Consider the following 71,260-nt stretch of genomic DNA (forward strand, 5'->3'; position numbering starts at 1 on the left):
CTTAAACTTGCTAAATACCATACTCAAGTATCAAGCACAGGTGGAATGTGTTGTAATTACATCTCAGATGTGCCAACCCACAAAGCAAGTGGAAGGGAAATGGAGAGAGCAGGAAAGTGGAGCTTAAGGCAGGCTGCAGGCAAGCAACGTGTACAGACACAGTCAGAAAGCCAAGGGGGACGTGTCCAAGGCTTGTCCAAATAGCCAAACTCTTATCATAAAGCCATGTTCAGTTCAGAAACATAAAATACCCCCTTTTATAATGTAGCACCAGGTGCAAGACATATTCCTGATTTAATACAGCCCAACATGATGCACTCATCCATTAAGCTGGGATCTCTCATGTGGTTTTCATGTATTCCCAGTCCTATGGACAGGAGTCATCTTTGGTGAACCTGAGCATAGTGATTTGGGTTCAGCAAGAGACAAGGGCACCTGGGAAAACTGCACTTTGTGAGAACAAACTGGAAATTTCCTCTAAGGGTATTTTCCACCCCAAAATGATTTGCTAATTGATTGACACTTATAGAAAAACCTGCCTCGAGTGACTGGTCAAAGCAAAAGTATTCATTTAATAGGGTGGGCTTCTAGTAGCAGGGGAATAGAAGTTGTTTGAGGATACTTTGGGTGATGTCTTGAAAAATGTAAATGACTAATAATAGCAGTGCATTTTTTTTCCCCAGAAATATAAAATTCACAAAAATGATGCTTTTGAGGGACCAAAACTATTTATAAACTGCAGAAGAATTCAGTGAAGAGTTTTGACTAAAAAGGAGTGGAGGAGAGAATTTTAATGTGCTTGAAATAGAAGTCAAATTTTAAAGAAAAAGGCAAACAAAGTATTTCAGATGTTTTTTGAAAGAAGTGAGTGGATCAAACATGAAAGAAGCTTTTGGTTTCAGATTAAATAAAGATTTTTAGTTTAGCTAAAATGATTTATTTTGCTTCCTTCTAAAGCTTCTGTTTGAGTTTGACCTATATCAATTTCTTTCACCTACGGTTTGGCTTCAAAATGAAAAAAAAAAAATCATTCATCCTGTCTTGGCCCCTTATACAAGTTTCACTCTACTGGACCCACTGCTGAATTTGCCAACGTTTGAAAGAGACCTCTTTTTTAGTGTACAGAATTATTTAAGGCTAGACTGGGAAGCAGGGAATATGTTGTCCCAGGCAGCACTGGAGCTAAACAAAGAGCCTCCAGCTTGCGGGCACAAACACATCAAAGGGTTTCCTAAGCCTACACTGGGTCTGTCTATAGGTCTTAAAAAATGCAAATGCAGTAGCAAACACCTGGCAGTCTCCCCCGGTGTCCATATGACACACTCAGCATCGCTGCCGGTGGGAACGGGCAGATCTGAGCTTGCCTTCGTCAAGGAGAACTGCTGGGGGCTCCTTGGTCCTTTGGCCATATCTCCATGGTCACGGTCAACGTCAGCGGGACAGGCTGAGGGACTCTGCGGTGAAACCTCCTCCTACCACAGCCTTCTGCATGGGCAGAGGACATCTGTCAGCAGAGCCATTCGCGCAGGGTATTTCATCCTTGCTAGAGACAGAGAAATAATAACACAGAGAAATTTAACTGAAAGAATAATGAACAGATTTTAGGAGCTTTTACTTCCATCCTGGGGTAAATAGTGAGCTTATTGTTCATTTTACTTTGTTCATCTTACTCTCATCAGAAGCTGCCCTGGCACGTTACGAAGACTAAGTGTTAAACCTATGAGGTCGTTTAACTTGCAGCCCGTCGAGCACATCTTTGCATCTCTGGTTAGCAACTTGTAAACCTCCCTGTCACATGCTGTTTGCAGCTTTGCATCTCCCCCCTGATGGCTTCCTGCCATGCGCCTGGCAACTGCCTGGGTTAGAGGGAGCCTCTTGCCCCTGTGAATTTCAAGTTCATTCTTTTTCTGCTCTCCTCGCTCTCTCCCTGCAAATTTATGACTTGCTAACACATGCATTGCTCTTGATTCCCTCCTCTTCAGTGATCTTTAAGATCTCTCATCTCATAAGAATGAGAATGAGACAGGTGGGTGATCTGCTTCTAAAAAAAAGAGTTCCCATAAGCATGGCTTGTGTCTTAAGGCTGCCTCTAATTCCATTCAATTCCCCTTGCCTTAATTTGTCATTTTACATTGCAAAAAAATAAGTGCCCTAATCAAGCATTTTCCTCAAAGGTGCCCACACTCCTGTGAGAGCTGTGGGTTGTTGTACCCACATGCAGGCAGCATTCTTTCCTCCTTCTTCATATAAACTGAATACTTCCTCTGATAATCTTGCAACTGTTCTCTGAATATCACCCTCAATTAATAAAATATTTCTGTGGCTCAGCCAATGCTTCAAAAGCCTTTTTTCCAAGCTATTTATGCCCTGAGAGGCTAATAAAACTTATTGCAACCTTGCAGATTTTGTCTCAATCCCTCTTCCTGCTACAGGAAAGGAAAAAAAAAAATTCCTATGGGCTTCTGATTTTCTCTTTAAGATAGAAGCAGCAGCCCAGGGCTGGAAGGGGCCCTGAGCATCCCTGGGTCCTGCCCTCTGCTTTCCTGGAGCACACAATGTCATTTGTAATTGCACCAGTTTCCATGTAAGCAGCGGGGTGGGAGGAATAAGAGCACACGCTCATTAACTGTGCAAATGCAAACTTACTACACTTGCACAAAAGTCTTCTCTCATGCAAAGCCAGTGGGGTCAATGGATTTAGAGCAAAACCAGCCATTCTGCTTTGTCTGCCCACTTTTATAATGATGGATAACAGCTATTGAGAGAAAGGGGCTTTCAAATGCCCGCACATACACTAACCTGTGAAATGAGCTGCAAGAGTGCCAAGAATCGTTCTGTGCAGCTGGGTATTCTGCCTAACTGCAGTGCTCAGCATTGCCAAAACCTTCTCCAGCATGAACTGTTACAGCTCCATTAGCTCAGTGCCCATCAACGGGAGCTGAAGGTCCCAACTCTTGGTTAAAACATGTCATCACATCATAGAGGAATTCTAGATTTTGGGAGGTAAGAGCATCTCTGCATATCTAGCTTGCTAACCTGTGGCTGCTCTCTCCAGGAACTGTGTGAGCTTTTTTCCACAGTTTGGGAGTTTGCTTCTAAAATCTTCTGTTACTCGTGTGACCTTTCTGGGAGTTACAGAGGACTGTTTTCCTTAAGAAACCCTTAATTTATTCGCAGATAAACTGCAAGCCTTAAGGTTAATGTTGCTTTATCACTGCTGAAGTGAAACCAAAGATTTAAAAGGCCATTCTGCAGAATGATCTTGCTTTTCTTTTTTTCCTTTTTTTTTTTTTTCTTCTTTTGGGGAAAAAAATAACTGTTACTGATTATAATAATAATCCTCTGGAATGTACAAATGGAAATTTCTTCATTCACCAAAACATAATATTCTCGCTTCTCCATGATCACTGCAGTTTGTTAAGGTACAGTTATTCAGAAAAGCTTTTTTTTTTTTTTTGAGAAAAAAGAATACTGAGAAGACTATTAAAACATCAAAACATAGATATAAACAGGTGTCAAGATAGGCAGAGACTTTGCAGTTAAATAGGACAAAAGCATGATATATTAAACCTTTTTTTTTTCTGCTTTCCGAAGCTTTTTTTTATTATTCGGCTCTGTATACTCAGAAAAGAACAGTAAAAACAGTAAGAGTAACTTACTGTTACTTCTATGCCTTTCTCCTGCAACGGTCCACTAAAGTGCTGTCAGCAAGTCATCAGACAGAGAGACAAGGTATCAAAAAACAGCTGCAGGGACCTCTCTGTGAGGAAATGCTCAGCAGCAGGGAGCTGTCTACCTGGCCAAGGAAGTACTCAGATTATCAAGCTTTATTAATCTGCCGACAGCCTGTCACTTCTCACTGGCCCCAGTGAGCAGGTGAGATGAGCTGCTGCTAATTAGTGCCCAGGCTCCACACTTGCTTTGGAGGCTGTTTGAGAGAGGAGCCAGGCTTGCCCAGCTCAGACTCCAACTCGGGTTGCGTGTGTGCATCTGTGAGTGTCTCTGCAAACTGCAAGCTCAAACAACTTGTACAAACTCTGTGCATTGAATGCATTGGGCTGAAGTATGTTCAGGTATCCTGAACACAAAATTTGTCCAACGTGTGTGTACATTTGGTTCAAACACCTGGCAAAAGTAGAAGCCTTTGGCAGGATAAGAAGATACTACTCCCCAGTGCTGACTTGAAATAGCTTAAGTGTGTATGAATCATGGGCTCATAGGACTGGAAAAGATCTCTGGCCTGAGGCGGGATCAAACCATTTGTGACAGAGATTTGAATGGACTTAGGTGCAAGTCATGTAAGGTCAAGTCCCTCCTTGAGAAATGCTCACATGAGCAGCCCTGTAACCACAGGAACATGATGAGAAGAGGCACCAACAGTACTCAGCACATAAAAATGTACAAAAGGAATAAACGCAGATGAATTCATAATGAAGCTGCACTTCCGATCCCTCATCATTTCCTTTTTTCTTTTTTTTTTTTTGTAGATCTGTGTGTGTCTATGTACAGAGGTGCATATGATATGCTTCAACTGGGAACTAAAGTGATTTGAGATCTGGTTTGTATATGGCCAATAGGGTCCATAATACATCATATGTATTAGTCAAAATCACCTGAGGCAGGACCAGATACAACTCCGCATGCATTTTAGTAGAAGAGCAATGCATACTTGTCTGAAGGCCATGCATGTTTCCAAAGCCAGGTCCAGGTTCCTCTCTGGAAAGTGCTTTCAGCTGACAAGATTCAGCCACTGCACCCGAGTGGGCCTAACCTTGGCTTCCTTGCCAGATGCAGATGGGAGGTCCATGTGCTGCTCTGTTAGAAATATCTTTAATTCTTGGTTTCTTCTGTGTCCTGTGCCTCAGGTTATCAGGCGTGCTCTTCTCAATGCCATTCAAAGCGTAGGTGTAAAACACAGAAGGCACGTTCATTTATAACTACACAGACTATAATTATACATAGTCTGGGGCTTGTTTCCTGAACTAGGAAGGAGGAAAAATGGGTTAGGTGGGTGTGAGTAAAATAACAAGCAAGAACATGTCTTTTAGATGTTATGAAACTGCCTTGGTCTCCCAGTATCAGAAATGCTGGCTAAGAACAAATTAGAAAACCACAGGCAGGATGAGAGCTGGGACCAATGCAAGAGAACTGGAATCTGACAAAGGAATAATAACAAGTTCCTGATATAATTTGGGAATTTACCATTGGAAGCAAGCATGGAGGAGAAATATGAGCCTAATTGTGAATCACAGGATGACTAATGGGCCACCATTATAATTTAACTGTGAAAAGGTAAATATAATCTTGGGATTGCTGGGTGAGATATTTTAGGGAAAAACTGGGTGTGTAATGTCATTGTGTAAGGCATCTGTGAGATCTTCTCCCATTTAATCCTGTAAATAAATTTGTAATCCATATGCAGTTTAAATTTAATTTAAATTGAAGCAGATGCAGAGAAGAGGTCCAAGGGGAATGGAAGGTCATTTGGGAAAAAAGACTGAAAAGCTTGTCTTGCATAACTAGGGGAAAAGGAGGCAAGAACAATTTTTGCAAAAATACCTGGGTAAAAAGCAGGGAGCAGAACTGAACTGAGAACCTGGCAAGAAGGTTTCTGATCATCAGGGAGCTGGAAAATCTCCCAAGAGGAATAATGGGGGCAGAAAACATGAATTTCTTTTAGGATGGAGCTTAGTCCCTTCACGGGAAGGATTACATGGCATCGTGGTGGATGTGGCAGAGAGCAGCACTGTGGATCCAGGTTCTTTGTGTGTTTCTGGTTCTAAAGGCAACTAAAGGGAATAGGAGAATAGCTGAAAAAACAAGGTCTTTGGCCACTTCTACCTGAAGATCCGTGGAAATTTTTTCCCAGCAGTTGCAATATCAGCAGCTCCAGTGCCTTGGCTGTGCTCCGACACATTGCTTTGCTATTAAAGTCTTCCCCTGTGGTTGCACTTAGTAATGCTATACTTTGCTCCCTGCCTAAAATTGTGGCATAATGATGGTTTTTTTGTGCTTAAAAATCTTTTTATGTTTACTGAATTGCTCTTCAAGCCATAGTATAATTCACTCTGGGGTGCAACCATGTTGCATTTTAACCCTGCATAGAAATAGCAAGCACTAGCATAGAAAGCGGATGGGAGAAAAAATAGCAATACAAAAATAATCCTTATGTTAGCACTAAGCCCAAGAGAGCAATATTACCCTCATTGTACAGTTGGGAGTTGCTATTTTTTTAAAATCTTTAAGCAAAAAAAAAAAAAAAGGAGAATAAAGTCAGAAACACACACACACACAAAAAGTCAGAAGTATTTCCCATGAAAACAAACAAGCAGGTGTGGTTTGGGATGTTGATACCAGCTTTAGTTTAAAAACAAGCTCTGGAAACTTGGCCTTGAACCTTAATTCGTAAGCCTTTCAAGGAAGTCTAATGCTGAATTCTGGCTTTCCACCAAAATCAGAGAAAATTAATGATGTTATTGTAAAGCCCCTCATTTGCACTGATGGAGGTAGGTTTCAAAATTTTGGAATGGGGCGAATTTCTCAGGCTGTGCGTGTGTATGGGTGTCTGTTAACCTGCATTACTAGTATTGCAACAGTACTGCTAGGATTGCAACAGATCTTCCCAAACAAGAGTAGCAACATGTCCTATCCCAGATGTGTATCTATGGATGGAAGACATTATATAGGGCAAGGTATTATTATTATTATTACTATTATTTAACTCTTAAAGCACATCAGTCACCAGCAGCTGAGCTACTCTCACAGCTGCAATAAGCATCATGACTAAAATATGCCTTGCTTTTGTTATTTCATTCTCTGAGGAAAGCGGACTGTCTAGTTTTGAAGGTTTTTAGCACATATATTTCTCTATAGATATGGTAGAAAATACAGATCAGAAAATGAGCCTTGCTAGTCTGGTTTTGTCTATATTCAACAATAAAGCTGAGGGTACAGATACATAAAGTAACTCCAGACAAGCAGTGCAGTTACCATGGGACAAAACTTAGATTAATCTGCCCTAAAAATGCAGTAAATTAGCTTGTACGGAGCTCTGGCTTAACATGTTACTTGAAATACTTCGATGGATTTAGGTTAGAGCCAGCTCGAGTAGAGCTGACTCTAGACACAAATCAAGCAGGCAGTTTTTCAAGGGTGCTAACCAAAGGGACAAGAAAACTGCTGGGACGAGAAGGTTTCCACTTACTCTTCCTATGCCCTGGAAAGGCAAGAGTAGAAAGATTCAAAGCAAAGAGCTCGTCCTGCAGGACCATGCAGATGGAAAACACGAACACTTAGGCACAGCCAGGCCTCGCTTCCTCAGAGGAGGACAGTTCTGTCACGCCCACACTAGCAAGTGGGGCGGGCTGATGAGGACAAGCCTCTCCTTTCACACCAGCACGGCATGGACAGGGCTCACCTATACGGCCTTGAGGAGAAGGGATGTGTTAGCACCACCTGTGAGAGGCTGCGGCAGGTTCCTTGACCAGGCCCTGTTCTTCCGGACGGGTTGTGGCAGATGCTTCCACTGTGCCAAGATTCGGATGCCCAGGGGCAGTCACTGCACTGGAGCTTCAGGACATGGAGTGAAATTTGGTCTTCTAGATTTTCTGGTCCCATGGCTGGAGATAAGGACTGGGATCTTGAACTTGGTCCAGCATGGAAGGAATATTTTAGGTGATATTGCTAAGATGTGCTGCAGCACTTTGAACCAATAGAACCTTCCTTAGCACTAAGGGCTTTGTGTTCAGATATATCGCTTTGCTGTCAGCTTGCCAAGAGGTGACAAAAGCATGAATAAGGCCAGATCATTTGTTGCCAGGTTGGAACAGAGTCTCCTGGCCAGCCTGGGAGGACAGAAAGTTGCCACTGCTCCTCAGGGTAAGAGCAGTCCCATACTCGTGACTGCACTGATTGCTGCTGGCTGCCTTCTCCAGGAGAAGGTGCTGGCGCAATTTTCTGCAAATTCTTCTTCCACTCATCAGCGTCACTGCTGTTTTCCTTGGAGTCAGCTCCCGGCATCTGTTCCTCATCCATGACATATTTCAGCCTCATCAGAGCTACGGCTGTGGTGGAGATAAGGCAGAGGGTGCACGTCATGGTGGTTCCTCTGACATGGGGCCGTGTGCCAGGTCTGTGAAGCACCTCCTGCAGATGTTGAAAAAGACCTGCGGGTGTTGAGGGAAGGGCATGTCAGGACATGTCCCACCATGGCAGACTCATCATATTTAACGTGCTGGATTGAGTAGCCACCACTTCTCTGGGGTGACAGACTGTGCGGGGCGCTGTGCAGTGCCACCCCAGGGCTGCACCTTTAGCACAGCACAGGGAAGGGAGGCAGGAGCAGCACAGAGCCACCTTCTCCCTGAGCCCTTTGCTTTCCACCAGGGAAGTGACAAGTGGCCAGCAGAGAGGGCGAGCAGTAGCACTAGGACTCTGTGCGCTAGTGGGGTGCTTTATTGACTGGCTCCTAAAGCTCCAAATGTCACTTAGGCGCTTGGGAGATGGAGCTCTGGGTTTAGACACCTTCCTGTTTCCCGCTACACTGCAAGAGGCTTAAAGTTGGGAGCGCAAGTTGAGCCAGGAGAGGGAGCCATGGCCCTTGCGTGGCCCGTGCCCGTGTGCCCCGTGCGCGGGAGCCTCCGCGTGGCCACATCTGGGGGAGCCGAGAGCCGCCCCCGCCGCCCGCCCGTCCGCACATCTGGCCGGGGGCGGCGCAGCTGGCGGCCTTGCCCCTGCCCTGCACATCTGGGAAGGAGCCGTGGGGGGAGCAAGAAGGGGAGGGAATTGGGGAAATCCTCCTGATTTGCATAGCGGGCCCGGCCCGGCGGAGGGCGGAGCAGGGCGGCGCGGGGGGATGCGGGGGCCGCGGAGCCGGAGCGGGAGGAGGAGGAGGAGGAAGAAGAAGAGGAGGAGAGCGCGGCGCGCGGGACGTGGCTGCGCGCGCCCTGCCGCGCGCCCAGGTGAGCGGCCCGGCTCGCGCGCGGGTGCCGTCGCGCGTGTTTTGGTGCAGCGCGGGCGCAGGGAAGAGCGGCCCGGCCCGGCACTGCCCCGCGCTCCCCGCGAAACTTTTACCCGGGAAGCGCGGCCCGCCCGCCCCGCCGCTGCCGGGGTAAGGCTGGAGCGTCGCGGGGAGCTCGGGGGCGCCCGGGGCACCTCGCGTTGGTTCCGTCCCGCTGGGACCGCGACCCTGCGCCCGACACCGTGGCGGCCCGGTGGGATGCAGCGCTGGGGCCGCCGCAGCCCGGGAGCCTCCTCCGCATCGGGCCCCGTCGGAGGGTGCGACTCGGAGCCCAACTGCAGGAGCCCAAGTGCGCGGCGGCTCCTGCAGCTCCCTTAAATTAAAGGAAATGCGGAGCGCTTGGCTTCAATGCCCCTCTTTGGAGCAGGGCGGTGTGGATAGACCGCCCGCTAGCTGGGTGCTGGGGGATGCAACTTCAATTTCCATCTGCATTTCAGATGTGCGAGCCTCTGATACCTGTGCACTTCTGCTGTCAAACGGGTGTGGGAAATGAAGGGGAAAGAGGGAGGGGGTCAGCCTTAAACTGCAGCAGGAAAATAAAGTGGAAAAGGCACGTCCGAGGAAACAGCTGAAAGTGATTAGGTGATGGGAGCAGGTTTTTTTTTTTTTTTTTTTTTTTGTCATGCGTTTATTGGGATCAGCTGCCCCCCTTACGCAAGGCCATTTTGTGTGTGTGTGTGTGGGGGGGAGTTTTTCTGGATGGAAAGTGGCTGGAATGCTCTCCTGAGAAGGTAGGGGGGAAAAAAGGGATCCTCGGGGCTCCAGGTGGCTCTGAAGTAGCAGCATCCCTTCCTTGGTTACAGTGGCCGTGCTGTTCATCAGCATGGGTAGGCTTCTCTGTGCACTTGTACAGTGCACAAGGGGATCCCGGTCTCAGGGCTCTAGCATGTTATTGCAGAGCGGATTATAAATCCCCTCTCTTTCTATCCAGACCTTGGCTTTGTGAGTAGCTGGTTATAATGCATAATGCCTGAGAGGAAAAAAAAAAAAGTATTTTCTTTTACAGATCTTCTTTTCTTGTTAAGTGATGGTCTTTGTTCGGTGTTTTGAGTTTTGTTATCTTAGGAAGGACTTTTTTATTTCTGGACTGGGGAGACTGCAGCAAGCTCCTTATCTTTTTTTGCAAAATGATTGAAATTTAATTAAAAGTAGTATTTTCCTGACACTCCATTTTTAACGCCTGGATAAGCAGAACTGTTACTGAACTTACACTTCCAAGCATAGAAGGATCACAGGGTATTTTTTATTAGCTGTGTTGTGGAGAGTCTGTATCTCATAATACAGAGGGCCATTTATAACAGGTTGCTTTTGGCAGCTGTGGAAGATGTACTTGTTGTGATGTGCATCTTGCAGGAACTGCCTCTCCTGTTTGCATGGGCAGAGCATTACCCCAGCCCGGGGGCTCTGTGGTGGGAGGGCTCAGTGCTGGGAGCAGTCCAGCTTTTCTGCCTCCGTGTCCTACCTGGTTCTGAGGAGTGCAAGATGAAAGGGTTAATCTTTAAGACCCAAACACTCTCCTTACTTGGAAATAAATACAGAGTTGTTCTGCGAATGGGAAGTTGTCCTCTGTATGACCCTCTGCTCCATTCCTGGAAGGGTAAGAAGGTAGGATAACAGAGGACTTGGAGAGTAAATGTGGAGAGGCTTGGGCTGGTGGAAGCTTGCAGAGCATAGAAATGGTCTGGAGGCATGGAACAGGGCAGGTGGGAGCTGCTGCATGGAGAAGAAGCAGGGAGCTGTGCAGTGAGAGGTTAGATTGTGCAAGGCAGAGAGCAGGTTTACAGGCATGCAGCTCTGTGACCTTCATCCCATGACTCTGGATGTAGTCTGAGTTCAAAGCGCTGACGTCCTGCACGTGTCTGGGTCTGCCCACGTGGAGTCCACGGAGGAAAGCTTGCACTCGTGTGCACGGGCCGAGCAGCCCTGGTGTCCCTGCTCCCAGACTGCAGGGTCTCTGTGCACGTCCCCTCCAGCTGAGCGTTCGCTGCTGTGCGGAGGGTGGGCGCTGCACAAGCTGCACTTGAGCAGGCTGGTGCTCAGGGCCAGGCATCAGGGTACCCCAAGCCTTGGTGCCTGGAAGGATCTGTAGGTCAGAGAGGTTTTAGGGCATTGGGGTAGCAGTGTGGTGGTGGTGGTAGGCTGGATGGTGCCTGGAGATGCATAGGAATGGAGAATTCCTCCTGGCTGGTCCTGGTGCTGTGAGTTTTATCCTGTGAAAAATGCATATAGAAAGGAGGAGGGAGAGAGTGAGCTTGTCCCAGCTTTATTTCTACAAGGCCTGCATACGTGAGACACCAGCATCAGGGGAGAAGCACTCCTCTCCTTCAGATTGAGAGGCAAAACATGTTCTTTATTCCTTCTTCTCTTTTATTATTATGTTGTAGATTTTTTTTTTTTTTTTTTTTTTTTTTTGCTGGTCGTTTTGGCAAGCAGATGATTTCCTTCCTTCCTGCCAATCTCACCCAGGTTCCACAAAACTGTTATCACGTGTCCTCCCATTTTAGCAAGATTCTGGGTTGCAAGAGCCTTGCTGTGGAAACCCTAGCACCTGCGGTGTGAGAGGGATGATGTCCCAGCTTGGCCCTGAGGGTGCAGGTTGCATTAGCAAGGTGGTCATTAGCAAGGCTGCAAGCAGCATGCGAAGGCGTTCAGATCTGTCAACAGCTTCAGCCATGCTGCCCAGTCTTGCTTTTTATCATACAGTGACAGGGAATACTTTGGGAATAAAAATAGATGTTTGGAAAAGCCTGTGTAAGCTGAAATCTGTGAACAGCCCCACGTTATGTGGGAGCTGAAACGCTTTCCACAGTGAAGCTTGCAGGTTGGACACAGCCAGTTCTCCTCAGTTCCTCCCTGGCCCATCTCCTCATACAGCTGCACTGCTGCCATTGCTAGAAGACGTGGCCGTCAGCTGGGTACTGCTAAGCTGGAATGAAGCAGCATCTTATTTTGGGTGGTAGGGAAGGTTTCCTCTTCCCCTCCGTGTTTCTGCTGGACACCCGGCTAATCTCACAATTCTCAGCCATAGTTTAGAAATAGCACAGTAAAAGTCTGGTAATTAGTTTGACATGAAACTGCTTGGATGGTTTTGTTGTGCATCTGAAAGGCAAAGAGACAACGTGAATCACACACGCAGCTACTTTAGAAGCCTCTTCAGCTTTACTGAGCTGACGTCTTATCAGAGCTGGAAAAAGACTTAAAAAAAAAAAAAAAAAGTTTTTAATACCTCCCTGTCTCTTTAACAGAAAAGCTGCAATATGTTTCTTTTGCCAGTTTGCTTAATCCCTTGCATTACTGAAACAAAACATTTTCTTTCTTAGGTCTGATCCTGTTCTCTCATAAGACGTGATATTTTCCTGATATTCAGGGGGAAAATTCTTATACATTTGACCAACTTGTATGTAAAATCTTGAAAACAATGATCCAAGTGCTTATCCTTAGTGCTGACACGATGGTGTAGACTGTGTTTAACTACATATTTATAACAATTATGTTGCTTGGTGAGAAAGGCATGACATTTTCTTCTCGGAGGAAATCTTTGCCCTTTTCTGCCAGTTATTTTTGCTTGTAGTAGTGTGTGTGTGTGTGTTTTTTTTTTTTTCTCCTTTTAATCATTTTACCTTTTGTCCTATATGTAAATAATGATCTAATTACAGTTAATCTCAGTGCAATGGAATTAGATTTTTGAAGAGTGAAAAATAATTCCCATCTGTTAGATCTGCAGTAGCGTTCTGGGGAATTGCCTCCTACTCGGAAGGAAGCCAAAACTTCTCTTGCTCGATTTAAAGTTTTCCTTGCAATATTTAAACTGGATTTTTAATCATTTAGAAAACAAACAGAGATGGAAATAGCTTTTCAGATTATATTTGGCTCTTTTCTTAACATACTAGTTAGTAAACCTGAACAGCTCCATCATATTCCTACTAAAATCAGTTGAAATCTCACCACCAAATTCTACCAGAGTAGATTAGACCCCTTATTTGAAAGAAACATCTATTTTTCATAGTAGTCTATTGCATTTCTGTGTTTTCTATCCGCAGGGGCTCCTTTTGCCCAGCCAACCAACCCAAAGATGACTTCTTCCAAGGGAGCTGCTGCTTAAGTAGTTGCTATTTAAGACAGGCTCAGAACCCACATTTTCAGTGGCAGATACATGGTACATTTATCCCCATCAACTGCAGTGATTGCCAAGCTCAGGGAATTGATCTATCCTTTGCACTCATATGTTATCCTTCATCTCAGAGTCTCTAAGCACTTTAGAGACATCAAGACGTGCAACTCTGGTGTGAGGTTATTCAAAATGTGACTGGGGAAACGGAGGCACAGATTTCAGAAGCCTCTGCTAATGTGTTCGGTTTTGGGGATAGCCATCTGGAAGCTGTCTGGTGCCTGATTATGAAGGGCTCACTACAAGTTTTCAAGCACTACGGTTGGCACTTGGTGCCTCTGTAGGTTTCCTGTAGATCAGTCATAAGCTCATACTGGTACCCTACTAGCAAATGTTTAAAAAAATCTTCAACCTTCAGGACTTATGAGAGCATAGTAAGTGGCAGAGGCAGCAGTCCAAACTTCTAGTTATTTCTTTGCCAAATAAGCCCTACTGCAAAGAGCAAACTTCACAAAGATCCCAAAGTAAAACAACACCACCTCCATCCCACCACAGTAACATCCAGTTCTCCACCCACATAAATTTATCAGTGACTTATTGATTTAAAGCTCTGGGATCTGCAGAAAATGCTTATTCTGAAAGCAAGGGCTGTACAAATTCACTTAAATACAAATAATTTGATTTGTTTTCTTGAGAAATAGCTGCCTCCCCCTCCCGCTTCAAGCGCAAACATCTTCTAGCCCTTGTTTATAAGGGAAGCAGATAGTGGGAGGATGTATGTGCTGCTGCCTAATGTGATCGTGTTGGCAAGCTCCAAAGAGCTTGTAAAGCACCCACTCTTTTTGAATGGGTGCAGATCCCCTGCTGCATCCCAAACTCTGTTGCTCAGGCAAACTTCAGCCAGCTGGGACTGATGTTGTTCTGGGAGAATTAGAGACAAAAGGCAGATCTTGCTGGAGTGATTGGCCTCATGGATTGTGTCGTCTTTCTTCTGTCCTCCTGCAAAAACAGGCTGTGGTGCATTTTGTCTCTATCCATCTTCCTTGTTGTCTCTAGAGCTGCTGTGGGTCTGAACGAGCCTCAGTTCACTCCTTGCTCCCTGGGAGGCAGCATATGCAGCCACCCCTAATCTGAGACTATGGAGAGGGACAGTCCCATTCCTCAGGGCTATTGGGTCCTCCTCTTCCTCTGCACAGAGGAGATGCATCTTGGCACCACCCTCCTGCAGGTGTCTGGGGCATTTCAGCCCTGCTGAATAGCCCCAGGCTGTGGCCATCACATAGTATTTTCCCCTTTCTAAGAAGCTTTTTCTCCTTGTCAGACAGGTGCAATGACCATGTAGCTGTTGACAAGAAGTGTCAAAAGTGAGAAGGGAGCTCAACTCAACCCTCCAAGGATGCTCAGTGGCTCGTCACTTCTCCTCCTGCAAGGAGATGAACTGGCTCAGGGCAAGGGTCTGGCTGGAACAGCTTTAAAAATATTAAGGCACCTGCTTTCTAGTATTAAAAAAAAAGAGAGAGGGACTTCCAAGTGAAAACTTTTGAGACTGCTTGGATTTTGGGTCTTTTGTAGTGGGATTTTAACACAAAGAGGTATTTTCTCTGTCCCTGTTCCTTGTAGCCTTTGGAAATGTCAGCAGTGCATACATTGCCTTTTGCTTGTCATTCAGCTGGAGAAACTAATTCATTGCCCTCATGAGATCAATCATGTTCTCCCCAAATAATTAATATCAATAACAATCACAGCATACTGTTGCCTGCCACTCTGCTCCAGCCTTCCTGTCATGGAGGTGCTGTGGGTCTTGCGACCTCCTGGGAAGACCTCTTGGGAAGCTCCTGGACATGAAAATTAAGGATTCTGTTATTTAAAGGTTGAATTTAATGTTGTTCTGGCAGAGTCGGTGCAGACAGAGAGCAACTTCCCTGTGATGGAACAACTTCACATTTGCAGCAGGAAGTTTTAGGCATGTCAGGAGCAGATGTGGTACGCATGGCACGTGGATGGTTATCCTGTTCTGTTTCTCTTTCTTTCTTTGTTTCTTTCTGAACCTGGGTTTGTCTAGCCCCCTTTGCACAGTGCAGCTATGCTACGTTGCCCAGGAAGGGGCAGGAACACAGAAGCAACTCGCCCTGGCTGTCACTGGGAAGAGCAAATGGTTGGTTTGGGAACGTGTAGACTGGGAGGCACAAGGAATAGCAGGAAGGACCTCTGGAGAATGGTTTGTGAGTGAGTTTTGTGCTGGGGGAGGCAGGTGGCCCCTGGGTTTTCAGTGCCTTTGCTATTTATTTTCATATTGCTTTAATTTCTGTTCTTGATTGATGTATAAAGCACACGTGCAATGCAGCCTGTCTAAGCTGGGGGAGTGGAGATGAAGCATCTTCACATCTTATTTTCGTTTGTTTTTCTTATAAGGCTAAATGTGTTTAACTTAATCTGATTGATGGAAGTGCCAGGTGTTGAAATGCTGTGTGGCCAAAATTGGAATCAGGGAGACTTAACAGCCTCTCTTTTATTCTCGAATAAGTTGTTTATCCCAGGATAGCTGGATTGACTTGATGCAATCCATCTTTATGCTGCAGGGAGAATCGGAGATCAGGTCTTTGCCACTAGCAGCAGCCCTGGTAGACCTGCCTGCGGAGCAGGAGACGTTGCAGTCTACACAGGGACTCCGTAGCACTGTCACGGTGAAAGAGACAGTGGAAAAGGGAAGAGAAGCACCGCGATGTTGTGCTCGGGAGCACTGTGTTGCTCGGGGGCCTTTTGCCTGCTGTTTCCCTGTCTGGGGGAATGAGAAGAGGTCAGGACAACAGCGAGATGCTGGTGTGCCACGGGGTGCCGGCACATAGCATAGAGATGCCACCAGAGGTGCAGGCAGTGGCGTGTGCTGAATATAGAGCAGGCAGCCTGGGAATCGGGCTGTGAGCATGTGGCTCTGAGGGGAAGAGAGGGAGAGAAGGAGCAGCTTGTACTTACTGAAAAGAACTCTACGAGTATTCCTGGAGACTGAGAGCGTGTTACAGCAAGGGATCAGCAGAGCTGGATGCATGCTGGTTGTGAGGGCAGGTGCTTTCCAGCATGTGCTCTACCGGGCACTGCTTGATAGCACAAAGGTAGAGAGGAGACGCTTCTCTTTCCTGGGAGATCTTCTCTGGGGTCCAAGAGGTCCAAGCTGGTCCTGGGAAAGCTGGTAAGCCCAGCCCTGATAATCCTGCTTGAGTGTGCACTCTATTGTTTGGGTTTAGAGACTTTGGCTGAGTTAGCTTGGGGTTGCTGCTGTGTACTCTGTTGCACAGTGTGGATGTGCTGCTGGGTCTACAAGGACAGCAGAATTACCTGCGGTGGAGATGTTTACATTTAAAAAGCTCTGAAAAGGGAAATGGTCCAAAGGAAGAGTGCGTAAATTAAATGTTGGTTCTCAGATGTCTATAGCTGCTCCATGAGAGCTAATATAGGCTGCTCCAGTGGGAGAAGAATTGCACTCTGGATTCCTTAGATCTCCTTAGATCTTTGAGGCACACTGGCTATAGATGTATCTCTTTCTATGCAAAGATTAGTTTGTCAGTTTATTTTGTGATAGTGCAATATATGGGTATTTCTCAGAACTCTTATTTCACTATAACATTGTTGTCCAAAATAGAAACACTGTGTCTTGCTTCATGGAAGATCTCATCACTTGTGGAAGCTCTGTTGGAAGCTTTTCATTCCCTGGCTATTCAGACCTAAAAAATAGGCTATCCTGGCTGGATACCTTTTGCTTGAGCTCTGAAGTGCCCTTGCAGTTTGGTGTTTGAACTGCTCGGTAGCCAGCGTGTGTGCATTTGTGATCTGTGCTGTTTGATTTCATGGCTGTGGCCCAACCTGCCCCTCTCGGCCCACTCCACAGATCTCTCTGTGATGGTCACAGCTGTTTACTTGTCTTGTCTATGTGTGCGTGTATTTCTGAGAGGTGACAGCTTACTGAGATAGTTTATTTTAAAGGTATGAAATGCAATGTGCTCTGCTTGTTAAGCAGCTGCCGGGCATAATCGGCAGCGCTCTATGCACCAGCAGAGCAATGTAGCAGAACTGTAGCATTTCTGAGAGGAGCAAATGAGAACTGTAGAAAGAGGGTCCTGACTTTCTTCAGACATATTTTCAAGCCACTCAAACTTCCCTCTGCCCCTCAACGTGTCTAAGTCACATTTCTTTTTCCTTTTCGTTTGTGAGGGGTAGCTACTTCCAATTAATTTTGATTATTAGTTTTAAATCTGTTGATCCTAAAAGATGCCAGAAGAAGATGGTATCCAAATGCCTGTAACGGGTCACAGATTGCCCTCCAATCTCTGCCGTGCCCCAAACAGGTCAGTACCAGCAGAGGCAAACCATGGAGGTCCCCAAGAATGACAAGCTGTTAATAAATATCTTCCCATTTTCCCCCAGGCCTCTGAACTGGAGGCTGGGCTGCCGAGTGCTGTGCCCGTGGACCTCGTGCGGCTCTTTAAAGGCCGGCGTTGCTGCAGCAGCCTGTGTTGCTGCTTCAAAGCAGAACTAGCCGGGGAGGCCGCATACCCAGCCTGGTATGCATAACGATTATTAAAGACTGGGAGAAAAAAACGTTTCTTGATTTTATTTATTTAGTTATTTATTCCCCCCCCCCCCCCATCTTGCTTCAAGGGTAACTGCCTTGAGATGACAGAAAGGATGGGGTGTCCTAGGGCACTAGGAAGACAAGGAGGTGGAAACAATACCCTTCCGCCCGCTCTGACACTGTTGGTGCGGGCAGATTGGCTCTGAAGGGGTGGTGAAGTCCAGCCTGCCTTTGGATCTGTGGCCCAGCAAGGTGGCTGGCAGAAGGTTCACAGCACTCGTGGGGGTCGTGGCAAAGCACAGCTCCAACATTTACAGGTTTCTGCTAGGATCACAGGCAGGGCATGGACAGCTCTCACCAAACGGGCCTTGCCAGCAGACTGGAGCTTTGGCCTGGATATGTGGGGCAGAAGAGCAGGGTTAGGCCGCGGTGGTGGTAGGTGGCCGCAGAGGCCAGCACGGGTGCCCCGCTGTGGTCCCCTGGCTGGCACAGTGACCCAGCTGGTCCTTCCAAGTTTTCTTTTTCCAGCTAAGCATCCATCGGCCAAATTTTGGATATCCAGCAGAGCTGAGAATGAAGCCTGTTAGCTGCCTGTGAGCACTGCTGGTCCCAACTGCGGGAAGGCGTCACTTCTCGGTCCTGTGTGAGCCCTGGCCAGGGCCTGGCTTTGTGCCTGTGATGACGGGAGACCTGTCGCTAAGGTAGCTTCTCCATCTCACTCCCACTAGCTTCATTATTTTTTTCCTTTCCAAATTAAGTGTGTATTATTTGCTGTGAAACAATCACTTCTACCTGATGAGAAAGTTTGATAAAATCTGAATATTTCTTTTGGTTTTGATGATACAAATTGCCTTTAGAATAAAAACATTTCAGAACAAAGTGCTTTCAGCCCACTCTCGTGCTGTACATACAACACCCTGGTGAGTGCAGCTCCCTCCGTTCCCACAGATAGTGAGGCTGAGGCAGAGGAGCTGGCACAGCCAAAGGTAACACGAAAAAATTATGGCAAAATTGGGACATTGGCATCAACCTCACAGCTCCCTGGCCTGGGTGTTCTCGCCATCAGCCTTGCCGTTGGGGTCGCTCCCCCATTCTCACTGTATCCTTGATCCAGGGCCGTATTTCAGCCCTGGCTGATTCCTGCTGAAATGTGTCTGGCTGCTCTGGATCAGGTGCCAAGACAAACTGGGCTCTCTGCCCTTTGGAGAGATGCGACTGCTTCTGAGGACAGCATGTGGGGCCCTGTTGGTCTGTGCACCTGCACCTGAAATGAGGAGCGGGGAGTAGAGTGCAGGTAGACAGGGAAGCGCAGTGAGCTGTTCGCTGTGTTTATCACCAAATTGCTACTGATTTCTTCCTCCTATTCCCTTCTGAGAAGCAGCTTAGGAAGGAAAATGTTAACGAATGTGCAACTTTCTTCTGCAAAGGAAAGCTGGACTTTGAAAACTCATTGCGTTTCCTTCTACCTGTGTCTTTGTGAGATTTAAGTGAAACATTATGTCGCTCAGGACTTTCCATAGGACAGGCAAGCTCGCTAGAGGAGCGATTTGCTCTGGGGAGCGGTATGAGTGAAAACACTGAATGTGTAAGGAAGAGCGGTGCTGTTCAGTGCCCAAATTGCCTCCAGAAAAGAGGCAGGGTCAAAGCAAAGCTATTGCAAATCCCTGCTAAATGGCACCGAGATGGTTTATGCTACAGTAATTTCAGCCATTGTCTGACCGACTCCCGCACATACTGAAAAATAAGAGTGCTTCCTGGAGGGCTGAAGGGCCTTTTCCCAGTTTACATTAGTGTTTTTCTATTACTTTTCTGCAGCTCCTTTTGCTGCCTGTCTTTGTCTGCCTTTTGGATTCTTTTAATTTGTTTTGACCATACGTATATTTTCCATGTAAGAAAACCCAGCAAACTCATCGAGCAGCCTTCTCCAATGCGTCTATGTGCGGATGCGCAGATCCAGGCTCAGTGCATGCCCTGACGTGGGAGGAGAGGAGCAGAGCCCCGCTCTACAGCACGTCCCCGCTGCAGCCAAACCCAGTGCAGGAGGAGGGAGCAGACCTCACTAGCTCAGATGTGCTGCAGAACCCTGGTTGCTGCAGGAAGGGCTGGTAGAGATGGACGTTGTGCTGCTTGGCTCTGGCGACACCAAGCCTGGGTGCCTTCAGCCTCAGGTCTATAAGGTTTAGAAAGGAAAATAACTCCTAAGCTCACCCATCCCATATCAGCCTCCCTTCTCCTGAAGATGGTCCTGCAAGCTTGAATCTCTTTGACCCTGCGGGACAAAATTATGTGTCAAAATTATATGCAAAACCTGCTCTGGCCATTTGAATGGTGTTGTTTTTCTTCCTCTTTCCTCTTTACTGTTTTTTTTAAATGCCCTTTCAGACAGAGCACTTAGTTGCAAGGTTTTGAAGGATGCTTTTGTTCTGCATAGGGTAGTGTGACTTCTCAGTGAAAAGCAAAAAAATCTGTCAGATCTCTATAGGCGTCCATGTTTAGAAAGGACAATGGTATTTTCTTGAAAAAATGCAGCATTGTTCTTTAGAACTGGTGTGATATCTTTGAGAATAAATGTGCCGTAGTTGCTTTGACTGCCGCTCTGTCCATTAATTACTTGACATCTGTCTTAGTTCCTAAAATTATTTCAAAAATGTGGAGACTTTGTGGGGTCCACATTGCTAAGCGTGGGCATGAACAATTCCTCACCTAGGTTTGCTTGGAAAGGCTGTTTTAATAAGAGTTTTTTTATGTGAAAATATTCTTTTTTTTATTTGCCATTTAGCTAGTACCTATTACAAAAACAAGCCTTCCCATCTTTTCAGCTTTTTAGAATATGATTCTCATCCATGGTGAAGAGATTTGCTCCCCAGTAAATAAGAGGTGAAAATTTAAAGAGAAAAATATTCTGGAACCAAATCAAAACCACTTCCAATTTGAAATAAAATGAATATTTCAAATTTTCTTTAAAAAAAAAGTATCAAAGAGAGCAATGAATTTTTTTCCCCAATGTTTCTATTATTAAAACATGAATTTATGGAGGCGTTAGGGACACCTCAGAGTGTGCTCATCTCAGGAGATGTTCTTGGAGCACTGAGAATGTATCTGAGCTATCCAATCTTGTTCTGGCAGCCCTGATTATCTGTGTTTCTAGTTGTGGTATGGTTTCTGATCTGACATGTGCTCGCTAGTTTGTTCCTGGTTCCCCTTAGTATTTGCTTTGTATTTTACTTGCCTGTACCCTGGATGTGAGCTCTGTGACCTTTTTGGTGAACGCAGCCATTGCACATTGGGGTTTGCACTTGCTCACCTTTGGCTCCTCTGGTTGCAGCTGGAAGTGCTGATGTTTCAGAGCAGTGATGTGAAATTGTGTAAGATCAGGCACTGCTGCAGTTTCATCACATACAGGCAAAATGGCATCGTGCTTTTTGGTGTCGCAAAACAAAGCAGCAGTTGCAGGAAGAAGCTGAGAATTTTTGCCTTCCTGGCAAGGCCGGGGTGGGTCATAGTCCTATGGCACCACGTTCTTAGTGTTACAACATCCCCCCACCCACTTCTCTGCACAGGAACAGGTGCTTTTTGTGGTCTGAGAGCTCTCCCTTTCTTAATCAAGGGAGGAGAAGCCTCTTCCTTCATTTCAGATGGTAAATAGTGGCATGGGCAGGACATGTAGGAGATGGAGATCGTTCCCCTTGGTCAGCCTATGGTTCTGCGTGTGTCCCTTCCACGGTCCTTTACATTTTGTTATATTTTGTAAAGTGTCAGAGCAGCCACAGCCATGGTCAAATGATTCCTGTTCCCGTAATGGAGAAATTGCTGTAATCTGACAGGCTCTGTGTCCATCTGTCTCCATTGATAAGATCTTCCTGGAAGAGCCTAGAATGAGCCAGAAGTAAATCAAGCTATGCAGCACTTCTAATTTTATTGTTGGATAGAATAAGAAACAAGAGTTTTCAAACTAGTGGGCAGAGCGTGGAAATGTTGGATACCTCGCACAGCACCTGGACCAAAGCAGCAGTGAGCCACCTCTGTTGAGACTGCTGCAAGCAGCCTGTTCTTATGAGCATAGTTAATGGATGTAAATATTAGCTCACTGCAGAGTTCACGTATCACTGTGTAAAGCGTAATAGTTTATTTTGGCCTCAGGCCACATAAATGGCCTAGCTCTAAACGAGAGGAACTCATCCAAAGGCAGTACTTGTTCCTGCTTGCTTGAGGGCTGAATTCAGTCTGATCTGTGCAAATGTAGGAGGGAATTAGTGAAAAATAAGGGTGAGTTGGGGCACACTATCCATTCATCTAATGACCAGACCATTGGGAATACTTATTATGAAAATAACGGCCCCCAATCCTGCTTACACTTCTTCCCTTTCAGCAGTCAAATTCCCCAGAGTTCCTAAATTCCCAACGAAAGATGCAGTGTGTTGGTTCTGTCTGTTCAGCCTTACAACAGAAAGATGTTTTATCTTTCTTGAGCATTTCCAGAGGGTAGGAATACTTGATTTTGTTTCCTCTCCATGGAGTCTTCCTGTGTTACACTGGGAATTGGTTGTAGATTGCAGTAAAGTGCCATTTGATTAGCAGCTGGCATTCTAGTCTGGATTAAAGAAGCATGGAAGACCCGACCTCTTAGCTGAATCCCATCTGAAAATAAAGAATTCAATGACGGATTTTCAGTAATACACATTCCCATTAAAATCTGAAATCTGTGTGGTCTTCGGGGTTCTCTGCTTATGCTTGATGACTTTTGTGTAGTGTATATGTATTAAACATACTTATAAGGGACATGTTTTAGGGAACTCTGTGGCTTATCTCTCCACTGTTTTAGCACATCCGGATGCAGCAGGTTCCCCTGTCATTTCATGACAGTATCACTGTCCTCTTTACCACATCTGCCCAGCAGAGTTGAGAGGCTCTGATGAAATTTAGCCTTTTAACCATCTTTCCTCCTCTTGTGATCTGACAGCACCCACAACTATCTAGTATAACTTTCATGACATTAACGAGGGCATCTAGTAATATGTCAGCTTTTGTGACTATCAGCTTATAAGTTGTACCCTGGAAAATCTTTAAAAAAAAAAAAAAAAGTGTAGGGGCAGGGGGCAAAACTTATTCTGGTGAGTAAGCAGCTCTGAGGTCAGGATGCCAAATACCAGAGCATGTGGCAAGAGAAACTGGTGGCCTACATTTGCTTCAAACCATAGATAGGAACTTGTACTCTGCAGTAGGACCTGGGGATCGGTGTGAAAATCTGGGATGGTTTTCTGCCCGCCTCTATGTGCTGCTTTGGAAGCATAAGCCCTCATTCAGGTCATTTCTGAAAAACACTTTTCTTAATGAAAAATCTTCATTAGGAATCGTAATGAAATAAAAATTAAAGGATCTATGGGAGGTCAGAAGAATAAACACATACGCTCAGAGTTAAGGAATTTCTCTGCAGTGACGAAATATTTTAAAATAACCAGAACCATCTTGTGTGCTTTTTTCTGTCAACAGGATGAAGATGATCGGTGCCCTGCTAGTTACTCTCTGGCTGTGTGTGCTCCCCCTCAGCAGCAGCTCCGGTAAGGATGTGACATGCCTGCTTATCATGGGAAGAGCTGCTCTAAAGCCAGAAAATTAGCTGAAGTAATTTTAAGCATTTACAGTAATCCTGGATGAAACAGTCATGTGTAAAATGCTTCTGGAAAATGCATGAAAACTTTTTTTTAATGTGCTGTATAATGGTCACATGTAATGGCTATGAGTATGGTACAAATGGTTCTACAAGGAAATAATTGGGAGTAAGCAGCAGCTAAAAGCACTTTGGAAATTCAGGTTCCATGCTTGACTAATAGTGATATCGTCTGTCCGCAAGGGGTGAAACTCGGGCTCTGCACGGGCAGCAACTCGTCAGCGAGTTACAAGCAGGACCTGGACTTGAACCTGAGATCTGCCTTTCGTGTCTGGATCCGGAGGGGGCTGAAATTCCGGCTCTCGAGTTCTGACTCATGCCTCAGTAACGCGCGGGGAGAAGGGAACTTGTTGAATAAGCCGAGCTCTCATAGCCGCCTCACTGAGTCACTTTCCTGACAGGAAATATGTTGTCATGCTCGCGGCTCCCCTGGCACGCGTTCAGCCGGGCGCTGGTGAAGAGGCAGATTGTGTGCGTCTCGGCGCTGGACTTCCTCTTCGGGGGTGGAAGGGAGATGGCACGAGGGGAACGAGGGAGGGAGGAGAGAACAGGCAGCAGCATTATGAGGAATAAGCACTGCAGGGTGAAAAGGGTCTTGAGCCGGTGCCCCTGCGAGCACTTGCCCCTCTGCAGCATGGGCAGAGTGGTTGCAAAGCCCGGTATGGATGAGTGGCTCTTGCATCGCTGCATCTCGCACCAGGTTGTGCTGCCAGAGCCAGATTTGTGGCATCCACCTCAGCAAGGGTCATCTCAAACAGAGGTTGAAGTCTGGGATGCTTTTTATTTTCCCCTAGGTTGCCATAGTGCTACTGGCATACTTGGTGTAGTCATTAATATGGTATAGCAAATCCTGGCTAATTGTGGAGCTGTTGAGCAATGGAGAAACATCAAAGTTGAAAGAATATAGGGCTCAGGTCTCTGCTGCTGAGTCCCGTGTGATCAGAGCCCCTAGGAAACGGGAGATCCAGTTGTGCAGGTTGCTCTTGCTCTCCTGGCAGCTCCCTGCTCTGCATATGTTTCTGAACATTCCCTTCTACTCTGCATCCTGATGCTCTCCAGCAGTGAAATACCCTCCCACTGCTGGGGTGGTGTTTTGACACTCCAAGTGCAATCATCTAAGGGTATTCCAGAAATAGGAAGTAGCTGCAACTGAACCAGGATTGTCCAGGAAATTTGAGAGCAGCTCCAGGGCAAGTCTGTCAGCTGGAAGCTGCAAAATGAGCATCTTGGCTTTTGGGTGACTCCGGCTTGTGCCAGCTGATCTGGCAGAACCCTTCATGCCTTTTGGTGAGGTGTCCAGTGCTTTTTAAATATTCCTCCTTCAGCAGAGGATTTCTGTGCAGACCTGTGGAAGTTTTCAGATTTGTTGTTTCAGCTGAATTTCTCTGTCACAAAGCAGGGCTGTGGAGTCATTCACCTGATGAAATCTGTTAAGTTTCCTGCATTTGGGTATCCTAGTTACTTTTGTTACCTTGTCCATGCATTGTTATATTGACCAAAGTGTGTATTCTCTCAGGCTCTGGCATTGGGCCTGGCAGTACGCTTGGGGACGCTGCAGTCCGGGTGTCCTTTGCCTGTGGATGCCCCTTCCTGGGATAGCAGCACATGCAGCAGCACTGATGCAACTGTCCTGAGCCAGGGTTTCCCACTTTACTCAATCCTGAGCCCTCTGTGCTTACAGAAGAATGAAGAGCCAACACTTAGTAAAATTCTAGCTAAAAATCAACGCTGCTCCAGCTGTAGTAAAGCCTTTCTGTCCAGCTTAGCATGTCTGTCTCCCTGGCAGCATGTCAGAGAGCTTCAGGATTGTGTTTCCCCCTGCTCTCCATAGGAGTGACACACCTGCAAACACCCCACTTCCCCCCCGCTCAGCACCAGGGCATTAAACATCCATCCTTTGGTTCTGCTGCTTTGCCTTGCGGGGAGGCAAAAATCATTTGCTGAAAGGGAGCTGCAAGCTGAAAGATGTGTGATCTGTTTAGTTCAGAGTAATAGAGCCTGAGATTGCACTCGTGCTTAATGTTACTACTAACTCATGCCACATTCTTGGGTCGATCTCTTCTGGTCTTGGAAGTATATCTGATCTGCAGTGCTTTGCTTTGAATTCTTTACCTGTGACCTTTGGGGCATTGTTCGCGATGCTGTTCAGAGTCCTACTGCTTTTCTTGTCTCAGCTAAGCCATCCTTAAGATGAAAATAAGGCTTGTGTTGTAGGATGCTTAATGAACCCAGATGTTTTCATATCTCGACAAGGATGGCAAAGGAGCCATGTACCCAATTTTGGTCTTACAGTGATCTCTTTGACGGCACGAGAGTGATTTAGATATATACTGGCTTTAAAGAGGTGAAAAAACAGTCAGACAAAGAACAGTGGCCAGTGTGAATAAGGAAATATATCATCTATTTGTTTTTCCGCATAGCTGACCTATCTTTGATATTGTCTTGCTTTAAGGATGCGGCTATACTGTGCTCCACATAGCATTTTCTCACTGCTCTCTTATTCTTCAGGGACTTCCAGCTTTTGCAGGGTGATACCTCGGGAGAGAATCACTGTTAGACTTATTGTCTTGGGAATTAGAAAGGACTGGGCAAAGGCAGAAAAATATTGCTGCCAGGAGAGAAGAAATAGCTTTGTGCTGAGTGCTCATTATCTAACGGATCCATTTAATGTTAACAAGTAGCTGCTGTACAGAAATAGTCCTTTGGTTAGGAAGCTCTGTGTTTGCATAGGAAACTCCTGTGTTCCCCTGGGCGTTTTCAGCCAGGCTTTATGGTAGGATGAGCCCAGGATTGGGGCCAGCTTCTGCACTGATTTAACATTCCCATCTGTGGCAAACAGTTGTAAGGTAGCCTGGAGTCTCTGGAAACTCCTGGGAGTTTTATTTGGAGCTTTGTTATTGATGTGCTGAGTTGTGAGTAGATGTTACACTCTACTCACCAGGGACTGTTAGACAGTGGTTTTATTCCCTCTAAAATGAGCACCAAAACACTAGACATCACCAGTAGTTCTGGATTCAGGCTTGTGCTAGAGTAGCCAACTCTGACCACGGTGAACCAGAAACCAAGATCAAGAAGGTCAGAGCTGTCTCCTGCGCAATCTCTGTGAAGTGGCAATTTGGGCTTTAAGTCTCCCTTACACTCGGTAGAAAAGCAGAATAGTTACTTATGGCCAGGGGAAATTTACAGATTAATGAATTACTGTCTCTAAAACACTTTGAAGATAGAATGCCCTGCACAGCTCCTCAGGATTATTGCTACATAGCTCTTACTCTACTGATGGGGTTCCAGTAGCTTTATTTTCCTTGTGATTTGTGACAGCCCCAGAAGCTGAGAAGCTTATTTTAGTGTGTAAAGTCAAAAGAAAAATAGATTAAACTGCATTATTGTTTTCTAAAGAGACTAAATCCCTCCCCCATCTTCTTCCCCTGGGATTTCCTGATTTCCTCCTACTTTTCCAATCTCAGCTTGTTGCTGTCCTAATTTAAGACATGATTTTATAACTACCCATAGCAGTTTGTGAGTTACTGCAATTGTAGAAGTTTATGGTGCTTGGGGGGATAAAGTTATTCACCACTGAAGGAAAAGTGGATAGCCTTGAAGTGGAGATAAAACCTGCAGCGCAGAGCTAGCCTGGGAGCAGACGTGTAACCTGGAGCCATCAACCTCCATTCTAACCAGCCAGAATTTTGCCTTGGGAGGAGAAGAGAGGAGAGGAGAGCTCGCTTTTCCTTCTTGCCAGAGAGGAAATACATAGCAAGGGGTGATTTTGTGCAGATGAGAATGTGATGTGGCCTTCTGAGCTCAAACTTCAGAAATGTGTAGAAGAAAGCAGTCCCTTCTGTGTGCTTCACTGACATGGTATTGGGTGGTTGCTTTTGTGCCCTCTTGTGTATCAAATAGGCCATCAGGGAATATCTAATCAGGTTCCAACCCTTTTTAGCCATCACCTCTCCCTAGCTGCAGGCTCACGGTTGTGTAATGAAGTGTGAGAGACTGAGTGCACACAAGTGGCTTCTGCCAGCCGGCCTGGGCACCTCCATCAATGTCTGACTCTTGGATACGGGTAAGGGGATGGGAGCAGTGCCGGTGGTGCTGGAAGGAGCACGGACCACAGGCACGTGGCCACCCTTGTCTTTGTGTGGAGGAAGGACCGCGCGTCGGGCGCTGCGTGTCTGAGCAGGGCCCGAGCTGCTCTCCAGCGAGCAGGGCCAGGCTGCAGGAGAGGCAGACAGGGAGCAGAGCACCGTGCTGGGGGAACGAGGCGGGGGCGCTTTTGCAAGGAGTCAGCACGTTAATGCTGATGCAAGGACTTGCATGTCCTGGCCACACCAAGAGCCCCCATCAGCCTCAGCACAGCTCTACTGCCATGCAACCAGGCTAATCACTTTTCCTTCCGTGCTGCCTCCTCTTAACCCAATGATCTCGCAAAGGGCTGCTCTGTTTCCTCACTCTGCCTCTTCCTCCTGTGCTGCTTTGCATGTCTCTGTGCGGCAGTTTCCTCAATGAAATGGGATAGAAAGTAGCTATTTACCCTTTTTTCCTTCAGGCTTGGAGGCAGTTCATACCACTTCCTTTATCATTTTGATCTCCACTTTAAAAAGGCCTCCCGGAAAACAGGTGTAGCTTGCCAGAGAAAAATGAACTTTTTTTTTCCCCTCTCCCGTCCAGTTCCTGGAGGTAACCAAAACACGGTACCACAGTGTAAACACAGCTTTAATCTGAGAAAGTGAGTGAAGGCATGCAGATCACTGTGAAAGAGTTTTGAAAGACACAGATAAACAAACCCTACTCTTTGTGTTACAGGCTAGGCTGGATTGGATAAAGAAGCTTGGAGTTAGGAGCTATGGACTTCATTACAGAATCACAATTTTTAGAAGCCCTGCTTTGCTCTCTTTCTCTGGAGTCCTGGTTGTGCTGAAGTCGGCAGGAGTTTACACAGCCAGCTTGTTTTTCATGAAGTTGGCAAAGAGTGCAGATCGTCATACCTGTTTAAACTAGATTTGCAGGCCCCAAGTTGAACAACCACCCTGTGTAAAGCACTTTTGGAAGTGCTGAACCACCCCGCAACAGAAAGTATGCTTCCTTCTTCCATTTTGTCTCTTCTGCTCATTCACAAGATAAGCAGTTTGAGAGGGAGAGACTCATTGTGTGCAGCATCTAACGGAGCCTGCTCTCACCGGGGTGTTACAGTGCAGCAGGGACGCACGATGAACACTGTGAGACCTGTCAGAAATGTAAAGCCACGTTGTCAGCACAGCAGAACTGTGTGGAAAGGGCTGGACCGTGCAGCTGCGTCGGGGCAGTGCTGCGTATGGGGAGGTTTGTGCCAGGACCACTTCCAGTGCCTGCTCTCCTGAAGAGGCTGAGGGAAGAAGGCAGAGAGGTTATGGGAAGCCTTTTTAACGTGCCCCGATTGGAAGCCAGATTCCTAAAACTTCCTTAGTGGGCTTCCAAGACAGCGTTGAGCTCCAGTCACTTTCTAGACATCTGACCATAATTGCCACCTTGGAAAATATTGGGAACAAGATCAGCTAGGTGATTTTGCTTTGGGCTGGCACAAGTCCTCTGATTCAGTGGGCCTAGATCAGCACTTCTCTTCCTGCAGTGCGAGTAGAAAGTCTCGCATCTCTCTTTGCTCTGCACCACCCTCCCACGCCTTTGCTGTAGAGTCAGAGGAGATACAGGGCACATTTCCCTGCCATATTTCTCAGCTGTTGAACAAAACACACAGCCATGGAGCAGGCTGCTGCGGGATGCACTTGTGCCAGTGTAAGTGCAAACATAAAAACCAGACAGAGCTGATACCAATATAGTGTAAGAGTTGGTGCTGCTGCTACCAGTGTATATAGAAAGTGTGCCTACATATGGCTGCTGGGCACACACGGTGCCTTCTTTATTCAAAGTGAAGCTCTCTTATTCAACCCAGCTTCCTCTGGTGCTTTATCATGCTCCTATCTGCTGTGAACTTGAAAGAGGGTGGAAGATTTTTTTTTTTAAGGTGGTAATGATTAATTCTCACTGAATTACTTGCCTGGCCAGCTCTTTGTGCCTCACTGATGCCAATTCCTCTATCAGGCTAACTGCTCTGCCTGCCTTCCCAGCTAACCCTGCATGGCGACTGAACCATGTCAGCTTTACCTTATGATAGCACAGTGGTGGCAGCTGAAGAAATTGCTAACATAGTGCCACTCTGTCTGAAAGAGCCACCAAAATAATGCAGGGAAGGAGAGCTCAGAGCGCTTGACTGTAGTTCAGCCAACGGAGCTTCCTGTCCTGCTGTCGCTGCAAACCCTGTTGTGTGTGCAGGGTGGGCCCCCTTCCGAGGGTCGGAGGCAATTAAGGAGGACTCATCGATTTGGCAAATGGAAGAGAAATTTATGCTGACATGATGGATGGCCTGTCATAAGAGTGGCTGTTGACTATTTCTTCACAGAAATTTTAACTAGTGGAAGCCTTTGCTGGTAGCCCCAGGGGAGGGATAGGAAGAGAAGGGGTGGAGGCAGTGGGGAGCTAATCAGATTTCAGTGGTGGAAAGTTTTTGAAATGGAGTTGCTGCGAAGATACTTAAAATGACTGCACAGAACTGCCAAACTGCAGCAAATTGGGGTAGCATTTCTTGATTTGGTCTCACTCTATGGCTTTTTTAATCCCTCAGTTCAGCAGTTTTTCCCCTTGTCAGTCCAAATAATTGCACCAGTTCCCCCTGGGGGTTTCGAATGTGTGGGTGCTGCTAATGGGTTTTGCAGATGCATCTTGGAAGTATTTTGATGGGTGAATTCAGAGCCTGTTCCCAAGTGGGTAAATCAGTGCAGTAAGTGAAAGGTTGAGCAAGTTTTAAGAAATGTTTTCACTGTTATGCAGCTGAGCAACATCATTATTTTCCTTTCTACCTTTTGCTTTTTACTTTGTCTGATGGAGGCAGTTTCTTCATCTTTTGGCTTCTGAAAAATAGTCTTGTTTGGTGTGACTGATGCTTAAGGATGTTGTAACACCAGATTTAGAAATGGGCTGGTTTGACAATTTCTACCTGAGGGGAGAATGTAGGGAGGATGGGGCCAAACTTTTCTCAGTGGTGGCCAGTGACAGAACAAGGGTTAATGGGTACAAATTGAAACACAGGAAATTCCATCTCCATGTGAGGAAGAACTTCTTTCCTGTGAGGGTGACAGAGCCCTGGAACAGGCTGCCCAGAGAGGTTGTGGAGGCTCCTTCTCTGGAGATCTTCAAAATTCACTTGGAGAGACCCTGTGCCCCGTGCTCTGGGTGTCCCTGCTGGAGCAGGGGGTTGGACTAGATCATCTCTAGAGGTCCCTTACAATCTTAACCATTCCGTGATTCTGTAACTCTTTGACAGGAGAGAGAGCTCTCCTTACTATCAGTAGTAGATATCCTCCATGAACAGGGGTCACAACAGACAGTCCAAGCCAGGAAGATGTTTGGAGTTTACTTTGCCAACTCCTTTCTCTGTGCAAACTAGCACCAGAGGAGAGCGGTAGAAGGAAGCAGTCTGCTCTCATCTTCATCTCCAGGCAGGTGGAACAAGATCAGCATCCTTGCTGTGTCCTTTCTGTCTCCTGTGCTGGAGATGTTCCGTTTTTTTTTTTTTTTTTTCTTCTCCCCCTCCTTCTAATATGCAACCTTCTTGTATAATCCTCATGCCTTTCCATACCAGTACTGCAGCAGCACCCTCTATTCTGCGTAAAACCTCTAAATAGCTGTCCTGGGCTACACAGCAGTGCTTTTGTTGCCTGGCTTTTCCCTCTCTCTCTGCTTCTCTTTGATTCCCATTCCAGAGCTCCTTACCCTTCTGCAGCACATGATGCTTCTTACCTGGCCCTTTCTGTGACTGGTGGCTTGGGGACTGGACTGGGGTGGGCTCCCACCACTAACTCTCTCTGTGACCTTAGGCGAGTAAATCCCCTTGCTGCCTGGGTTTGCTGTTAATGCAGTGGCAAAGAAAAGACTAGATATGTTCTGTTTCCTGCATTTTTCCTGTAAGTATTATGGGAGACGGACTGCCCTGCTTTGTGGTTGCACAGCACCCAGCAGAGAGAAGGGTCAGCTAGAGCTCTGCAGTACACGTGATCAGCACTGAGAAAAGGGGGACTTCTTACAAAGGTCTTTTGCAGAGGCGTTTCAAGGAAAACGCATTTGTGGGATGATGGATTTTTGGAATTTCATCTTCTCCCTCAGTTACGTGTTTTGTGCTCCACTTGCTGCTGTGCAGAAAGGACTGTGGAGTCACATACAGCCTCTAGACTGGATTTCCATTTGTCTAATGAATTCCTGAAGTCACTAAATGAATGCCAATCCCGCTTGATTTTGCTGTTCTTAACCCTAACAGCTCTGTGTATGCACGGGCACACACACCACATACACACACAAAAAAAGAGAAGAAATTCATTTTTTCAACTTAAAACAGTGAGAGCAAGGGCATGAGTTGGTGCAGACTGGCACAGAGCCATAGAATCTAATGCTGTAACTCACAGTGAGAACTGGGTTCTTGCATGTTCTTTCCTCATGATCTGTCATGCCCTCTTGAATATTAGTATTGGGACCGAGATATATCGATACGTAAGTGTGTGTGTGTATATATATACATATACATATATATATATATATATATATTTTCTCCCCAGTGGGAGTTGGGGATCCATTGCGATTCAGTGCGAAGTCCCATGACCTTTCTTAAGCTATCTCCAACTTACACTGATATCCAAACATTTGGATACTGGTGCTAGTAGCAAATAGAGAGAATAGACTTCCATGATCAGTGGTGGAGCTGCTCTTGCTTGGCATGGCCATGTGTGGCAGTTGGGGCTAAGGTTGGAGCGTGCAGCACCCCAGGGCAGGGCACACCTAAACCTGTCCTGACAGCACAAGCCGGGGGTTGACCGGTCAGTGTGACAGCGATTCTGAAGTTGGGAGAATTAGTCAACTCTGAGACAAGATCTCCATGTACCTCTCTTACCATACTGAATAACAATTAACAGCTGCTTCTCCCTCCCCCAACCAAGAAAGCAAGGCCTATCCAACCTTATTTTAATTTTTTTTTTCCCTGAACCATCTGAAAACGATGTATTTATTTTCAATTACTGATTCAGGTAGAAGCGGTAAGTAGTTTTACAATGCTGATTTATGAGCTGTTAACAAAATGCAAAGAGCTGTTTATGATTGCAAAATTCATTGATCTTTACTCCAAGAATTTCAGTGCAAAAATTTGATGTAATTTCTAATACAGTTTTCTCACTCTCCAATGCTGCCATTTGAAGTAACAAGGACAATTTGCCTTTATGCAGCCCAAGAGGACACAGCAAAGTCAGGTGCAAGGAAGAAAACCCCAGTATCCTGATATACAGACCTAAAAGACTCCTGAGACCTCGCTCCTTTCAGAAAGGAAAGGCTTTCTTTATAAAAACAAATGACCTCGCACAAAAAGCAGTCAGAACTTTATCGTGCAATTAGTGGGCAGTCCCTGGCAGACTCATTTGTCTTGTTTGCCACTCTCTGGAAACTTGTCTCTGCCAGTATTAAGCAGCATGCATACTGGTTCCAGTTGGCCTTGCCCATGGCAGTGATTAGTGGTTATGCACCTTCTTGTGGTATGAGGCTTTCAGTAGCGGTTTTGATCACTCAGAATGTGCCTCTGGGCTGGCTGTGATAGCAAGGAAGTTAGCTGATGCTGTGAACCTTTGAAATATATCTGTGCTTCTAAGATGAAGAGTTAGCTGCACTCTCCAGCAATTTGTTTTTTGTCTCCTATTAGAGAATACCTGGATGCCTTAGCTTCATTGCCTCTTCCTATCCCACCTCACTCTTTCTCTAGAAGCAGGAGTCCATCATGTGGGTGTTTGGCATACCACAGGAGGAGCAGCTCAGTTTGCATTTATGTTTATATATAAAACAGCCAGAAAACATTTCTATTCTTATTGGCCCAGATTCCTCCTCAATGTGACTAAACATTGCTGAGCCACATGAGTTAGTATTGCTGCCTTTAAGCACTGTGAGCCCCGACTTCTCGAAGGTTTGTAAGCCTGTCTCTTTGCTTTTATAAATTAAGTGTGAATTTGGGGCCAAGCTACATCCCAGTGTCTATTTAAGGAAGATAAAATGCCAGGAATCCTGCTTTGGGCCTATGAAGTCAGTTCAGAAGTACTGGGCTCAAAGAACATATTGTACTCCGTTTTTCTTTCTGTCCACGTTCTTCTAATATCCGCAAACCAGAGAGGCAACGTGATCTCTGGTGTTCCTGTGATACACTGAGACACCTCCCTGGGCACAGCTGTAAGCAGCACGGGGGCTGCACCCCTTTTCTCTTTGACTTTGACCCTGAGACATCAGGCTGCCCTAGATAATCCCTCCCAGCAGCCACGAGAGCTGCGCTGCGGAGCTGGTGTCGTGCCATGCCATGCCTTGGTGGCACACTAAGACGGGAAGTGCAAGGTTGTCCATCCACATCATTATGCATCTCAACGGCACTGGAGTGCGAGATGCTTGCAGGTTAGCTGGCGTGCTGGCACCATGCTTCACTTGCATCTGGTCCCATACCCAGAAGAAAAACCAATGTTCTTGCACTGCTTTGTAACATTCAGGATCGCTTCCTTGAAGCACTAGATTACTGCCTCTTATTTCAGTGGGGACAGGACCATGGGCTGTGGGGAACGTGGGCAGAATTGGTTTTCCTCCTGCAGATTTGCAAGCTAAGTCACCTGTTCTTCCTGGTTGCAGAACGCTGTGATGACTGGGGTGTGGACACCATGAAACAGATCCAGATTTACGATGGGGAACCTGCTAAGATCAAATGCCCTCTCTTTGAGACCTTCCTGAAGTACAACTACAGCACAGCCCATTCTGCTGGTTTAACCCTGATCTGGTACCGGATTGGGCAGGACCGGGATCTGGAAGAGCCCATTAACTTCCGTCTCCCAGACAATCGCATCAGTAAGGAGAAAGACACCCTTTGGTTCTGGCCTGCCCTTCTCAATGACACTGGGAATTATACATGCATGCTCAGGTAGGTCGTGTGATACAGCTTCTGCACCAGACTTCAGGACAATCGAAGGGCTTTCATGGATATTTATGGATAATTATGCTGTTAGTTTCAAATATTTCTGTAGTGAGAAGACCATAAGCATTAATATGTGAAAAAAAAAAAGTTACAATTTTAAGAATGTTCAGAATTGAGCCAATTTACATTGTAATAAAGCTCGAAGCCTTGAAAAAGTAATGAACATGCTCTCCTTGCTAACTGCAAGTGTCCATGAAAATATTATTGCTGAGCCCATGGCAAAATCCACAGGCACTCACCATTAAGAAGCGATCTGTACGTCTAGAGTAGAAAATAACTTCAGATACAGGGGTAATGTTTTGCCTGCATGCAAATTTGGTGAAGATTCATGAGATTCAGACTTCTAGGAAATTAAAAGTGTCTCTAAATTTTGTATAAAATGAACGTAGCCTCTGCTATGCATTGAGCACAAGAGCACTTTCTGATCCCTTTCTCACAATGTCTCTTCTTCATCATGTCTTTGACCCTATTATCTGCTTTATACCAGGGGAGTGGATGCTGCTTGTTAGTCGTATTTATAGGATTTTCTGAGGTATTGTGTAGCCACCTCCAATGATGTTTTCTTTCCCATATGCCAATTAGTCAACAGAGGCTGTATATAGCTAGCGCATCAGAGGTATGATGTTCCTCAATGCTGTTTTTTTTTTTTTTTATTTCATTCCAAAAATACCTAAGCAAACTATTCTTATTTAATCAGCCATATCCTCCTCTGTCCTCAGAAATACAACCTATTGCAGCAAAGTTGCATTTCCCTTGGAAGTGGTTGCAAAAGACCAACACTCCTGTGTCAGTCATTCAATAAAACCAACTGAGGAGATGTTCTACCTGGAGCATGCTTATGAGAAGATTATATGTCCAGATGTTGATGGGTTTTATCCTGCTAGTGTAACGCCAACTGTCAAATGGTACAGGGTAAGAAGGACATTATTCAGTGCTTGGCATGAAAATTGTGGAGCTATGTTTCAGTGTCTTAATAGAGATAAAACTCTTCAAATTAGCAAAGCTAGAATAAAGAATTTCATTTCATTGAATTCAATTCTTAAGAAATTTGTATAAAATTGAGAGCTAACATGGAAAGGTTGTAATCTCTGGCAGGAATTTACGAACCTCAATTTAGTTCCTAGACGTATCTATGACTTGCTGTGTGGGCAAGTCATTGGCCCCATAAAGCAAGCTGTGACTCACTTCCCCTCTTCAGTAAAAAGCCCTCCTCATGTGCTAGTGAAAGTAGCCTGCTCTACCTAAGATCCCATGAGGTCAAATGATGACGTTGTACGTGCAAGGCCTGTTCAAGGCCAGTTCGACGCAATTCAATGGACCTCATTTCTGAACATGTGGACAGTCCTTCCCAACCGCTCTGAAAACGACACTGTTTTCAGCTATCTGCAGGCAAGCATACAAAATTATTGCTCATTTTATTAAATCTTGTCCTCAGTGCCATTCTCTGGGTGGATGCCTTTAATCCAGGGAGAATAAGAAATTCTCAGATAAAGTGCAGCCAGAGGGTTATGGGACTGAATTCTCTAACTGCTTGCGAAACACTTTAAGATTTCTAGATAAGAAGGTGCTCTATGAGGGAATTTAATAATAAAGTTGGCAATCAATATATCTGCTGTAACAAAAAAAAAAAAAAAAAAAAATCCAACTCCCAAGTTCCTCAGGAAAAAAGTACATTTGTAGCCAAGAGCAGTTTCACTCCAGTGATTGTAATGCCTTAGTTATACCAACCCTTGAAATTCACATTTCAATTAGCTGAATGAAACAAAAAGCCCCATGCAAATAATTTTTGCAGGCAGCACGCCATTGCTTGCCTAATAAAAAACATAAAAAATGTTGTATGACCTCTGTGTTAAATTGATCCATTAGGATATATCTGACTTGGAAATGTACCATTCAGAAATAATCTCTTAGGAAATGTGTATATCTTTGGGTTTTATGACTATCAAGATGTGATCTGCATAGTCCCTTCCTGAAAAGGAATCTCTAGCTTGGTGCTTGGCAGAAGTTTCCTGCCTCATCAGACAGGAAGAGAAGAGATATTAACGTTTCTGTACTATAGATTCTCTTTTGTCAGTTGCTCATTTTGGGGCCTTTTTTTACAGCCATATCAATGAGGGTACCTTGATTAGCTGCAAATGAGTTAGAGAAGCTGACATCAGCTGAGGACATGTTCACCTTTTACTTTTTCACTTCCTTTTGCTGAGGTGTTCTCCTTTCTTGCAAATCTACCTCTAGACCATAGCTCTGTCTTTTATAAAATTGTCCAGGTATAAGGTAGGATAAAACTGGAACAGATGACCCTTACAACATATTCAGGATTTGTGGCATTTACTTCTGATTGTGATGTAGGCTAGACTTATCTAATTCATAGTTTTTTTTAAAAAAGCTTTGTAGCAGCATTAAATCAATATCAAGTTTGAGTCCCAAAACTCAAGGGTTTTTTCTGCGTTACCCTAGAACTGCAAGTTGATTAATGACTTCTATGAACGATATCCCCAAAAATTCCAGCTTGTTATCGGCGTTGTTCGCAGTGTGTACGAAGGGAATTACACCTGCATTGTGACGTTCAGGGACCACGGAAGAACTTACAATCTCACTAGAACCATAAAGATGAAGGTTGTGGGTAAGAATGGCTCTTTTTAAAAGTGGAAATTTTGAATGAATAACAGTAGAAGTGGTGAAAACAATTAGAAAAGCCTGTCACAGGATCCATTTATGAATGTGTTCAGCCTGCATTACCCGATTCACCTATCCTTGATATGTTTTTGCTTGTTTGCATGTCGCACTGGAGGGGTCCTACCGACTACCTTGCCAAATGCCCTGAAAAGCACAGCAGGTGGTCAAGCTCAGACTGGTGACATGCAGCCCATGACATGGTCAGGGCTACCCTCTGCTGGCATGTGAATGCATAACCGTGGCATTATTAATATTTCTCTCCAGTGCCTTTTGCTTGTCATAAATTGCAGATTTGTCCCATTATAGCCAACTTGCCTTCCAACTCGAAGGCTCATGTGCTGAAGCTGGGGCTGATGCTTAGCCGGGCAGGACTGCACGCTGCAGTTACCCAGCCCAGCGCTCAGAGAGGTCTGTGCCAGTGATAAAGGCTCAGTCTAGCTGGCAGTGAAATGTAGAGGGAGCTGAGAAAGCTGGTGAACAGTAGTCACATGTTGAGTCCTGTGGTGACTGCTGCTTTCAGAGGAGAATTAAATATTCCTGGCAGGAAAACACATTTCTTTTTATTGTTTCTCCTAAAAAATGAAGTACAAGCTCTGTTATAGATTTTTTGTCTCCTGGAAAATGAGTGACATGGGAGTGCTTGGATGTGGGAGGGGTCGAAACCTTTCATCTACATGTACTTAAGCTTTGGATGAGCTTCTGATTCTGCATCTGACGCTGAATTTGGGAACTGGGACTCTCTGGATGAATCTCTGCAGCAGGGATGTATTACATGTTAGATCAGAGCATGAGCGGTGGGCGGTATCGTGAGCAAGGCTGTAAGAATACCAGAGTCTCATGAAGTCTGCATCTCCCATGGGGGACTCTTGCTCTCTCCACAGGCTCTCCCAACAAGGCTTTGCCACCACAGTTCATCTCTCCAAATGAGAAAGTTGTCTATGAGCTGGACCCAGGTAAATGGCAGCCTGTCTGCAGGATTGGGGTAGACAAGCACAGAGGGGTTCCCCTTCCTCTGCTCCCTCAATGCTTTCCCTGCCTGGGGTGCCAGTTCTCAATGACAGAGTAGGAGAGAACAGCTTTAAAAGTTTATTTGAATACACAGATTTTCTTTTTTTCTGAGGTATTCAGACATGGAGATACAGGAGTCTCTCAGGCTGGAGCAGCTGCAGAAGCAAACAAACTGTCATCTGCTCAGAGAGATCCCTGTAGGACTTTGTCTTAGCCTTGTCACTGCCTATTTGATTCAACCGTCACTCATTTGGCCTTTCAGTGGTTTCACCCTTCTTGCCACATTTTGCTCATCTCTCCTCCTTGCTTCTTTTAGCTGGTTACTTCCTAATTAATGGCAGGCCTCCTCTTGCTGACCTCATAGTGTTGTGTAATAGTGTGTTCACCCCTTCCCCCATGCCATCTGTTAAGATGGATAGCTCCTTGGAGCAGTTCCCTAAACTTGTCCCATTACAAGCTGATCTCAGTTGATTGCTGTAATAAATATGGTGCCAATGATGATGATTAACACCAATCTTCACTTTGCTTTCTGACTCAAAAGGTCAGAGTTCTCCCACAGCCCAGCTGTGAGACAAAGTCACTTAGGATCTGGTTTGCAAAGATTTAGGCCCCTAAGCCTTGTCTTGTTGCAAAGTGAAGTACCTGAACAAGTGTTCTCGCAACAAAATACTTCTGTGGAATGGACCTTGTTCTCTACAATAACTGCCTGCTGTGCAGTGGGGAATCATTAACACTGTCCTGCTTTCCAAGGAAGTGGTAGGCATGAGCCATCTTCTATGGGTGAACCATTCATTGCAATCAAGGAATTCCTAAATTAATTAGGAAAGCAGGATATTCTCCTGTCTATTGGTCTGCCACAAATTAGTGGGCCTGGGTGTTCAGCTGTTATCAGATGTTTGAAGGTGTATGCTGGCCTTGTTCCCTCCTGGGAGGAGGCAGAACTCAGGCTGACAGGGTCACCAGAAAGCACGTGATTCAGGATGGTGCTGCTCCTGCCGTGCTATCCACCTCACTGTTCTCTTTTTCCCAGGAGATGAGCTTGTACTGTCCTGTGAAGTCTTCTTTACCTTCTTGAAGGACTCCCGGACTGAGGTCTGGTGGACCATAGATGGGAAAAACACAGATGACATCATGGACCCCAAGATAAAAGTCACACAAAGGTAACACTTAGGAGACCTTCATTTGTATCTCACTTTCTCTTTGGATCCTGCAGAGGGGTCCTGGGTACAGATCTGCAACAGTACTGTGCCTCTGCTAGAGCTTCTTAGTCCCTGACCATGTATAGTAGATGGGTTATGGCATAGAGAACCACGAGACAGCTCACTTCCGAATGGCAGTTCAGAGAGTGCTCCAGCAGATGTGTGTTCATGTGGCTATCCCAACCCCAAGGGAAGTGCTTAGATGAGGGATTCCAGATAAAAGAAGATCAAATCTTTGGAGGCCTCCTAGCATCCCTCTACTCTTGCTCTTTCACCATAAATACTGAGACCAAATACCCCACTTGTCTCATTTTGCTGAAAGCCAGATTGTTGGGGCCTTAGTAAGAATATATAGGAAAGTGGAGTTTGTGGGGAACTGGACCGACGCCTAGCAACCGAACACCTGGAGGAGAACCAATCAGCTGGGAGCCTGTAGCCAATGAGTGCTGCTCCTCAGCGCATGCCCACCTGCACCGGTATAAAGCCTTGCTACAGACAACAGCAGGGTGGAGTTGACCTCACTTTGTGTGGAGGTGTTTGCTTGCTCTGGCTTGTGGGGAGGGCCCTGGCACTTGGCGCGAGAGTGACCCTCGACACCAGATGATAAGGGTTAGAAGCTCTGGGGAGGAGGCCCGTGGGTACTTTTAGTGGTGCCTAGTCTTACAGAAGGATTCAAAGGGACTTTGTCCAGGAGTTTGCACTGTCACTCATTCAGGTCCTGATAGGGTGACAACAGCTGGAAGTATCAAATACTTAGCTGCTCAGATTTGCAAATCTACTGTGAGATTTCACTTCTAAAACACACAGTTTTGTTTGCAGGAATGTTCAAAAATAGCACAAATGAAGCAAATGTTTTAAAAGCCAGAGACTAAGGAAAAAAATCTAGTATTATATATAGTAGTTATTAGGAAGAGGAGAGGTTCAATTACATGAAGAACCCAAATGAGGTTCAGAATCCTATTTGCTGGGTACTGAACAGCATGTCTTAGGCAGCTGCTACTACAGTAAATTTGCAAATCTATGTAGAAAAATAAGAGGCAGAAGAAAGTATTATTATCCCCAATTTGCAGATAAGTTCAAGCATAAAGTGACTCATCCAGGATTGCACAAAAAGTCTGTGAAGGACTCTGAATCCAGAGTTCATAAAATCTGTTGCTTTGCAGGCAAGAAATTCTTTGTCTCTAAAATACAATGCGACACATCTGCAATGATAGAAGTATGAATGGTAAAATAACGTAAGCAAAATCAGATAAAGGGACAGTCACAGCTGAAATTTCCCATCTTAAAATGTGAAATATATACCAATTCTTAAGTTCAGGCCTTTTTAAAAGAAGGGCTAAGGCTCCATCACAGAAACACTATTCATCACTAAGAACTCACTGCAATTTCATGTGTGTAATTTTCTAGCTTTTCTCTTCCAGTGAAATTGTTGGAAGTTTTGAAGACAAAACTATCATAAAGACTATAACAGTTCCAAAAGCCACACCAGAGGACTTGAAGCGCAATTACACTTGCTATGCCAGAAATGCCAGAGGGGAAAACCACAGCCAGGCCATAGTGCATATGAAAGGTAAAACATTTGTAGAGCTTGGGTGTAAAATATGGCACACTCGGAAAGGACTGATAGTCCTAAGAAACAAAAGGGGAACAAATAATTCCATCAGATGCTTTTCCCCAACACACACTATTCTGTGCATACTGACATACTGCTTTATTACTGCTGCCCAGATTGCATTTCTTTTCGCAAAGGATGCGTACCAGATGCATCCTACTGTGGCCAAAGACTTGGAGAGAAATATGGAGGCAGCACTGTGGGTTTTTTTTTTTTTTTTTTTCCATCCCATCCATTACCATGACAGAAACGGACCCAAGGGCATGTGCTGTTTATACAAGAAGTGATTTCAGATTACTTTATTTCCCTCTGAAAAGAGAAAGAGCAAGGAAAGTGTTATGAACTCCTTTCTCCAGCGGGTGTTGTGGTTTTCCAGATAAGCAGATACAGAGAAGCGAACCTGCATATAGCCCTGAGATGGGAGTCGACCATGTGAGCCTGGAGACAGCATGGTACGGCTGGAGGGGAGCACGGGCTGGTCCCCACCGCAGGATGCTGGTGGTTCCCCTGGGATTGCGTTGCTCCATGGCTGCTCTGGGTGTGGGTGAACACAGGGGGTTGCTGGGGTCCTTAGCAGGCCTGGCTGGCTCTCTCTTGCATAGCTGGGATTCTCGCTGCCTCGCAGCCCAAAGCCAACACGGTGCTGCATGAGAGTTTTGTAAGATCCAGGAACTCCTAGTTGGCTACCCATCCTCTACAGAATGTGGATTCAAGCCAATAAATTTAGGCTGTAGTTTATCCTCATCCAGCAATACTTGATGGTCCTGCATTGCTACAGTGCAGCAATTGTAGGGCCTCTCTGGGTGATGCTCTCCCACCTAGAACTGGGAGTTTCCTGCTCTCCTTTGCCCCCATGTTCACTCCCAATTTCAGTGTGTGCTTCACAGGGGAACGTGCATGTATCTCCTGCAGCAGCCTAACCCTGGGCTCAGTTCTTTCTGTGGTGCTCTGACATCACTCTGCAGCTTGGACAAAATGGGTCATGTGTCTGTTAAATGCATAGAAAAATGCGAGGAGGTTTTAGCCCTGTCCTGTTTCACCAGTGCAGAACAGAGCAGCTCTCCTCATCCCGGGCACTAGCAATTGAAATGCAAACCCCCACCACAACCAGAAAAGCACGGATGAGCTGGACCTGTGTATCAAGGCACTTTGAATTGTGGGCTGGCTTCCCCTGCCGCCTGGCAGAGGTCAATATTCCAGAGTTCCTTGTGCCAGGGTTAGATTTTATCAAATTTTAAATACTACCTAGGCCTGGAAAACTCATTCAGACTGAGTATGGAGTTGTTTTAACTAAAGTTGTTCATCTCCTGTTACCACTTGCATTTGCAGCCCAGACCGAACTATCTTTTACTTGTTGCAAGACCCCTGAGGTTGGACTTTACTGGAGAGGAGTGTTTTGGTTTTTTTGTTTGTTTGTTTTTTGGGTTTTTTTTTAAGGCATTAGACGTTGTTGAATTAGTGTTTGTTCCTGGAAAGTTGCCAGAAACTTTCCCTAAATAGGATCTCTCCATACTGGAGATACCCATAGCTCTTTCCAAGCTTGGATTTACCAAGAGGTCTGCAGACAGTGTGTGCAGACAGTGTGTGGAACAAGCAACCTGTTGGGCTTGAACTTTTCAGTGTGAGGTCCAAGAGCTCCTCTAGAAGGCAGACTGAACGCTTTGGGATTGCCTAGCGAGCAGGACAGTCTGAGTGCAATGCCCAGGAGTTTTACTTCTTGCTCTGATAATGCCCCTTTCTAGACATAGGCATCTCAGCCAATTGGCACAGACTAATCCAGTAAAGATCTTTTTAGATCAATTCGAAGTGTGGTTTTGTTTGTTTGTTTTTTGTTTTAGATAGGTTTCTTTCATCAGATGTGCTTGTTTTTTTCCTGTTCACAAAACACATCTAACAAGAATAAGAACTGAGCCTTAGCATAGGAATGTGAGATTTCCTAAAGTGGATATTTCTGACTCTTTATCAAGTTCTTGTAGATCTTTGAGACCTGCTTGCTGCAACTTAAACTTTCCCATAAGAGATGCTGCCCTTCCATGTATATCTCATGCCGAACATGTTCTACCTCAAATTCTGCCCTATTAACATGGCAGGGCTTACAGAGATCTTTACTGGGAGAGCTCTTTCTCTTCTTTCCTATAGTCTGTTACCACTGTGCTTGCTGGAAGGATAAGGTTATGAAACTTCACTAAGGTCAGTGCATCCTCAGTACTTCTCGTCTTTTCTTTTTGGTCCCACTCATTTGAGATAAACCTTTCTGGGTCATTAGGAAGGAACAATAGGCGAAGCACACAATTTAAATGGTTGGAACCATCTACCAGCATCTTCATCCTACATACTTAATTCTTCTGGGATGATAATGTCTGCACATGTAGCAGCAAGGAATCTAAAGCTTTAACATTCTTTCTCTATTCAGCAGTACCTAAATGCTGATTCCAATGGACAGATCGTTAGTATCCACTCACTTCTCATCCTCCTGCTTGCTCTGGCTGCAGTTGAGGCAGTTGAGCAGGTTCCCTTTGAACAAGCCTGGTTACTTACAAACCTTCCTTTCTGCTCCATTCCACAGCAAATCGCAAGAACTGGCCCAGGCCACTGTTGGCAGAAGAATCTTAAGCTTAAACTCGAGGCAGATCATCCTATCATGCACAGGAATATCAAGCATGCCAGAACCTAATCCCCCACTTGCCTTGCAGTTTTTAGAAAATAACTGTACAAGTTGGCTGCAAAAATATGTTTTTCTCCACTCCTTTCTTCGTATTAGTTTCTATATCTTTCCTGGTGCTGCTGTTTATCACCTGATGAAACTTGTTGCAAACTTGTTTCTTTTTCATGGTTTGGTTTCCAATAAAACTTCTTTTTTTTTTTTTTTTTTGTAAATTGGTGATATTTTCATTTACTGCTTTTCTCTTATCATGCAGTTTAGTGCTCATGTCATCTGCCACCTGAATCACCATAAAAAAGGAGTTACCCAGAGATACAGTTATATACATAATTTAGAGTTGCTTCCTGTCCTTAATATGAAGAAACAGCAATGCCATGCCAAACCTTGTATGGAGGGGAAGTCTGTTGTGGTTTGGTATGCACAGGTTGCCCTATTTGTTTGCCAGCATTTCAGCTTTTCTGAAATAGACACTGATTCTTCTTTCCCAACAGAAAAAAAAAATCAGGTCATAGCTAGTTGTATTCTTGTTATCAGTCTGGGGCAAGCCACAAGAATTGTGTATGTTTGATGGGAAGGGAAGATTGTGGCAATGACTTTTATTTTGCTGAAGGTGATCTTTGGCTTTTTGCTGTGGTGTTGCTCTAGGAGGTGGCATGTGCTCCTGGGAAGGCCATGAGCTGGTGTGTCCTAACAGAATGGCCTTGGCTTGGCCTTGTTCCTCTGAAGGATCAGCTTAGCTCTTGGCTGTTATTCCCAGTGTTCCCCTTTGCTCCTTGGCTGCACGTGATACACACTTGTTCCTACTTACCTAAAGGCCGTGTAAAGCAGGATCCTTCTTTTCAAACTCAGTTGTGCCACCAAAGTACACCGTGGAGCTGGCCTGTGGACTGGGAGCAACCATCCTGCTCGTTGTGGTGCTGATAGTCATCTATCACGTTTACTGGCTTGAAATGGTTCTCTTCTATCGGGCCCATTTTGGGACAGATGAAACCATTCTAGGTAAGGATTTAAAGATGCTATGTTAATTTTATCCTGTTACTACCCAGACCCTTCATTTGTATGTAGTAATTTTCATATAAGCTCATTTAAACTTTCTTCACAATGCAATAACGTTTTGACCTTACATGTTTATACCTGCAGTTTTCTGGGTCAGTTTAGAGCAAGAGGAGTCAGACTCGGGACTGAGGGAAGGAGAGAGATAAGTCCTTCATATTGTTGGTAGGGGGTGAGATGTTGACATGTCAGGCTCCTAGGACACTGCTTCACTGAAGACTAGCTATTTAGTGTGATCTAAACAGTCAGAGATAAGTTGCCCAGTCTCTCTGGTCACCCTGTGTAAGGATTAAAGAAGCATGTCTGATTTCAGATTAAAGAAAGCATCTGAAAGGGGGAGGTAATTAAGTATCCAAAACACGGGATCTGATTCTGCGATTCTGTGTGATCTGGAAATTGCCCTTCTAGTCTTCGTTTTGACACCGCCTTCTGGGAATACATTGATCTCTTGAGTTATGGGCTGAGATTTCTCCCTCTGTAGGGCGAGGAGGATCTTAATTTCTTGCTTCACATCCTGTTGTGTGAAGCTGCTGGGAGAGTGCTAAGGCTCTCAGAGGATGTAGTCAGGGTGCAAATCTCTGTTCGGTGGGAATGCTCATGGGGTTTGGCAGCAGCAAGAGCAAGCAATGTCAGGGATGTAAAAGTGCAAGGGGAACTCTGGTCAGAATGAGGTGGTCATGTTGCTGCAGTCTTCTGCTTCAGCTGCGCGGTAGTGTCTGGGTATCTGGACATTCTGGCTGGGTAAGGGACATGACTGCCCTCTTCTAACTATGGAGATCAGTGTGCTTGATGGAGATCAGTCCTGAGGGCTCAAAGTGCACATTCATATTTGTTTTCCCCTTTGAAGCAAGTGAAAGACTCAACCAGTATCACAAGTGTCTTTTCTGCTCTTTGTGTTTCTCTGTAATCCCCATGCTCAGATGGGAAGGAGTACGATGTATATGTGTCCTATGCACGAAATGCAGAAGAGGAGGAGTTTGTGCTGCTGACGCTGCGGGGAGTCTTGGAGAATGAGTTTGGGTACAAGCTTTGTATCTTCGACAGAGACAGCCTCCCCGGGGGAAGTGAGTATTTCACAGGGTGTTGTGCTGCATGCTCATCCTCTCTTCATTATTGTCTTTGTAGTACTGATAATTAATAGGAGCTGGCCTCTCCAGCTTAACTTTATCCTTTATTTTCCCCATCTCTGTTAATCATCTTTTGTTGATATCTTCTAATATTTTTGCTTCCTATTACAATGTAGCAGATGCCCCAGATCACCTGAAAGGCTGATGTGGTAAAGAGGTAGAGATTATTCATCTCCATTGCTCTTTCCAAGAGTGATGTATGGGGAGTGATGGATCTGTCAACACAAGGCCCATTGACTTTTGACATACCTCTGAACTGCCTTAAGAAATGGGCATAAAATCAAGGTTAGAAAGACAGACAGGGGGAGAGTACAATACTAGAGTGGACTGGTAGGTTTCAGACAATATTATTGAGTGACCATAAACACCAGAAGTTTCTGCTCAGGGAGGATCAAGAGCACCCTGCCAGTGAAAAGATAATGTATCCTCCCAGAAGGCCTTCCACCTGCCCTCATTAATTAGAGAGTCTATGTCTAACATAGTAAACAGTTGGTGGAAATGATTGAGAATTGCAGGTAGTGGGACTTGTTCTTTCACTAAGATGTAGATATCCTTATTGCTGTTTCAAGATGAATCATATGCTGAGGTTCTGGTCAAAAAGCTCCCTACAAGGATGAAGGGAATTACCAAGAAAGGAAGTTGGTGAAACTTTCCACATACAATCACAGAGGTCCAGAATAAGGACACAAATCTACCCAACACTCAATTTCCAGTGTCTGGGGTCCAAGATGGCTAAAGGGTCCCTGACCAAACTAAGAGATCAAAACCGTTGTCAGTGCACACAGTCTGCTTTGAAATCATGGACCTCACTGATGTCAGAAATTACGCAGATGAAGTTAGTGTGGGATTAGCTCACTTGCTTTGGGATGGGACAGGAGGGACTGCTGGAGTCCCAGTCCAGCCTGAGTTGTGTGGGAGGAAGCAGAATCAATCTGGGATCCTTTTATGCTTCTATCCTAGTTCAGAGTACAGCACATCAAGGTTTAAGGGCAGGTAAATACAAGTGCCCCAGGGTGGGGAGAGAACTGTAATCCTAACACTGTTAGTTCTAAAGAAAGCCCAGATCACTGACAGGTCACCTTCCAGGCAGGTTTGCAAGTGCTAAACGTTCAGGTCATTTAATTTGAGAAGCTAATCAGTAAAGCAAATTTCCCCTCTCTGTGCTTTCAAGACCGTAGGCCACAAGTGTATTCATTAGTAGTGTGAGAGAAGTTTACTTAGTAAGGCTTGTTATCCTGTTGCAATTATTGGCTGTTGGCCGGCTAGCTGTACTGCCTGCAGCCACGCTGCCTTCAGAATTTGCCCACCAGATTGTGGTCTCTGCCCATCTCTCCTTGGCTGCTGAAATTTCAGAAGATCTCAACTGATGGCAGCAGGGATGCAGGCAGACAGCTGTCTCTCCTCCCACTCAACCCTGATCCAATTTTCTGCCAAGTGAGAGAGAGGAAAAAATAAAAGTCAGAGCTAAAAGATTAAAATCATCCAAGCTGTACTGTGGTGAACAGCAGCCTGTGTGGCCAAAGAACCTCTGGGTCAGCCTGCCATTTGTTCTGGTCATGGATATGAGTGAAAGAACAGCTAGTACATTGGTCATGGCTATATGCTCTCATCTGCCCCACTATTCTGCTGTGTGCATGGTCAAGGATACACATGGCTGCATGTTGAGCTGTGCTTGCCATAAGAAAATGCCTTGCTGAGAGCTCCATTCTTGTGCTTGGTCCAGAGAAGTGTCTCCTCAGGTTCTCTTTGACTTGTTCCAGCTGCTGTCTGTGGAACAGCAATACTGGCATCATGATGTCCCAATGCAGAGCTCCTGAGGGGAGTTGGGGAGTTGCAGCTTTACTGCAAAAGCTCTTCTGAATTGATGCTGTCCACTGCCTGTTTTCAAAAGGGTTGCAAGCTCATGAACAAGGCTGAAGGGGTAGATGTGTCCTACACTTCCCTCCTGCACAGACATGGAGCTGTTGAAGGGAGAGACACACTGCTACCAGGCAGCCCAGCTGCAGAGCTGGACTTTCCAGAACCACCCCTGGCTTAGAGTTCAAAACCGCCCCAGCTAGCTCCTATAGACAGGCCTGTTCTCACAGGTTGTTCCTTGGGACATACATCTCCCTCCTGTTCCATTCTGCCACTTCTTTCCATCCTTCCCTCCTTCTCCCCAGCTCAGCTCTCTGCCCAGAGACCCCGTCCCGCCCTGGAGAGTGTTCCCATCTCTACACACAGCAGTATTCACTGGTTGCCTTATTCTGGTGAAATTCAAAGGCCAAGCCTTCCTGAGCACTGAGAGGGTCACTTCTAACTGCAATGCCATATGCAACATTATTGTGGCTCCCCCACAGCTTCTTAGCTAGGTTTTGACTAATCTCCTTCTTGGGGTAGCATGCCAGGCCAGGAAATAGCTTTTGGCAGCTGGTGTCTTGCCTCTGGTGTGTGCATCTGTGTCATAGGTAGAGAATTATGTTGTCCTTGATGAAGAAGCAGTGGGAGATGGATTATCTTGCTAGTGTGCTGACAGGAACTAATCAAATGTGCTTGACAGCTAAATGAAGTTATGTATTAGTGTTATTTTATTCTCCATTGTATTTTTTGACCAGTCAAGAACGTTCCATTGTCAATGAAGCGTGGGAGATCCTGCAACAGGGAGCAACCACAAGGATTCACAGTTGCAAAGAAACTTCACATTAATTACGGAAAGGTGGCTAAGGACAATGTACCTGCAGATGTTAGAAAATCAGAGAGGATCCACAGTTACCATGACATGTCTCCAGCTCTAAGGGTGTCATTTTTGGACACTTCATTAAAAATCCTCTGAGCAGTTGCACTTGTCATGTCTAGAAAGACACAAATCTGCCTTCATCAAAGATGGTAATAGGAACAGCTGGAAGAAAAACAGTAGTTAACATGGCAGGATTTCCAGAATAAATTAACCTGTAAGGACACTTAGGGAGGGCATAGATTGTTCTTGTGCGTGTTTGCTGTTGGGAAACCAAAGCAAGAGAGGTGAAAGGATCACCTGCAGGCTTTCTGGACACCAAAGGAGGTTTAAAGCAGAGGCTTCCTGTCACCTATTTGAACAGCCTTTTTTTTTTTTTTTTTTTTTTCTTCCCCACTTGAGGCTATGTGTTGTCGAACTGCTCCTGGCATCAAAGGGTGTCATTGCCACATAGTTCAGCGCTTTTTACATGTAGCTATCTCAGGCTATGCCCACATATTATGGGGAGACAGGCAGACAGAGGCTGGGAGCAGCAGGCATCGTTGTCTGGGGGGGGTGGTACCAGCTGCAGGATAGCAGACCCTACCTCGAATCACTTGCAGTGTTGGGAAGCAGCAGCATAGTCTCTGGAGAGGGCTCCAAAGGGATTTTATTGTCCCCTCTAAGAGGTACCTGGAATCACCTTAGCAGCTCAGCAGCCTGTTCTCGGCCATCACTAACCACCTTGATGTTTTTTTCTCCCAGTTGTCACAGATGAAACCCTGAGCTTCATCCAGAAAAGCCGCCACCTGCTTGTTGTCCTGAGCCCCAACTACGTCTTGCAGGGGACACAGGCCTTGCTGGAGCTCAAGGCTGGTCTAGAGAATATGGCCTCCAAGGGCAGCATCAAAGTCATTCTAGTGCAGTACAAAGCCATCAAGAAGAGCAAGGTGAAGGAGCTGAAGCAGGCCAAGGCAGCCTTGACTGTCATTAAATGGAAAGGCGAGAAATCCAAGTTTCCAAAGGGCAGGTTTTGGAAACAGCTGCAGGTGGAAATGCTGGTAAAAAAAATTAGCCGGAATTCAAGCTTTGATGGGCAAGAGCCTTCATATTTCTCCCTAAGAAATGTTAGACACTATCAGAAAAAAAAGAACTCTACAAGTTAGGCTGGGGAGTGGGAAGAAACTCAGGGTTTGCCATGAAGGACCTTGTCCCAAGCATTTCAGAGGACAGTCGTGCCTCCTTGCAGCTTTCCTACTGCCCTGACCAAAGATGCACACGCCTCCTTTCTGCACGTGCTAACACTTTTAATCAGCCTCAGCAGCCCCAGGCTCAAGGTCTGAAGTTGCACTGTGTTAGGTGGGGTGCAGCCAGTCTGAGGCGATGACATAGCAGGAAGGGCCAATATTCCCAACTCCGATTTCTGTTGCCCCTCCTTCAATTCCCAGGCAGGGCTCTCTTCCCCTCCTAAGCAGCTACACTCCTTCCTGTTTGTTGACCCTGCCATGGAGGCTGGGGTACAGTTTGAACAGTGTATCTGGTGTGGTGCCTTTTGCATGTGTCCCCATCTCCTAGTCCCGTGGGACTGCAGACTTCTGCTTCCATGAGGACATGCACTACACACCTCTACATTCTTGAGGCTCTTTGTTATCTCTCCCCATACTCAGGGGATGCAGGTGCATTCAGGTAGTTTGCAAGCGTAAAATGACTGTTACAGAAGCAAACATTTTGTATTTTGAAAGCTCTGCTACATATTGTTTGAATTATAATTTCTACTAATAAGTGGTAGTCTCTGGGACTCAGCAGTCCTCTGAGTGTCGCAGATCCTTCAGGGCTATAGTGCCCTTAGTCCTGGGAAATCTCTTGTTAGCATAGGTCATGGAGCATTTGTGAGAGGTGCTTATTTGAAGAATAAACTCAGGGACTTCACAAGCACTGTAAGGAACCCTAACTTACTACTGAACACCCCTGCTCTATCTGTGCTGCTGCAGTGGGAAAGCATCGTGGAAAGCGCTGCCAAGGACACAGCACAACACTAGGTCTCTGCCCAGCTTCCCAGGGGACCCCTGGGTAAACTTACCTGAACTTTCCTTGCCTTATTAAAAACTATTAGGGCTCCAGATGGACAGTAACCCTTGGATAATACTGCCTGGGTATGGCGAGCATCACTGTTTTTGTAATTCAGGGCTCAGGTTTTTACAGAGCAAACCTCTGTCCCTCTTGTTGCAGAACAGAAAGTCTATCTCAGCTTCTGCAGCCTTTCACAAAAGCCACAGACTACCAGTCCTGGCTTAAATGGGAGGCAGCGGCACAGGAAAGGGCCCGTGTGTTAATGCATCTGCCCTTCAGACGAAGGGGGAGCGTCGCTCCCCTTGTAGGGCAGACCAAAGCACAGCAGCCTTTGGCTGGTGCTGCTGATCACAATGTTTTCACATAATACTACAAGCTCTGGGGGTGCCTCGATATTCTGTAGCTACTTTCCCACATAATTGTGGAATCCAGTGTTAGGCCCGCACTAAGCGTGCGTTTGGTTTTTGTAGATAATGATCACTCTCGAATGAGCTCTGACTCATGCTCTCACTCTGCTGGTGTCCAGTGGGTGAGGTGTAGCCATCCCTAATGGCAGTAAAAAAGCACTACAGGTCGCAGTACATGCACGCAAGGTCTGGGGGGGATCCAGCAAGCAGCCCAGCTTCAAAGGTGTGGGGCTGATTCCTGGTGTCAGCAACACGCTGCTTGCCCTTGGCATCTTAAGGTTACTAATAGTATTCCAGGGGAGCTGGGGGCCCCAGCCACTGGGCCAGGGATTTTAAAAACATGGAACAAATACAGCGTTCTTTCTCACCTTCATCTTCCTCCCCACTCCTAATAACCTTTGTTTTAAGCAGGTGAAAAAATGCAGTCAGCTTCACAGAAGGCAGTGAGGCTTCTCATCTGCTCTGAGGTGCTTAAAAGTTTTGCTGTTGTTGAGCCTTCCTGCTGAGGCTGTCTGCAGAAAGGCAGATCAGATTCCTGTACTCCATGAAGCTTCATTTGTATGAGACAGCACACAAAAATATGCTAAGCTTTGTCAAGCCATTGGGACTGCATCATTTTGCCCAGCTTCATCTTTTTGTTCATGTTTTCAGCATCTCTGTAAGCAGCTGCCAGATCTGCAGGCAGAAGGAAGGCCCTGAGGCCAGAGCAGAACTGTGTTAGATTCCGATTTGATTTTTAAAAAATTGTTTCAGAAATATGCATAAATTCAATTAACATCGCAGACCTTACCACATCTCACTTTTGGCTGAGGCACTAAGAAAGTTTCTGCTAATATTTTGCTAGATCCTATTATTTAGGAAATTAAAGCTTCCTCATTTACTTTGCTATTCTTATTCTAAAAGTTTACCAAATAAATAATGGGTCTAGTCTTTTTGTAGCATAAAGTGCAGTGGCCTTTGGTGCCATTGCAACCCCAGAAGAGGGTTACTGAGAGATGCAAATCAAAAGCTGAGCAGAGCACCCATAAGGCAAAAGGTGAGATAGTCCAAAATGGGCATGAGGTCCAAAGGGAGCAGTGTGGAAGGACTGGACTGGAGCTCGACCACTTGTTTGGGTGGAAGCTGCCAGACCAGGGGCACATCCCAGTATCAGCTGCAGTGCAGCTCTGCAGAGCTCCTTGACTAAACCTTCCATCGCCTCCTCTGCCACAGGTGGTTTCCAGTGGAGGATCCCACCACAGTGTCTGTCCAATTCAGTTGATTCCGTTGAGTCTCTGTGCTGTAACCTAACATTTATCAATATGCAGCTCATACAAAGTTCTTCATTGTTATTTCATGGGGAAACAGCTTTGCACAAATTGGAATGGATATTTTCCCCCTGTGCTGTTGGATGTTTTACAGCTGTTCCAGAGTTTTCCCTTCCTTTTTTTTTTTCCTGTGTGTTTTTACCTTTGTGTTATATGGTCTGTGAAGCATCAGTGTTGTTTTATTTTGCTTTTCAATAAAACATTTTCACTTTTGCATTTCAGTCCCTGGGCATTTCTCATGAGTATCATTTTCCTCCGCATTACATCTGTGAAAGGGTGTTACAGAAAGATGACTGTGTAGGCCATGCATCAAGATCATTTGGGGGCACCTCCTTAAAGGTGGGATTTTCCTGGCTGCATAGACCCCAGCCCAAGCCTTAGACACTGTCCCTGCTGCCTGGGCCACAAAGGCAGAAATGCAGAGACATTCAGCAGCCACATGTCACCTGCAGTTGTGTGTGCACACACAGAAAGTCTGACCCAGGGAGCACTCACTCTGCAATCACAGGACAGGAAAATGGGAAGGAAACACAATTCCTTTGCTTGAGAGACCAAGCAACGAGCCAGAATTTTGGACAGAGCTTGGAAATCTACCATTTTTTTAGGGAAGGGCAGATATCCAAGGGTATCTGAATTCCAGCTCTGTTGGTACCCAGGCCCCAGCAACATTAATCCTGCCTGATTCATCCTACTCTTGGTCTCAGTGGCAGGAACCACCCTGTCTGCACACTGTGAAATGGCCGCCTGAGTCTTTTTGTGAGGTGGAATTACAAGATAATGTGGACATCTGATTGCAAATCTGAGTTGTCCTGGCTAGACAAGTCTAAAGCATATCCCATTCCTAGAAATGAAATGTACTTCTTATATTTTCCATGCTGAAAAAACTTTTGAGTCTCTAAAAATGTAGCAAACTCAAAATCTGATAAAAGAAAACCATCATTGTCATCTCAGTCTACAACATTTCATTTCAACAGTTTTGGAATCATTCACATTAATTTAATCTATTCTTTTGAGTAGGAGGGTGAAATAGGTGACCTCCCAAGGGTTGTTCCTGCCTACGTTTTTCTATGATTCTGTGATTTCAGTCATCACAGAAGATGATGAAAAAAGAAAAGTCTTTCAAAACAGCAAAGGAACTTTTCCTTTTACAAACTGCTAAAGCCCAACTGATTTCAGAATAGATGTCAATCAGTTATAGAAGGGTTTGTATGAGGTCTGGACTCAGTAAATTGTGTGATTGCTGATAATTCTTTGTGCCTTTGAAACAGGGTGGTTAGAACATTTCAGAGCTTTAAGTGATGTTTTTGATAGAATTGACTTTATCATTTACTTTTGATTTCAATTAATCAGTGTTTTCCTCTGGGTGTGGGGAAAAATCCCTAAAAAGCTGCATACAACAGTTTAATTTCCAGTATTATATTATTCAATCAAACAGTGCCTTACTTTCTAACTGTCCGTTAGGATATTATTGTTCAGTTACTTTTTATCACAGGTCCTTGGTCCTCAAGTAATCTAGTGACAATTTTACAGCTGGCCATAAGTCTTTGAAAAAAATATTTCTTTGTGTGGTTTTAAAATAAGATGCATTCAGGTGCAACACAGTGCACTTTCCGCTGTGAGAAAAGGAAACAGAAACAGTCAATTGCTGCAATAATAAAGGGCACTGCATGGAAGGAACAGTATTTTTATTACATAAAACACCACTGTTCCATGGGCAGAGGGTGAGGAGAGTTTCCAAAATGGGGCATCAGATAAGGCTTACAGATTTTTTTTGTGGTGATCAGCCCTTGCTGGTGTCAGGATACCAACAAGGACAACATGCCAGGGCAGAAGCCCTCTGAATCACTGCTCCGTTCTGCTTGCAGTTTGAGAGAGCTCTGCTCTTCCTTCCCACTGCTCTCACTGCACTGAAGGGCCCCAACCCCTCATAGCAAATAAGATAAATAAAAGTGGGGCTGAAATTGCGTGAGAGCTGGAAGCTGCTGCAGTACCTCCACTTCCCATTCCACAGTCTCTCTGTGGTTTTCACAATGCAAAAGGAGACGGAAACAACAATTAGCTCTTTTCCCCCAGGAATATTCTCTACCAGACATATCCTACAAGAGGGTTTTCTCACTGAGTCTGCAAGAGCTCCCACTGCAGCATTTCCTATCGTGGTGAACGCTACCTTGTCCTCAGGTCCCCCTGTACCAGGCACCAGCACTCAGCAAGTGGGCAGATTCTGCATTTTCTTTACGTTTTCACAACCATTCTGTGAATCAGTTTAATTTGCTAAGTGCCACAGCTCTATTAATTCCCATCCTTAGCACTGTTCACTCATTAGCCATAACACCTTCAAGATGCTTACTGCATCGCAAACCATAGATATATAAGTCCAAGGACATCCTTCAGGTTTTCTGCTTTTCAGTGCTCATAATAAAAGAGATGCTGTCCTTGCCTGGCACCATTCCGGCTGAGCATCTTGCTGTGCTTTACAAACTGTAATTAGCCATAAAAAATGCTTTGAAGGACAGTATTTTCACCCCACATCACAGCTAGGGGAACTGATGGAGAAGTTTAAGACTGACGTTTCCAGACTCCTAAGTTTGGATGTTTCCATTTCTGGATTAGCAGCATGAGAAGGAGGGAGGGGGATTTTAGCCTTGCTGGTGCGAGCTGAGGCCCAATGATGTGACTGCTTCGCTTTGCTCTCCTGATGCAGAGGGCTGCCAGAGCTGCAGCAGGTGGTTCTTGAACCCCTCCTTAGGAAACTCCTGCATTTCTCCTGGGCTTCCACCAACTGTCCTTCTTCTGTGGGAAGGGCTATCTGTGCAGGTGTGCCATGAAACAGCTTTTCCTGGCTTTTCTTTTCCTCTTCCTTCCCTCTGTGCACCCCAATCCCTATGCCCTTGTACCCATAGATACCACTGAAGCCGTTTTTGACTTCATTCAGAGGAGCCGTAGGATGATTGTGGTCCTCAGTCCTGATTACTTGACTGAGAAGAGCATCAGCCTGCTGGAGTTCAAGCTAGGCATCATGTGCCAGAACGCCATCGCCACCAAGCTCATCGTGGTGGAGTACAGGCCACTGCAGCGCTCCCACCCCAGCATCCTGCAGCTGAAGGAGTCGGTCTCCTTCGTCACGTGGAAGGGGGAGAAGTCCAAGCGCGCCGGCTCGCAGTTCTGGAAGGCGCTGCGCCTGGCCCTGCCGCTGCGGAGCCTCAGCGCCGGCTCGGGCTGGAACGAGAGCTGCTCCTCCCAGTCAGACATCAGCCTCGACCCCGTCCAGCGGCGCCGCAGCCGCTTGAAAGGGCAGCCCCAGGCGCAGGCCGCCGTAGCGGGAGCGCCCTCCACACCTGGGTCGAGAGCCAAGCACCGGGCCAAGCGCTTCCTGGCCTGCCGGTGCTGTGTGAACTATTGCCACGGCGAGGGCAGACTGCAGCACAAACACGGGGCTGCGGCCGAGGCCCGGTGGGAGACTCATCTCTGCAAGCCGGGCTCAGGCCGGCCCGAGGTGCGGGGCATTCCGGACAGGAGCCGGCCGGAGCCCCCACCAGCGCAAGTGCCTGCTCTCGCCCTCTGCCACTACAGTGATTTATCGAACAACAACGACTTCTACGTCCTCTAGCCAGGCCCGTGGGCTGCAGCCCGCCCTGGAAAGCGCTACGGGAGTGAAGCCCGCAAGAGAAACGCGCTGGCGCCTCCGCCAAGACGTTTTGATGCTATCACAGGTATCACAGGCTGACTTGTGTCTTTCTGTGTCATGTCACTCATCTTCAGGCCCACAGAAGCCTCCAGAAGGACCTCAGCAATAGCAGGGAGCACCTCACTGCACCGAGGACACGGAATAACAAACCAAGCGGTGCCTGGGAGCTCCTGGGCCATGCGTGCCACTGGGTCCTCCTCCTTAATTTAAATTGCAAAGTGGAGCTGAAAGCACACACGGATCTCTCTGGTATTTCTTTCTACCAGCTACCGTGGTGTTTGCCACCAGCTTGTTGCTGGGATCAGGTGCGGGAGGACCAGTGGCTCTGGAGTTGGGAGGGAGAAGCCATGCACCTTGCAGCAACGTCTGCAGCAGTGTGAGGCCCGCGGACACGTGCTCTGCATTTTGTAATGGTGAAACTTTGTTGATGAGTTCAGTGGGAGTCTGTGCAAGGGCAGGATGGTGCCGTGCAGGACGGAGTTTTATCCACTGTGGTTTAAAATAAATGGTCAAAACTTTTGAAACAACTCCTTTCTCTCTAAATAAAAATGAGTTCTTTACCCTGCTATTGTTATAAGTGACATGTGCAGTCTTGGAAGCTGGTAAATGTTGGTGCCAGAAGTCTTGCTCACCAAACAGCACTTGGGAAGGTGATTTGCCCAATCTGACCATGGTACCTTTGTGTTTCCAAGGACTTTCAGAGCACTCCCGGGCTTGACCAACTACGCTAGGATGAACTTGCTGTGTTAATTGTGTGGCTTTTCACACATAAAGAAAAACACTATGAATCTAGGGAAATACGATCTAAAAAATCTCCAAGTAGCCAATGAGCTTAGGGATACAAGCAAGGCCTAAATTACTCATAAAAAAACCCTCAGGTACTGACGCTGAAGAGTGCTAAGTTAACAGCACTTCATTAAATAACCCAAAGAGCCTTTGACCAGCCTCCCTCGGTGGCTATTTCACTCATCACTTGAGCTTGCTGTTGGCAGTGTTTCCCACTGCTCATCCAGAATAAAAGTTCACTTGCCCTCTTGCGTTTTGTATTAAAGGTTTTCTCCTCCCCCTGAGGAAATGTGCTATTCTTGGGAGTTAGCTGCCCACCTTCAGCTGACGTTCAGACATGCCATAGTGGATAACACACTAAATTTGTTTTGTTTCCCTGAGAAAAAAAAAAAAAAACTCTCCCTAGCCATTCTAATCAATCTGGTTGCTGCCTCCTAAGTTTATAAATTCTTATTTTTTCCTGCTTGAGCAACATGGATGGATCCCTCAGAATACAGGGCTTGTGCTTCCTAGGACAGATCCTTATTTCATGCCCTAGTGCATTGCTGGAGTTGTGCGGAAGGAAAGGGCATGTCTTGCCCATTTTAATAGTGCTGAAGCACGGTTGTAATTCACACATCACTTTCCTTCTTCCTTCAGCAGCCCCTCCTCTGCAATATAGCTTTCCTTCAGAAATCAAAAGCAGCTGATGACTTTCTTGTTATAAATCTCTGGGAGCTAAATCCTAACAGCATTGCTGCATCAGACTGTGAAAATAGAGAAACTGAAAAACCCAGAGCTGAGTCAATCTAAATAAAATAAAGGAAAATAAACAAAAAAACCTACCAGATCATAAAAATTAGAAATTCAGATTCTAGAAGCCTCTTCAGGTGTGGGTTTCTCTGTTATGTCAGGCAGACACGCTTAAAATGACTCAAACAAGTTTCTTCATCAGTGGTCATTCTGAGTGATAAAATAGGAGGAGGGGGGAATGAAATAGTTGGAAAGCGAGGTGATAAACTGCAGAATGCTTTATAAGAAGTAATCAAACAAGCATTAAATGGTTAAATATTTCCAAATACAACTGGATGCGTTGCTTTAATCTGGTAGAACTGAAAACAAAAGCTGAGAAATACAAATAATTAATTTGCAATCAAACATCCTCCTGAGCCAGTATGTTATTTGCTGGCATGTTTGTTATTTGCTGTGCTTATTTGACCATGTTGTCCACACAGTCAACTACAACAGTCTGAAAATACAGGTGACAAGGTAACATCAGATGGAGCTGGTAATAGATGTACAAAATGGCCAGTTCCAATCTGTTGGGACAAGGTGTCTCTCTTCAAGAAATAACAAATGCAGACCAGTAAAGGCCATTATTACTCCTATAGTTCAACAGAGCTAATGCACTTTTTTGACCTTCGGGAATGACACAGGGCTTTGGTTGTGCTCATAATGAGTATGGGGAGAAGGCAGATTCCTGCATGTGCACTGCTGTGGGCCTTTGCTCCCAGCGGCCAAGCTCCCAGAGCCTGAAGGCCTGCTGTGCTAAAGGAGGTGCCTCTGCAGGGACACAGATACTAAATCGTAGAGCCAATTTCAGTCATATTACTCTCTCATCTCAAGCACGTTGGTTAGAAATATCTCCAAGCAAACAAGTTTTCCATCAGAACTAGGTACTGCTTTAGGACCAGAATAGATTCGTTGCAAAGGGCTCAAATTCTGCTCTGTGAGAAGCAGTTAAATCTATTCATATCCCATTTAAGACTGACTGATGCAGATGGACGATAGTCACTGCTCTCTTCTCTGGTACATATGTATTTGGAGATATATTTAGGCTGCCTTGTGCTGCAAAAGGTACAAAAAGAGGTTCCCAGTTAACTTTTATTTTTTCATTCAACATATTTATGTCAATTGTATACAAAAATTCAATTGTATCCAAGGTTACCAGTCTCCACACAGTATTATTACCCTCTTCACCTTACATACTTCTCTCAGGAGGTTTGTCCTGGAATTAGTAGATTTAAAATACCTCCTTTATGAAAAATATCCATATTTTAAATATGGAAATTTTCCACTAAGTCCTAATGGAAGAACACATTAATGTAACCTGGTTCATCCTACCTATGACTTGCCGCAGTACAGGAAACTAGGTCATAACATGCAGACCTATTCATGCAATATTTCATCTTTACCTAGATGTTTGTAACATGTGGAAGGCTGATGTCATCATGAAGCACTGAACACACATAGCTAAGGGAAGGTGTGCTAAGGCAACTCATGCACCCCCTCTGAACTTCAATATATCTTTACTTTAGTGATTGCAAAGCTCTGTTACCCAAGAGGTCTCTCCCGTGCAAGTTCTACTGCACATGCCAGTAATGAGACACTCCACATATCTGAAATACGGATGAATCCCTAACCTGCAAGGACTTAAAACAAGTTTTATTCCTAACACTAATAACAATTTTGAGCTCATTCATCACGCCAGATACCAATCTTGGAGCATCTGATCTGAGTGTATTTATAGCAGACATTTTCCCAAATGACGGCAAGACCACGAAGGAGCCAACAGATGCCAGAAAAAGATATATATAAAAAAAGCTTCAAACCCTAATGCCATGTAAACTCAACGTATATATTTTCTTCTCTTGCTTTGGATGCACTACAAATCTGATCATGTTACATAGCATTACAAATCATGCTTGGGTGAGGCTATGGCTCTAAGAAGGCGTAATAAATGGACCATCCATTCTAAAGATATTAACAAGACACAAAAATAATTTGTAGAAAAGTATTATTTAATTCTTCACAAGATCAAACAGGGTAATGCCAGCACAGGGGACACTACCTTTACATTGCTATGCCTTTAATCAATGTAGTGATTTGTATTTTGTTAAAGCATACTTTCACAAAGTCATTTGATATCAATTTGAAAACATCAAGGAGTTTTCAAATCCATCAATAGTTTGTTCCAGTGAATAATTGGCCTCATCCTTAAAATCTTGCTTGATTTTTGTTTTGCTTGGCTCTAGCTTCAAGGCACGGTGGTTGTTTTGCATTTCTCTGATGCAGTAGAGATTTGCCAGAGTTTTTTTGTTTTTTGTTTTGTTTTTTTTTTCCCTGTGAGGATATTTACAAGCAGTTGCCAAATCTTTCAGCAAACCCTTGCTCATGAGAGGTTTGGGGTTTTTTTTGTTGTTGTTGTTGTTTTCTTTCTCCGCTTTATTCCTTTTTTTCCTGTTAATTTTTCACCCTCTTTTTCAGAACATGGGTGGCAAAGGTTGCTCCTGTTGCCTGGGCAGTGCAGGCAGGTGAAGTCTCTGATCCTCAGTTACTCACCGCTTCCCACTGATTCTTTTGCTTGTTCCACCACATCTCAGTGGAAAATCAGATTTCATTGCTTGTCCACTCCAACACCTTTCCCAAGGAGGTGTTATGGCTGAGGATGCACCCCGATGCTTTACTGGTAGGGCCGTATATGGTTTTGTGTTATTCTGCACTATATCTGCTTGAGACCAATCCATCAAGCAATCCAGATCATGTTGTATGCTCAGTGAAGCAGGAAACAGTGGTGATAGACAATCTTTGTGCCATCTGCCACTGTTATTAGCAAACAAAGTTTTATTTATCTCCAAAACGGCCCTGAAGACACTGACTCCCATTAGAAGCATCATTCTTAGTGAGAAGTTTCCTTCTTTTGAGATGTACAGGTTAACTGAAGAAGAATAAAGGACGTGCCATCACACGATGTGTTCACAATGTGTTATTGTATGTGCACGATGTTATGTTTACAAAATACCATCATACTTAACAGCTGAGCTGGCAATATTGCTGAAGCAAAAGGTCATTTGGGAATGTCTACCTTTACAGAGCCATGTTCACTACTTGCGAATTAATTATGCTGCTACCCTGAAATTCCTGTGTGTGTTATTTCATACTCTTTTTTTCCATTATTTTGATTCAATTTGGAAATAAGCCTGTACAGAATCACAAAGAACCAGGGCTTCCAGTTCATAGGCACTCCCACTGCTTTCTTTTTTCTCCCCTGACATCAAAACAGAGCAAAAATAGCACAAGAGAACACCAAAACTTTCCATAAAGCAAATGTTTTCATAGCAATTTGTATCCATCATAAAAGGAAAATACTTATTTCGCATTTTAACTTATATTTTATTTAATACAAACATATTTTGTAAGTTTTTTAAACAAAGCTCAAAGTGTGCTATATTAAGAGTGCCAAAAACATGTTGGTGTTTCATTTCTGCTTTGTTTACAGCATGTTTTGTTGAAACTAATTCCCTTTAAAACACATTCAAACAGCATTTTCCTTTAGAAAGCAAATTCAATTTTAAATATGTATTCAGGTCTGCTTCAGTCATCAAACTTGACCTTTCCTGCGTAGTGGCTCAGCATTCTCATTTTTCACTATTTGTAATTTCCCAGTATTCTAAGACTCATTAAAGAATTAGGTCAGTGATGCCTTGAGCTCCTCAATCAACACATAAGCAGTTGGAAAGCTTGCCTCCAACCATATTCTTACAGCTAGCTGGAATAAATCAACATGTTTACATGTCAGATCATGTCAGCTCCTCAAATCTCATTCATGTTTGTGTTTTGCTTCCGATAACATGACTGTGGGTAGTTCCTTATTACCTCTTCTCTGTTATATATTGCAATCAAAAATGAGGGTGTCTCTACAGGCAGTAATCCATGCATTCTTCTTTCCTTGGGTGATCTTTCAATGCACACCATTGCCAGTTAAAGAAAATACTGCTCCATTCATGCTCAGGTCAGCTCCACATCAGGATTTCAACATCTCTTACACAAACTTTATGTCTGGGGAGACCTTGTAATTTACCCTGTAAACTACATCAAGATAATTCAGCTTTTTATGTTCATTGCCTGTTTATCTGCTCGTCTTTCCTGTTTGTTTGCATATGAAACTTCCTGGTGGTACTGCCAAGTACATGACAAGCATCCAAATATTTCCAGCTGCTCAACACAGTAGTCTGAATATTAGATGAAGACAGACTTGATAGGTGGGAACTCAGCATCTGGCTGTACTCCAGGCTGCCTGCTTTCTTTTACTGCTGTTATCTATTTGTGACTGAAGTATGGGCATCTCCATCTCACCTTTATTCCCCTATTATAACGATATCTAGGCACTCCACATGCCTTCACGTGCAGTATATTCTTTTTTCCTCATCAAATATAGGTAAAGAAGGCTGTGGCAAATACTATATTGATGTCAGAAGCACTCTACAGGGACTCTACTCTTATTTTCTGCAACCACAGTTACCATACGTGGGCTGAGAGTAAAGCTCCCAAAGTCTCCCCGGTTTTACCCTACCTACAGTGAAGAGGTCAACACAGCAGATGCTTCTGAGCAGTGACTTCATCAGCAAACATGGTCCAAATCTGTGTGCAAATGTCCATCTGCTGCTTAACAAGATAATGCAAAAGCATCCATTCCTAGCAGTCTGGAGGGTGTCACCTCCTTTCACTGGCTGTTTTGGTTTAGTGGGCAGGTTATATTTAGTCTCTGGTAGGTTGCGTTCTGAAAGGAGATGGAGAAAGGAAAGAAGATGGAAAAAGGAAAGAAAGTGTAACAAGGAAAACAGATCATATGTTTCCAATTAAAAATGGATTCATCAAGGCATTTCCAGTAGTACTTTTATTTTTTGACAGAATCATATTTTGGAAAACAAAACAACAACAACAAAACAACAGTACTTGGCAGGTGAATAGCAGCTCTCCATTATAGCACTACACAATGAAACTTGTCCACTTATTTCATGTAGAAATTACTCTTATTATCCCCCGCTTAGCCAATGCTTCTGCTGAGATACTAGAAGAGGAAGAATAAATTGCTCGAGTGCAAGATATGTGGATATAGCTGAGAAGTCACACGTGCCTGACTTACATCTTGACAGTATTTCCCATTAGTTACTATCACCTTTATAACCCAACTGGAATAACTACTACAGTATTTGGTTTTCATGACTTTCCTCTCAGGCTGGCAGCTGACCTTTCTTTTTAAATACCATGTGCTGTAACCTCCCTCCCCTTACAACTGTGGGTAGTTAGAAGCTTGCCCTACTTCCAGTCTCTGCCAGAAAGAGAGGAGCCAAAAGGAATCAATATTACACAGCAGTTATATATCTCCCTTCCTTTCAAATCATAAGATAGCAGAGAAAGAGTACTAAGCTCTAAGAGTACTAAGAACATAGCTGAAAGGATCAGCTATCCTGTCTCTCTTTTACATTGCATTATCTCCCTTGTCACTGTATTACACCATCAGTCTCCAGACACACCGACAAGCAAAAAAGGGCTTTATTTATTTATTTATTGCAGCTAGCCTCTCTCAGTGAACAACCTTGCTAGCAGGAAAAAGCCTTACAGCAAATCCTTTATCACCCCAGGCAGTTCCCTGAAGGTTCACCTCCTTAATTAATTAATCAGTACATGCTAATAATACCAGCTGTAATTGAAAAACAAGCCAAGGCCTGGGTCTGGTCTATATCAATCACTACAGGTGGCTGCTGAATCCTTAAGGTTAAGGCCATAGGAAGTGCTTTGGAAGCAAGAGGTGAAAATGAAAGTCATGGGAGATCTCTTTTCCTATTGCTCCCTGAAGAGCCTGATATCATCTGCCTTATGAGAAATCATGGAGAACTGGATATTGAAGTATCCAGGTACTGTACACTAGATGTTCATTTGCACTTACATAGCTACTTCAGAGCAGAGAGTTGGACTTTTGCATGTGATAAACAACTTGTCCTGTTAAGAGTACAGTGGTGGTGGTGGTTGTTGTTGTTGTTTGTTTGTTTTAAGGAAATATCAGAGGCAATTGTGTCAGTGCTTTGCTCTGCTATTTCCAAAATCTCCCTCTCTGAGTTTTGGGGGGTCCAGATTCCCGATGTTTGCAGAACTGCCTAGACAGGTTGCTTTCTCCTGTGTATCCTCAAGTCCTGCTACACTGCATGGATTGTTTTAACTAGTGAGCTCTACAGCCCTTAGAATTCTCTCCAAACTTTCTGTGAATCCTGTCAACCTGATTAAGCCACCCTAGACTAGCTGACATAATCCATAGGCTTTTCTGAGTAATTCCAGTCTGGATCAAACCCCGTTTTTTTTTTTTTTTTTCCTCATGATTTTTCTGATGTCTACAGCTCCTTTGTTGGCCAGTTCGTTCTGGTAAGAGACGCATACAGAATGTTTCAAAGCCCTGCTATCATATTCCTGATTTGCTCTGCCCAGGAGCAGTCGCAGCTGTGTAATTGATAAATGCTTTTAAAATCTGCAGCTTGTTTGTACTGTTAGTACCTTTCCCTACTTTACCATCGGCTGAAGTTAGCACTGGCTGATTACTATATTGGGAATATATTACCTTCTTCCAAAGCCCCTGGAGTGGTAGAAAAGGGAAAAGCGTTATTTTGTCTTGATTTTTTTCAGAGATGTCTGAGAGGCCCTGGGCTCCTAATATATGTTTTAATATAGTTTTAATATACAAAGATGATGGGTTCACTTTCTCTCGTTGCTTGATCCCGTGGCAACTGTACTTCTCTGTTAACCCTTGTTTTGTTTCTATGGCAGGACAATAATTTACAGAGATTATGGTGTTTTCCTCTGATAGAATCAGACAGTGTCCCCTCAGGTCCAGGCTAAAAGGAAGGTTATCCTCTGTGAAAATGTAACCAGCAGCTTATCCTTCCCTCTGCATTAAACAAATGCCACAGAGGTGTATAAATAGCTAGCAGGGGGCCTTTCAGATAAGATGGCAACACAAGGCTTAGCTGCAGAGTAACCTGTTCAGACCACTTCTGCTACCTCCACCTTCCGTGGGCACTGAGTTCATTCACATTTCTACAACGGGACAACATAACTTGCCACTCTGATAAGCCACTCTTTGGAGAAGACTTGCTTCTTCTGGACACATTTTCAGAGAAGCGTCAGCTCCTATTGCGTTAATGGGCATATTGGGAGTGCTGTGATATTTGCTCTGTCCTTAGGACGGGGCCTCTTCTGGGCACCCCCACCTTCTTTACACACAAACACACCCATTTTAAGCTGTCTAGCACATCTTGAGAGAGCGGAAAGTGTTACTAAAAATATTTATGCAGAAGTTATTTATGGCCTGGCCCACGTCAGGCCTGTGGCAGCCATTACACAATGCTGCACAGAGAGGCCTTTATCTGGGGGTGCACACAGCTGGTTTCACAGCTCTCAAGTTAGCACTGGGTGATATTACTGACTTTTTAATCAAATCCTAGCTATTAGGGATCTGGACCTTAAAATTGTTAGACGGCAAACCTCTTCAAGAGCTTTATTTTTAACACCTACCTCCAAATTCCGATGTTACTCTGGTAGAAAGGAACAGCTAATGCTAGAGAACAACTCCAAGGCATGGTGCCATCCCACCACCAAGCTGGGATAGGCAAAGTGTATCTCCTCAACTGGGATTTAGTTTGAGATTATCACTATCTATATTTTCTCTCTCTAAATTTGGAGAAAGAAGCTTTGCAGCCTACAGAACGGGGAAGGCTTGGCTGACGGTAGACACATACCCACAGCGGTAGGCACGGAAGTAAGATCTGGGTTGCAAATTCGCCACAAGCTTCTGGAGTGTGTAGCTAACCTAGGTGGTTTTTGTCTTAAGCCTTTAAAAAACTATGAAGAGTTCATAATCTCCTTATATTTATCTACTGGTAGGTTTGAAGAACCAAAAATCACTCAAAATTCAGTACAGGAGAAATCCAGCCTTTTGTTTTGGGCTATCTCTACCTTTTTATGGCTTCTTTTTGGTTGCATTGATATTCTCTAGTGGCCTCATGGGTGTTGATCTTTAAAGGTCCATACTAAAACTTTAAGTGTGAGCTGTTATGGTGAGGACATGACAAGCAAACTTGCAGAAGAAAGAAACTAGAGTGTGTTTTTTGATATAATGGCACTGTTGGGATGCAAAGTTAATAGAAGAATTACAGGAATCTTAGTATTTCTCTGTCCTATTGCTCACTGCTGGTGCCCGTAAATCAGCTGTGATTACAGAATAAATTGTTAGCTTACTTCTGAGATGAGATGGCAGAAGGAAAAGGGTACTGAAAGAGTTCTGAGTAGTGAAGTCAAGCTAAGATCTCACATGTCGCTTTCCCCTTCCTCATCAGGTCAGTCCTCTGGTCCAGGAAATCAGATTGGTTTGACATATTTGTTCTCAGCAAATCCCTGGTGGCAGCTCTTAAACTTATTAGCTTTTTGATACTAATGGTGGTATGCTCAAGAATCATTTGCATGTCCTGGGTCTTGGAAATGTTAATCTCTAGAGCTTTTTTTGGTCCCCTTTTCAGTATAGGTTTTGCACTTGCTCTTCTCCATTCCTTTGGGACCTCTGCTGCTTTTATGCATCCCCAAGTGCAATCATTAATGGTTCAGAAATTTAGTTCAGCTAATTCCTTAAGCAGTCAGGGGGTGGGGGAGCTAACAGCTCCTGCCAGCTTGAACACAGAATTTCTTTAAGTCTGGGTATTTCTTTAACTCATTGTGCCCCTTTGCTGCTTCAGAGTAACTTATTTCCCTTACTAGAATTAACTTAGTTAATTTCCTGGTCAGAAGCAATTTGTTTGTGAAGAAGGAAACAAAAGTTGTTTTGAGCACTTCAGCTTCTTCTTGTTTTCTGGTTTGCTCTTCTTCCTCACTAAGTTATGGGCCAGTGGATCCTTTTGCTGCAGTCTGTTCCTCTTTCCCATGTACCTCCATTCTGTCTTTGCAGATGGCTGAGTCAGGGCATTGCTTTCACAAGCCTGTTCAGAGAAAAAGTGATACAGAGAAATCCTCAGAATTGTAAAACTGGGACAGATTTTTTTTTTTTTAAAGCCACCTATCAGCTCCCAGGCAGTTTTTTGTGGCACAGCTGGGTTTGCCAGTAACACTTGGATACAAATGAGTTATTGGCCTTTAATGCATTTGCTTATTTTGTTTGCTCATTTTGAGCCTAGTCTTATCTCAGCTGCTGTCCAAGTCTATCCTGCACAGCTGGGACTGCCCAGTAATCCCCACATGTTTTGCAGCGAGAACACATCTTTACAGGGTGGGCAAGAAACCACCTCCCATCTAGATGCACATGTGGAAACTGAGAAGCAATTGCTTCTGATTAACCCTTCCCATTGATTCCTGACATTCCTTAGTTGCTCTCCTGCTGGAACGTTATCAGCTGCTACTGCATATGTTTGGAAAATAGCATCAAATTTCTTTTTTTCCTGATGGCTTTTCTACCTTCTGCAGCTGTTAAGGAGAGCAAAGGAACATGATGTCCATATATCAGATGACTCAGTTCTAGTTCCCTTAGTCTAAATCAGTTGCTAACTACTGAGATCAGTAGTAAACTCATGCAAGGGAGATTATCATATATCTGCTGCTGCGGTTTCCCTTCCTCTGAAGCATTTGGTTATTATCAGAAACAAGATCTTGAACACTTGGTTATGGGTTATAAAACAGTCACTTGTATGTCTCTAAAGGGTGAAAAAACAGGAAACAAATTTAAAGAGCCTCCAAACCATTGGGTTTTAACCAATCATGATTTTTACACTAATCTGATTTTTAAAAGGACTGCCTGCATTAGTTTAAAGTGCTTGGGGATGGAAATGCTAAAAATAGGTAGGCACCTGTGTGCGTTGTAGTTGACAGTGAAAGCAGGTAAACAGTTTGCATGTGTAAGAGCACTCTGTGACTTGCAGGTACCTTCTAGGTGTTTTTACTCATTTTTAACATTTCTTCTGGTGCTTGTAACAAGAACACGGTCATTTTCAAAAATTAACCACCTTTAAACTTGACTTTCTTGATGCCATCTAGTGGTTCCTTTAAGAGGGGAATGCATAAAACCTGAAAGATTGCAAACTATCTTTTTGAAAACAGGCACTGCAAATAATAGCTATTCTTGGAGCTGCAAAGCTAAAATCAGATGAGATGGCTCCTGATTATCTGCTAGCATTAATAAATCCACTGTATTCATGTGCTTGACCTAAGCTTGCCTATTAGAGATTGGTCAGCTATCTCCTTAAAAAAGTGTGGCATGAAGCAATCTATAAAAATGAATTCCTCGTGCAAAATATAACACAGAAAAAATAACATCCTTTAAAAAAAATGCAGTCGTGAAGCTCTGAGCAGCCAGCACAGATACAGAGACAGCACTCAGACAATTTCAAATACAGAGCCCTCTCAGATCCTTCCAAAACCTCCTGTAGTACATTCTTATACATAATAACAGGAGCCAAATGCTTCTGCCCTACTAAGACTATCCCTGCTGATGATGTTGACTTGTGGCAAAGTCTAATTACAACTTAGGTTACTTACAACTTAAGTACAACTTAATTACTTAGGTGTAAGTACCACAATGTCCAACAGAAATATACTTTAAAATCAGCAATGGAGCAAGTTGTGAATTAACTGAGGCAGACTTCAATTTTTTACTGAGTCCGGTGACCGGTTTGAGAGAATTAATTCTAACTGTATGGATTATTCATTTTGATATGTATCTGCACAATACTCAAGATTATGTCTGGGCTTTAGCTTTCCATCAAAATTCATTTATAATCCTTTTTCTTTTTTCAATTGTTTTTGAATTAGTGAATGATAAGAATCAGAGTGTCTTTTCAAACTTATTTACTTAAGAAACTGTTGTTATTCATCAGAATATCCAAATGTATATATTTAGAATTTCTGTAAATGGCTATTTTATAAATGGGAACAGAAAGGTTTCTTTTCCTGTCATATCATTATAACCCTATTTTCTGATCACAAGAAGTGACTGAGCAAGGTTTTCCAAATGGGATAGACTCATTACTTCTACTGCAAGATTGTTAAGAATTTAATTTTTCTTTCATTTTAGTGTTATTGAGGAATCTAATTCCATTAACTTTACTGGACTATCTGCAGAAACTGACTAACATTTTCAAAATCTATAACTATATTTTTATGTTTAAAGGAAAATAATTTGTTTCTAAATAGTATTTTCAGGCAATTTCATTTCCATACAGCTCAGCTATCTTGATATCTTCTCCAATCGCTCTTCCCCTGCTGCTGTTTGAACAAGATTAGTGCTATTATTTTCCCAGTGAAACTCTTTGAATAGTCTCTTACATAGACTATAGATCACATAGACTATGACCCCACAGATAGCAAAAAAAGAGCTCTTATTCTGATGAACTGTCAATTGTTTCCAAACAGTTTGTAGGCAATATGGTTTTAGAAAGGAATGTGGAGTGGCTATTTTCGCTTCCGTTATTCATCCATTCTTTTTCCCCCCCCTAATAGCCTCTTCTCAGTTCCAGTGCATGTGCAGACTAGAAATAGCATCAGCCCTGGAGGATTTTCCTTTACAACTCACTCCGACGTTCATTCCCCAATTTAGGGTGTCTGTTCCCAACTTTTCAGAATGGTGTCTCCTTCCCGTATCACTCCTGCATGCCTCCCATACACAAGCAATGGCCAGGCTGCCTCGGAGAGCATTAATCTCAATCAGATCAAACAAAGTCACAAACTCCTCTGCTTGTCTGCCAACCAGCACATGTAGCAAGGGGGTAGTTTTATTAATCGGGAAAGATGGTGCAAAATTCCCTGTTTTCTGCTTCGTAGTCGCTAGAGGGCAAAGCAGGCCTCTGTAAGGCAGTCCTACAAGCTGGAGGAGTTTTACCTGCTGCAGCTCTCCCTTTTGGCTACCAGGGTCTATGTGCCAGGACCGACCTGCCTGGCCCCTCTTGAGGGGACAATCCACTGGAGAGCAGCCTGCAGACTGGCACATGCTGAGCAGCGTCCAGGGATTACTGGGATTAATTACTAGTGTTAATGAGGCTTACTTGGCTTGGGGCAATATCGGTTTTGCTATTTTCATATTTTTTTCTGATTTTTGCGGGACGGAGTTAGTATGGTTTAGGTTGCTTGCTTTATGTAAGAACATCTTCATAAGGTCAGGGCAAGGGTCCTTGTAGCCCAGCATCCATTTAGTCAGGTGTTTCATAGTGCCTAATAGCCAATACCAAGAGAATAACATATTGAGCTACTTTCCCAGAGGAATCTCCCAGGCAACTGGAGTCTGCTGCTTGGAGATTTTGATACTCTAACCGGTGATCTTTGTAGTTAATGCTCTTGCTGAAGCTTTCTTCTTGAAATTATTCGACTGTCTTTTGCAGCAACCTTTTGAACTTGCTGTGTTCTTGGTCAGAAAGACCAGTATTCAGCTGGGCATTGTGTGAAAATATGCTGCTTGATCCGTTCATATCAGATCCTGCTGTACTAGTGTTTGAAGAAGTAGAAAGCTATAGTCACCTTTTCATCCTTTTCAGCAGCAGGCCCATCATGAATTGAAGTAGCTCTATCATATTCCTCCTTAGTTGTTTCTCTGCCAGGATAAAAATTTCTAGTATATCCGCTTATGGGGTCTGGACATTCACCGGGTCGTCATCCTGTATTGTAGATCAAGAATGATCCCTTGAAGTCTATGTGGAACTAACTGGGGAAAAGTGGAGTGAGAAGGCAGAATGGGGGATTGAATCCTGGGCTGATGACAACTCCAGGACCAAGAGAATATTCTTCTTGATGTGGCTGCATCTCCAGCATATTGAGAAAACCTATCTGAGCCACACCTAGGCCAGGAGGAAAAAAAAGATGTCAATGAAACCCCAGCTGTCATATATGTAAGAATATATATATTGTTGATATGGTCCCAAAAGTAAACTGCTTGTCAGGTCATGTGCACTGAAATGCCTTTGGAAAATGGCTATGAAGCAAGAAGTCCTGACTTTTAAACCCAATAGTTGTGCTTCTGATCTTTCCAGATTCTCAGTATCTCAGCATTTCAGAGTATTAAGGCTCCCAAAATTAATAGCAGAAGTGTTTCAGAGTTTCCAAAATAATCAGTAGATTTCTACATCTGCTGATGTAGAGACTTCAACTGAAACTGTTCCAGTTTTGGAACAAAGCCTGTATTTTGGGTGAAGTACTTAAAAATATTTCACCATTTCACAGACCTGAAAATCCATTTTTCAGCCAACTCTGCTACAAGCTTTTAAGAACCAGGAGTCAAATCAATGCCTGCAATTGATCCTTATTGCTTCATACTCTCCCACCCAAATTCATCATGCTTATATGGTCAGTGGAGGCTACCAGGGGTCAGCTTACCTAGGAGAAATGAAGGTTAGCTCTCCGCTACCTGCCAATAACTGGTGCACACAGAGCTGGTGCCACACAGATAGACTAGACATGGGATGGAATGGGTCTGCATTGGGTTGGCAAGAGCTTTCGTATGAGTAGCAAGGTTTCCCTTCTCAGAATATGAGAATATATATATATATTTTCTTGTACAGTAAAGGCTTTTCAGATCTTTGTGCTTCACCCCGAGATGTGAAGTCAGCTCAAATAGCACCTTAGGCAAGTCAGTATAACTGACCCTGAGCCAAAATCAACAAAGCCTGTGCCTGAGCCTTGCTCCTGAAAAATGATAATTGCTATAATTGCCACATACAGCAATTTAGCTTAGAATTGTTATTACTTCAAAATTTGTGAAGTGAGGGGAA

At 44.6% G+C, this 71,260-nt stretch overlaps 1 protein-coding gene across 3 annotated transcripts; it reads left to right on the forward strand.

Annotated features, from left to right (window-relative positions):
- Positions 1-8,872: 8,872 nt before the first annotated feature.
- Positions 8,873-55,850, forward strand: IL1RAP (interleukin 1 receptor accessory protein). 3 transcript variants are annotated; one of them, XM_088525529.1, is made up of 11 exons: positions 8,873-8,960; positions 23,185-23,252; positions 34,091-34,376; positions 35,150-35,342; positions 36,888-37,053; positions 37,988-38,059; positions 39,145-39,274; positions 40,735-40,883; positions 44,437-44,586; positions 45,561-45,704; positions 55,144-55,850. In XM_088525529.1, exons 2-11 carry the CDS (start codon positions 23,186-23,188, stop codon positions 55,848-55,850), a joined length of 2,064 nt encoding a protein of 687 aa, XP_088381655.1. In that variant the 5' UTR covers positions 8,873-8,960; position 23,185. The 3 variants fall into 3 exon arrangements, with proteins under 3 accessions (XP_088381655.1, XP_088381658.1, XP_088381656.1); XM_088525532.1 differs by lacking the exon at positions 55,144-55,850 and adding an exon at positions 49,225-49,741; XM_088525530.1 differs by lacking the exon at positions 8,873-8,960 and adding an exon at positions 13,151-13,175 and having other exon boundaries at positions 23,192-23,252.
- Positions 55,851-71,260: the final 15,410 nt, after the last annotated feature.

The sequence above is a fragment of the Tinamus guttatus genome, unplaced genomic scaffold (genome assembly GCF_059628265.1).
Source record: "Tinamus guttatus ecotype Peru unplaced genomic scaffold, ASM5962826v1 Tinamus_guttatus_pri_ptg000227l, whole genome shotgun sequence".
Classification (NCBI taxonomy): Eukaryota; Metazoa; Chordata; class Aves; order Tinamiformes; family Tinamidae; genus Tinamus; species Tinamus guttatus.

What these genes read in the sequence shown, in the direction of transcription:
- IL1RAP (XM_088525529.1), top strand. Translation starts at nt 23,186, where the DNA reads ATGAAGATGATCGGTGCCCTGCTAGTTACTCTCTGGCTGTGTGTGCTC. An exon ending in AATTATACATGCATGCTCAG is followed by an intron (nt 34,377 to 35,149) that starts GTAGGTCGTGTG and finishes CTCTGTCCTCAG; the next exon opens with AAATACAACCTATTGCAGCA. An exon ending in CATAAAGATGAAGGTTGTGG is followed by an intron (nt 37,054 to 37,987) that starts GTAAGAATGGCT and finishes CTCTCTCCACAG; the next exon opens with GCTCTCCCAACAAGGCTTTG.